The sequence below is a fragment of the Sceloporus occidentalis genome, unplaced genomic scaffold (genome assembly GCF_023333645.1).
Source record: "Sceloporus occidentalis isolate IW3139 unplaced genomic scaffold, rSceOcc1.0.p SCAF_1, whole genome shotgun sequence".
Taxonomy (NCBI): domain Eukaryota; kingdom Metazoa; phylum Chordata; class Lepidosauria; order Squamata; family Phrynosomatidae; genus Sceloporus; species Sceloporus occidentalis.
In genome coordinates this window covers 64,767,971-64,839,500 of record NW_028316981.1, presented here as the reverse complement: position 1 = coordinate 64,839,500, position 71,530 = coordinate 64,767,971, and the positions used below count along the sequence as shown (strand labels likewise).

Here is a 71,530-nt window from a genome sequence, read left to right as displayed (position 1 = left end):
TTTTATTCAGGCATCATCAAGAATCAGTGTTATGCACATTTTGTGTACATAACTGTTGCCTAAGCAAAACACCTGCTGTCTCTTTGCTACTTACTGCTCAGAGGAGAACTGTTAGGGAACGTGGGTGAACAGCTTAGACATTTCAGAACTTATTCTCTCCACAAAGATTTTGCTTTCACCTTTTAATTGTAGTTTTTAATTTACAGACTTGTTAACAATTTGTGTGACATAGACTGCAATGCATGTAGAAAAAATATTGCTACATACTGAAAGTGTGTTATTCATTGGAGAAGTTCCCGGTTGTGCATTCAGTTGTAAAACAGTACTTCTGTGGGCTATATGGAGAGTATAAGCCTTCACATACCCATGCCAGTATACTTCTGAGGTACAGTACAGTATTTCACTGTATCCTCATGCATTTGGGAAACGGAGACCAAGAGGGTACAGACACAGTTGCCTTGAGGGCAGTCCTCTCAGTCCCTTCATCTACCTTCATTACAGTATAGAGACACTCTTGAGTTGTCTCCACAGCTGAAATGTTAAAATTGATTCCTAACTCCCCTTCCCCCATGCCCTCTCTGTGTGCCAAGGGACTTAGAAAAGAGGCAGCGGTTGTTGGCAGCCTGTTAGAACCTGAAGATACCTAGAAGTGGAGTATAACTTGCAGAGGAAGAAACATTGCTTGCCATTTATATTTTGTGGGTCCCAATGCTTTTTGCTGTGGAGATGATTGTCTGAATCTTATCTGTTCCTTCTGAATCACAAAATTGGCATGGGCAGGAGAGGTGCCAAAGGTCGGGGACTTACTGTTGTGGGGGGTGGGGACATAAAGTAGGATTGTGCACTTAAATAGATTTGAATACCTTTGACGCCATTGCTAGTAAACTAAATTGGTTCCCTTGACCCCCAGCTGTCGTCATTGTTAGCGCCCTCCGCTCTCTGACTGGCAGGTGCTTGGACTTCCAGCTGACAGTGTAAATATTTTCCTAGTGTCTTAACAGCTCTAATTTTGTACAAAGGGGTGAGTGATCAGGGCAAGAGATGATTAGTACTATGTGTAATTATCCAGGAAACACATGCTCAGAGATATTGTAAGCAGCCATCAAGCACAGCTACTCCATGGATGCAATTGCTTCATAACAGTGCTGAATGTGTGAATTTCTAAAGGTTATAGCCATGTTACCATACATTCTTATGGGAAAGTGTGAGGAGAAATAATGGGATTGGACTCTTGCTGAGTGCTTCTCAGAGGAATGGAAGAAACTAGATGAAGAGACATGGGAACCGGAGGCCTGTGGGAAAGAAGAAATGAGGAAGGGGTAGCAATAGCATTTTCATGTCTGTTACGCTTCATAGTGAATTAAGCACTCTCACAGGAATGGAGACAGGTTGGATTGCAAGAGAAAAGTCCTGTTGATATACAAATGGACTTTAAATGTCCTAGACTTTGTTAAACTCCCAATTCCCACGGCCAGAGGAGGAGGAGCCAGCCTGTAAAATTTACCCTTCTCATACCATCGTAACTAAGGACAGAAACAACAAAATGCAGGCATCTTACTAACATCTCCAATTTTCTTCTCCTGATTGATTTCTAATATATTGCCTGATGAAGAAGCCAGTGGAGCTTCTGGCCAATAAAGGTATCACTGTTTGGTGGCTCTTTGTTTGAATTTGCTAAATGGCCAACATAACTATCCCTGCATATAAGTACTATAAGTGGTTTACAATCTGTAAGGCAGTTGTCCCCAACAAGCTTGGTACTCATTTTACCAACCTACAAAAGGATGGAAGGCTGAGTCAACCTGGAGCCCTCTGGGATTGAACTCACAATGTTTTGGCTGTAGTACCTGCATTTAACCACTGTGCCACCAGGGCTCTCTCCATAAGGTAGAGAGGGGTGAGGAATGTGTGGCTCTTCAGATAGTGCCTCTCCCATGCTGGCTAGGGCTGATGGGAGTTACAGTTGAACAACACCCAAAAGACTACATGTTTCCTCATCTCTCAAGTAGAGAGATAGGAGCCTAATAATGGTATTGGAGGAGATAGGGGCCAAGGAAAAGGAAGGTGTAGTGGAGCTAGTAGAGCAGGGAAGGGAAGCTTCTTCAGAGCCTTGATGAATCTTGATGATCCTGTTTCCATGCACATTCCTGCAGCCAGATGCAGAAGATCTGAACCCCTGAGTTCTAGCAAGAATGCACCATGGCAAGGCGTGAACCCATTTTTTGCAACGTATATGTATCTGAGTTACTTAAACCATTTGGACTTCACACCTTGTCTCTTGTCAGCTCATCAGTAGTAGCAGTAGTAAGTCTTTGGCTGGAAGAATTGAGAGGTCTGAAAATGCATGTGCCTTGTTCTTAGTACAAGTACATAAGCAAAGGCATAAAGCTTACTTTTGAGTAATTCCTGGGAGAACATACACAGCTGGATTCATCAACCATTTTGTAGAATTGAAAGTATGTAAGTCAGAGTGTTATACTTTTTCTGTGGAAATTTCAGGTTTTCTGTTATTAGACAAACTATATGCAGATTTGCTCTTCCAAAACAGCTTTAGAGAGAGAATCCTTTCTGCTAGAATTTGTTAAGAGTTCCACTGGTTACAGACTTAGTAGTTCACCACTTATACATGTGAAAACCTGAATCAGAATATTTTTGACATATATGGGTGATGTAACTCATTGGTCCATCTGTCCTTGAGATATGTGTCAGACTTCTGATCTCTTTTGATCCACAAATAAAACTACACAAGACAGTAGTAGACCTAGATTTAAACAATTATATACACACACACACTCTCTCTAATATATATGGAGAGAGAGAGAGAGTATGATATCAGACATTTGCAGCAAAAGATGTACAGTACATAGGTGATGGGAGGTGCCCTAGGAAGAAAGAATCACCTGGAGGGGCAGACTGCTGGGAGTAAATTACATGCATAGATAGTATTTAGGATCTCACACCTTTAGGTTTTTTTTTCTCTAAGTAGGTGCCCATCTCTATATATGATTGATTGCTTGATTTCATGTTTGCCACTGTCTCATCTAGTTTGAACCAGGGTTGTTAGATGCATTAAATAGTCAGCTCTTATTTTTTCCTGTCTACTTTGGACTCAAATAAACATGTAGAGTTCACCTGATCTAGCTAAATCTGCAGCCACAAGAGTTTTTTCTAAAAGCAGGTTTAAGCAAGTATTAAAGTTGGTAGCATTATTTTTGAAGCATAGTCATGGAAACTTAGTACTTTAGTTTAATTGTTGATCCTTTATTGGCACAGAATGGGATAGAATTTGATCACATTCTAGGTGAGCCTTCCCTAGAAATGTATGCAATATCAGTTGAGATGTGTGCTTTTCAACATTGATTCTTTTTATGCTTTATCTTCTGACCTGGTGGGTAACCAGTTCTTAACAGAGCAGATAATTTGATGTGTGTTAAGACTGAACAGTTTTATTTGTCCTTTACTTATGTTAGAATGAATTGCTTTGATGTAAACATCTAGACACTTAGGCATTGTAGTGCATGTGAACTTATTCTCAGTACAAATGCATGGGCAATGGCAGATAAATGGACATATCTTGAGTTCATAACAAAAATTCTTAACAAAGGTGGGTTTGAGGATAATTGTCATAATATTAATCATAAGGCATTTGTGCAGATGGCTTGATGCCATCACCTTACCCCAAATTAGCTTGGATACAGAATTCTAGGGATTGGAAGGCGGCTGATTGTGGGTTGATTGTGCCCAGTAGGTTGTGAGATACCTCTTACCTAGTGTATATCTGTGGAGATTTCACCTAGGACTTAGAGCTGCACATGCTGTTCAGTAAGCCTGAGATGCATTTTGGGGTCCTTCTGGGTTCCTTGGATGGTAATTTATGAATTAAAGTATCACAAATACTCTAGTGAGACATGGCAGGATTAGTGTAGTCAGTCTAATATCTAACTGACCATGCAGTTAATCTACTCTGGCGTAAGTACTGCAAAGGCACCAGATCCTATCTGATCTTGCAAGCTAAACAGGGTCAGCTCTGATTAGTACTTGGATGGGAGACAACCAACAAATGCCAGGTGCTGTAGGCTATATTTCCAAGGAAGAAACTGGGCCACCTCTGAGTATTCCTTGCCTAAGAAAACCCTATGATATTAATGGGATCCCCATAGGTCAACAGGTGACTTGAGGGCACATAATACAAATGTGAAAATGGATCACTGCCATTCAGATTGCTCTGACTCTTACAATCCCACTAGTTGTTCATGTTGTGTCTGTGAATGTGAAGATTCTGAAAATCTAATGAAGGGATATGTAACTTCCTTTGGTTGGAAGTGGGTATATGTTGGCCATGCTGCAACCATTTGGGAAGCAATGGTTACAGTGGAGGAGGTGCTGCAGTGTCCTTCCTGATCATAGAACTGAGATTACTGGGGAGAAGGCATCACAGGATTTCAGCCCTTTTGCAGGAGGAGCAATGATGGGAGAGGATAGTTGGCTGGAGGTGCTAAGTTAAAATGGAGACACTTGCAATGCTGGGGTGAGGGATAAAAGGGAGAAGTGGTGGCTCTTTTACTGCCTTTTAGCAGTTGTGCTATTTGCTGTATCAGTGGCCACTTTAGAATTGAAGCCTGCAGTAATGGCAAATTAGTTGCCAGTTCTAAGGGAGGACTGGTGTGGGTGTGAGAACAGCTTTGTGTGCTCTCCACTTTTGGTTTAACAGCTCCGGATGCTGCTTGATGGCCATTCATTCCTATTTGACCACTTGCGATTACTGCATACCTTGTATAGATGTGCCATAGCTCATAGCTGAATTTTTGATAATTACTCTCATAATGTGAAATTTAAAGCAAAGTCAGCCCTAGTTACCAAAACAGAAATCCAATACTCTTTTGCTAAGAATGCTATTAACAGACTGACGCTACCTAATTTGTAAGCATTTTAACATGAATATAGCTGTATCTGATTTATAACTGTTTTTTTCTCACATCTAGGAAAGCTAACTGCAGCTATGAGCAGTAACGAGTGCTTCAAGTGTGGGCGTACTGGCCATTGGGCTCGGGAGTGTCCTACTGGAATGGGCCGTGGTCGTGGAATGCGAAGCCGTGGCAGAGGTAGCGTCTCCCCATCTCCCGCTCCAATAATTTTTCTGTTATAGTTTGTAATGTTGTACTTCCCTTTAATTCTCTTTCCTGTGTACAGCATTAATGAATGGGCAAAAAACTTGTCTGCTATATTATGGTCCCATTTGATGGTTTAATGTGATATGTGTTTTATCTCTACTGAATTGCTTAAATAGCTATGCCTTTCTCAACAGGCTTCCAGTTTATGTCTTCATCACTTCCAGACATCTGTTACCGCTGTGGTGAATCTGGTCATCTTGCCAAGGATTGTGATCTTCAGGAGGATGGTAAATATTAATAAATTTTGGAAACATAGATGAGAATGGGTTAGTTAATACTGATTTGTGAAATACCCCTATGTTAAATAGACGTTCTGGAATGCTATCAAGGTTTTATAGTCTTGTTTGTTTCCTTTTTCTTATTGTGGAAGCCTGCTATAACTGCGGTAGAGGTGGCCATATTGCTAAGGACTGCAAGGAGCCCAGGAGGGAGAGAGAGCAGTGCTGCTACAACTGTGGTAAACCTGGCCACTTGGCTCGTGACTGTGACCATGCAGATGAGCAAAAGTGCTATTCGTGTGGGGAGTTTGGACACATTCAGAAGGACTGCACCAAAGTGAAATGCTATAGGTAAAAGCTTGTCTTAATGCATACAGCCATTAGTTCCATTGTGTTAATATTTTGGTTTTACACAAGTTCCTATAATCTTACAGTGAGTTATTGTATTTCTGTCAATGCTTTTAAACTATTTTTTAAATTATTTTGAGTTTATCAGACCATTTTTAGTAATCTTGTGCCTTTTCCAGTTGTTAATATTTCATACTTCTTATGTTGTACTCTAGGTTTCAATATGTTTATTAGCTGCAAGCACAGGACAAGTTTATTTTGCGACTGACAGTTATCTAAAAGCCACAGTATATGGAAGCCTTATCTGCAAAATCTCAAATACTCATTATTTCCATACTTTCCAAGTAGGAATAAAATTCTGTTTTGTCTGATTTCAGGTGTGGTGAAACCGGCCACGTAGCCATCAACTGCAGCAAGACTAGCGAAGTCAACTGCTATCGTTGTGGCGAGTCAGGACACCTTGCACGGGAATGCACAATTGAGGCTACAGCTTAACTGTTATCCTTTGTCGCCCCTCCTTTTTCTGATTGATGGTTGTATTATTTTTCTCTGAATCCTCTTCACTGGCCAAAGGTTGGCAGATAGAGGCTACTCCCAGGCCAGTGAGCTTTACTTGCCGTGTAAAAGGAGGAAAGGGGTGGAGAAATCGACTTTCTGCATTTAACTACAAAAAATGTTTATGTTTAGTTTGGTAGAGGTGTTATGTATAATGCTTTGTTAAAGAACCCCCTTTCCGTGCCACTGGTGAACAGGGATGGATGAGTGGAAAGAGTTAAGCCAGACCAGCAAAGCCTCCCTAGGTTCCATGGAAGTGATCGTTTGCAGGAGGAAAACAAACTGGAAGTGTCTGAAACTTCCACAGTAACTAATTTTATTACAATAATGGCCTTGGAATGCCTGACCTCAGTAACAGTTATAACACCGAGTATCTGTATCAGGCCTTACCTAGAGCATATAGCTAAGTGGAATGAACAAAACAATGCACATGCCTGTTAATGGCCATGAGAGTGAGGGAGAAATCGAGAATTGAAGTAACAGTAATACAATAAATGAATGTCTAATAAGAGATAACAAGGTAATGGGAAACATTAAATATTTCAAACTAAATCAAACCCAGAACATCAATGCTTAGAGCATACACAATTTGGAGCTATTCAGGACTTGCAAAGAAATGCATTTTCACAGAAATCAAGATGTTATTTTTGTATACTATATCACTTAGACAACTGTTGAGTTTCATTTGCTTGTAATCAATTTTTAAAGTCAGATGGTAAAAGCAATTGAAGTCCTAGAATATAGAAATGTAATTTTAAACTATCAATAAAGCTGGAGGAGGAAGGGGAGTTTGGCTGAAGTTCTTTGTTTGGGGTTTATTTTTCAAGTACATAATGCAAAACAACCTAGTAGGCAAATATGGAAGAATAAAAGCTGAACATTGATTATTGTACCACAAATGTATTATACGAAGTTAATTCCTGTATCATTTAAACTGTAGAATTGTCAAATACATCACTTCAGCAGCAGTATTTGTATTCATTTCTCTCTGCATAGACTTAACAACTGCAGGATTATAGTTAAGGAAGCTTTTTGACTTCCTAAGACACCGCCAAATAAGATGTAGGGTAGAATTTTAAGAATGACTACATGAATGGCTAAGATAAAATCTTGTAGTCTTCTACATTGTGGCTTCAGAAAAAATAATGGAGATAAGGAAAATGGGTGGGGTGGGACCGTGTGGAGAAGGACCATTCTTTCAAATAATCACAGGGACCCAACAAGGGAGAAGCAATTAGATAACCTCATTGAGGATTCCCTCCTCTTGATAGTATTAAAACACAAGAACTACTTAGAATTTTTCAGTGCCCCAGCGGGAGGGATTACCACTTGTGTGAATGCTGCAGTAAAAAGGTATTGAAGGGCTCTAAGATGAAAGGAAGGGAGCTTAATAGATGTGTCAGCGTGGAGGATAGCCTTACTCCTTACGCTAAGAGTTTTCTAGTGGAAGGTAGATGGGACATGGTGAAGTCATCAAGCAAGTGCTTACAGTGTATTCCAGAGTGCTAGAAGCATAGTGGAGGTAGAGGGAAGTATAAGTGCCATGCTGGATAAGGCCTGAACCCTGTTGGAGTTCACTGTTCTACTTGTATAGTGGCCAACCAGCTACTGTGAGAATGCAAAGGCAAGTTTACAGTTTAAGGAAACAAAATGATTCGGGTAAGTTTAAACTAGATGACGAAAAACATTGAAGTATACACACTCAACTATAAGTCAACTTCATGTTGAATTGAGGGGAGGTTTCGAGGCAACTTAGGGACTTGTAACAAGGATGTAAAGAATGAAGCAAAGCAAAACGATGCCAACGGACTCACAAAAATACTGGCAGGTCTAACAGTTCTTTATCATAGATTTAGATAGATGAGGAGCAAACTATGTTAAATCATGGCTGTACAATATGTGGAGACAACCAGGTGCAAGCAGGGTTAAGAAAATGCACACATCAAAAAGCATGAAAAGGCAAGGCAAAGAAAATGGGGATTATATTAACAGTGATTATAACAATTAATGTGTTAACTTTGCCTGATTTTAACCCATAACAGATGACAAACACATAAATGCCTGATGTGTAGTCAAAGGCTTTCAGAGCCAGCAGCCAGTCATTGCTACTGGCGAAACGTCAGGAATAAACTCTTCTAGAACATGGCCTCATAGCCCGAAAAACCCACAAAAAACTACAGAAATGACTTATTCAAATCCTTTAAAGCCCAGTTCCTCTCGGTGCTTTTTTGAGAAGCACTGAAGAGCTGGAACTGTTTGGAGTTCTCTTGTTCATGGATCACCATAAGTCAATGTCAACTTGCCTGTCTAACAACAAATTGCACAGAAATGTTTGTATCCTGTTTATGTCTTTCAGATATGTACTGGAAACTTTGCGTGATTTGGGAATAGTTCAGCTGTTAGCTCTAGCCAGCTACTCGTAGCACAAAACAGTATATTGCGCCCTAGGTATCCAGTGGGATTTAGTTCCAGGACTATCTGTGTATACTAAAATCTATGGATGTTCAAGTACTATAGTAGATAGTAAAATGATGACCCTTACATAAAATGGAAAATATAAGTTTACTTTTGTGTGTGTGTGTGTGTGTGTGTGTGTAGAATTTTTTCAAGCTGTGGATGCTTTAATCTATGGACACGGAGGACGGACTGTACAAGAAAAAATTGCCAATATTGGGGTGGGGGGGGGGACCAAAATTATCAAGGTTCTGGAGTAGGTTCCTCAAAGAAAAATTTAGGGGCAAGGTATATGTATAAATGAATATACTGGATGAAGGAAGTAAAGTACGAATTTCTCTTCCTCTCAAATACCAGTGACTGACATTATACAATGCTTAACAGAGGAAGATTCAGAGCAAATGAATTACTCATTCACACATCAGTTTATCCAAGGAATTTGCTAAAATAATTGTAGCTAATCTGCTTAACTTTAAAGGAGAGCTTGACAAATTTGCCAAGGATAAAACTAGCAATGGCTATTTGTCATTATAGCTATATACTACATCCAGCACTGTAATTTTCCAGTGTGAATGCTTCCTTGCAGGGACGTAGAAGGATACAATTTCATTCTTGTCCTGCTTTGACTTTCTCACAGTAGCTGGTAGTATGGTATCATCTGCATATGTTAAATTGTTGCTTTTCCTTCCTTCAATTTTCACACCAGTTATCTCCAAGTCATCCTGCTGTATGCATGGTATGTTCAGTGTACAAATTTTAAAAATAGGGTGATAAAATGCAGCTTTACATGACACCCCCCCCCATGTTTCTCCTTATCCTGTCATAATAGTAACCTCTTGTCCTGAGTACAGTACATCAAGACAAATGTTTTGATACACCCATTTCTTTAAATATGGTAGATTTTCATGATCAATCAAACAGTTTGCTGTAATTAGATAGCACAGGCTGATTCTTACAAATTATTTGATGTGCGCTATTATCCATGTTTGCAATATAATCCATGGTGCCTCTTCCTTTCCTGAACCCAGTTTAGACAGTTGACATTCCTCATTCTATATATGGTAAAAGTCTTTGCTGTAGAATTTGAGCATTGCTTTGCTGGCATAGGAGATTAATGCAGTGTCTGAGATTACTGCAATCCCTGTGTCCCCCTTCTTGGGGGTTAGAATGTACATTTGTTTAGGGGCCATTATTTGTTTTCCAAAATTATTGACAGACTACTCTAGAGCTAGAGTAGACACTGGGGCAGAACAGACGGGTTTGATACCCTGCTGTCCACACTGGCCACTCCCAATGTAGTCTAAATACATACAGCTCGACCACATGGTGTCACATCAAGTTCTGACGTTGGGTAATTTGTCGCCTGGGCAGTATCTCAAGCACACTGCCTGTGACCGCTTGCTGCCTATTTGTCCTCCCATTGGATGGCTGCCCCTTTAGCCACACAGTCGCACCTGCAATCCTCCACCAGGACAGGGCATTGGAGCATCAGTGTACCCAGCAAAACACTGGCAAAGCACAATTGTGGAGACCCCCCCCCATGCTCATTTGTCCCCATGCCTCCTCTTGGACTGTTTGGTTTTTGTGTGTTGTACTTGTATCCATTGGAGGTGTCACACTTTCCCTTTTTTTAATTGCTGCCCCAACTGCTTAGGTATGCTGGCTCTGTCCTTTTTAAATGGGCACCTGCAGCGGGGCATTTATATGGTGCTTTAGAGTTGGGGTTAGGATACATTGCTCCTTTAGAATTGCTCTGGCATTGGGACGTGTTTATATGCAGGGTGGAAGTTGCACATTTTCCAGGCTAAGACAGAATATCCTGGCTTCTTTTTGCTCCAGTTTTTAACCCCGGAGCACAACCTCAATCTAGTTTCCGCCAATTTTGGAGATGTGCATCATCTAAATGCCCCACCTTCAAAGCGGTTAGAAACCGCTTTATTTGGCCATGTGTTTCACCCTTCAATCTCTAGCTTGAAGCAGCTGTTTTGGTATGCCATCTATTCCCATGTCATTTGCAAAAATTGGAGGTTCATCTTTGATCTAATTTGGAAAAGCGGTATATAAATAAACATTATTATTATTATTATCATCATCTTCAGATGATTCTTCCTTGAATGAATATGTCAATTTCTGCCACTTTTTATTTTTGCTTCTTATCTGTCCTTAACTGCTTGAAGAGTTTCATTTGTCATCCATTGAGGCTTCTATTTTTGACTGCAAATATAGTTGGCCCTCCATATCTGTGGGATCTGCATCTACAGATTCAGCCAACAGTTTGAATATACTTTTTTTAAAAAAAAATCCAAAAGCAAGCCACCATTTTACTGTGCCATTTTATATAATGTGATTTGAGCGTCTGGATTTTGATCTTTACAGGCGATCCTGGAACCAGTACTGAATGTCCACTGTGATACCATTCTGCTTTCTTCCCTGACAATGTCCCTGGGTTCAGTGCAAAGTTCTGGCTGTGGATAAATTAGGCTTAATAGTGCAAATCTGTTTTTCATATTATCTTTAAAATGTTCTTCAGGTTGTCATTTGACATGATGGTTTAGTGTTCCTTAGCTTTATTCTATTTTTTGATACTAATAGTTTGTAGTCTATGCCACAGTCTGCTCCTGATCTTGTTTTTGCAGAGAGAATGGAGCTCCTTTTCTGCTTTCAGTTATGTAGGCAATACAATTCACTCGAGTAAATAATAATAATAATAATAATAATTTCTACCCATCTCTTCAACAAGATCGAGGTGCTTACATAAATAAAATCCATACAATACAATAGAATAAAATCCCCTCCCTCCTTAACCGTCTCCCTTTTTCAGAAGTGGTCGTACTACCGCTTCCTTTAGACAAGATGGAAATTGGCCCTCCCCATAGAGATGCATTAACAATATATCTTGGAGAAGTCCTAAGTGCATCTCCTCCTTGGATGACCAGCCATGAAGGGCAAGGGTCAAGAGGGCGAGTTGTCTTCTTCACACTTCCAAGGAGCTTGTCCATGTCTTCAGTACTATTTGCGATCTGTATTGGCATACACTACTAGAGAATGTCATCAAAGTTTCCAGCAAGGGTCCTGCCTGATTTTAATTAGGTATATGATACTGAGGGATGAAACCTGTAATTTAGAATGGATGATAACAAAATCAGAAACAGATTTTAATTCTTGCCTCCAGAGTGAAGATACATGGATATGCAACATAGTACTTGGAAAGCGAAGGAAATATGAACCATCTGCCACTCAGCGCTCCCACTTTCATCTTGTGTTGCAATAAAATCTAACCTGTAACAGCTTCCACACAGGATAATATGATAATTGCTGGGTGTATGCATAGCTATGAGTCTGCAGACTCTAGCTTAGGCATTTGTTTAATAGGGTGACTCTGAAATTCAGTGCATTCTAGATAAACTTGTACCAAAAATAGGAAAGTCAAGATCTGTGTAGCCATTATTAAGGGCCAAGTGGCAAGGGGAGGGGGGTTTAAGATGTAAGCCCTGTTGCCCATCAACGTTGCTTCAACTCTTCATTTTACAGATTTGGTGTATGTACCTGTAAGTAAAAAAAGAGCTTATGGAGATCTTTTACTAGTAAAAATGCAGTTAAGTAGTCTGCCAAGCAAGTGACCTTCTAATACTTGTTCCCTACATGATAAAAATGAAATCCTGGGACTTGTAGCTTATGTTGACAGGAGCTTCGTTATCAGAGGCTTTGCTAATGGAGGTGTGCCTGTACAGTCATCTTTTCCGATTTGCGGGGGATCCGTTCCAGACCCACCCACCCCCTGCAAATTGGGAAAGTCGCCAATATTGGAGCCCCATTGATTACAATGGGGGCATGCTCTCAGGTGCACATACCATGTTCCTCCTGGTGTGTTGTTTGCGGAAAGACGAGATGCAAACAGCAAGACTGAATCGGAAAGGATGACTGTATTGCTGTTAATGAAGACTGAATTTCTAAGAAAACACAGTTCTTGCCTCATTAGAAAAGCAATGGAAAGCTTTGACTTAGCTCTTTTGGTGAATTTAATGAAACAGGCAGGCACATCTCCTAGGAGAGAGTATGCCTAGAGGCACCAAATCTTGTCTGATCTTGGAAGCTCAACAGGTTCAGCCCTGGTTAGTACTTGGATGGGAGAACATCAACAACTTAATTCATGGCAAAATTGGGAGACATTTGCAAGCACCCGCCCCTTTTCTGAGGGAAAGAAGGCTCCCGTTTCATGCAAAAGCAGCCTTTCCATTTGGAGTCCACTTATTGTGGAGTGGGAAATAGTTTTCCTTTCCAGTGTGTTTGGGGTAGTTTATGTTAAGATAGATAGCAAACATATTAGAAGTGTCCCTATGCAAAAAAGCTGCAAAATTTCAGGACAGGAGCAGGGACCAGAGATTTATGATGCTGAAAATCCAGTTATAAGACTTTTAAATCATGATGGAATCCAAAGAGCCACCCTTTTATGATCCCATCTTTGCCTTGCCCCACCTCATCTGTATTGTCATTCAACCTGTCATGCCCTGCCTGTGGTTCTACACAGCAATACCAGTCCTGCAAGAGAGGAATTAGCAGATTTTATGTTGGTTTTGTTATATGTAGTAGCTATACAGTGCTGATGGAGGTTTACAGTATGTCTTCCATAGTAACATTTTATTCACAATGCAGCAAGATGGAGTGAATCCTGCAGGGATACCACTGAGATTATAATAATTTCAGGAAATAACCAAGTCAACTGAGTTATGACTTAAAATAGAAACTGGCCAGTGAGAGTGGGCAGATTAATTTTTTAAAAACAAGTATATCTGAAATTGGAATTTTAGCATTCCTGTTTCCTCACAATTAACTTAGTAATTTATTAGAAGAGTCACAGTGCTCAGAAACAGGGTTTTAAAAATTCATTTTACTTCTCTTTAAAGCTAAGGAGGATGGGAATAACTGCATCCTTTTAAACTTTATTATATTACAGCTTTGGGCGTAGTATATAACATATATAAGTGCCACTGTGAAATTAATATTGTCCTTTCAAAGCATATGCAATTGAGTTAGATATTCTAGTTTACTAATGATTATTATATTAATCGCCTCCCCCTTTAACTTTCTTATCTCTGGACAGGAGCTTTGTAAAATCTGAAGCATTAGAAAGAACGTAGACATGCTAGATTTCTTTTTAAATAAATCTCCTGTATTTCTTTTTCCTTAGTGAGCTTTGTTTGAGAACATCAAGGAAACACTTTTCTATTCTTTGGCTCAGTCATAAAATGGGCAAGAAAGTAGAATGACTTGGAAGGGCAGCTATCTAACATCCCCAAGCGTAAAGATAATGAATGCAAAACATTAATTTGTGCCACCATATTTCTGATTCCGGTGTATCTGAAAGTTGGACAGTGAAGAAAGCTGCCATACAGAAATGCGTTTGAAGAGTGTTCTACGGACACCAGGGACTAACAAAATGACTGATACACGAGTCTTAGAGAAAATCAAGCCTGAACTCTCCCTAGAAACCCAAACGACCAAGCAGGCTGTTGTACTTTGCCCATACCATAAAGTCCCATGGCTCATTGCTTGGTAAAGTGGGGGGCTGTAGTCCAAGAGGAAGACCGCATTACAGTGGATAGACTCAGTTCTTGGTCTGCAAGGCGTGAGCAGGGCTGTTGATAACAGGGTGGTTCCGGGTTCTCTCATTCTCTCATAGGGTCACCGTAAGTCAAGGCCTACTTTACAGCAATTCATGAAACTTCAGTTTGAGAAACCCATGTGTCTCAGATTGAGAAAAATATTAGCAAGCCCCCCTCCTCCACTGCCTCATATATACTGGCCTTTACGGCTCCATTGATAGCTCCCCTGTTTTTTGTCTGTCTTATTAGTGAGAACGTGCTTTTTACTGCTTTATACTGATGTGGAAAGTGAATGATGGAGGAAAAGATGGGGCAGGACTACAGGGCCTGCTTCCTGAACAGTATGACTTGCTGATAGGGTGAGTCAGTATAGTGTTGGGAATGATGGATGTTGGCTGATGTAAATGGGTTCCAGAGGGCAGAGGTGGCATTGCTGGAGCAGTGGCTGCTGCTGAGTCCCTCAGAGAACAGCTATGAAGCGTGAGGCCAAGGGGAGGCTTAGTATGGGATGGGAAATCCAATGGCTCAGAGCCCATGTTTCCTGGGCGTTTTGCAGGCTGCCAGCTGCCTGACTGCTGTTCCTGGGGGAAATAGCATCCCCTGGGTGGGTCTGGCTTGGCCGGCTCTTAGGCTGCACAGGCTGGCAGTAAGCTCCGCTCCGGGCCCACAACAAACTCCCAGAATTCCATAGCCTTGAGCCACGTGGTCTCAAAATGGGCTGTTTCTCCCGCCAGAAGGAAGAGGAGGCGATGGGGAGCCGGAAGTGTTTATAAAAAACAATGCGGACCGCAGCCCTTTGAAGCCATTCGCTTCCGGGTTCAGCTTCATCTAAGGAAGTGCTTCCGGTTCGGCGGAGGGGGATCATATACAGCGGCGTGTCCCGCGGCGGTTTTTTTAGCCGCCATGGTAAGTTTGGTTCCACCGCAGAGAGAGAGAGAGAGAGAGAGTGAGGAGGCTGGACTACAACTCCCATCATCCTCTCCGCTCCCTTGGGCCTTCGTCCGTCCCTAGTTGATTCCGGATGCCTCGCTGTAGAAATGAACGCGGTTTCATCCCGCTTTGACGACTGTGGTCTCCGTCCCGCAGGACCCTGGGATTTGTAGTTTTGCCAGTTATCTGCATCGCTCTTCGGCAGAGCCAGCGAAAGGCCTCGTAAAGCCCTGGACCGAAACACACGGCGGAAAGAACCCAGTTCGAGACCGCTTTAACAGCCCTGGCTCAATGCTAGGGGATTTTGGGGACTGTAGTGTTTTGTGAGACACTGAGCCTTCTCTGTCAGAGATCTATGGTGCCCTAATAAACTACAGTTCCCAGAATTCCCTAGCACTGAGCCAGGGCAGTTAAGGCGGTCTCAAACTGGGCTATTTATGCAGTGTGTTTTGGACCCAAGAACCCCAGGATTCCATAAGGATGGAGCCACAGCACTGAAAGTGGTGTCAGACTGCATTATTCCTACAGAGCAAGGTTTGAGACCGCTTTGACTCCCCTAAGTGCTAGGGAATCCTGGGAAATTAGTTTATTGCAGTCCCAGAGCACTCTCTGACAGAGAAGGCTCAATGTCTCACAAACACTACAGTTCCCAGAATTCCCTAGCACTGAGCCAAGGCAGTTAAAGTGGTCTCAAGTTGGGTTATTTCTGCAGTGTGTTTTGGACCTCAGCCTTGGTTGTGGACCACCCTGAATCCCTGCAGCAGACAGCCTCTGGTTCCTGGAGGATCAGATGCATTTGAAACTGGCACAAGACGCCTCTGGTGGAAATCAGTTTACAGTTGTGTGTGATGGGTCTTGAGCATCCATGGATTTTGGTATCCACAAGAGATCCTGGACCCAAACCCCAGCAGATATCAAAGGCCCACTGTCTAGGATAAGAAGAAGTGGGTGAGAAGAAATATAGGACAACAGATGAAGGCACTGCTAAGATGGCTTCCGTTACGCAAAGCCTCTTCTCGGTCAGCCAGTCACAAGTTACAGGTAGTCAGAAGCATTAAAATGTGAAGCTGTCTGTACCCATAGACTCATATAATAATAATAATAATAATAATAATAAAGTTTTATTTATATACCGCCTTTCAAATATCAAGGCGGTTTCCAACAAAATATAAATACATACAAAAGTAAAAACAATAATACAATTAAAACATTCCATTAAAAACACTAAATATATATAAACACTATATATATATCCTTTAGTGAAATACAATTAGTTCATCTAGTTATTCTGAATCAGTTTTCTCAATCTGAAACGGAGTTGATAAGCAGGGCACAGAATGAGTGAGTAAAACTGAGCAGAAGAAAACAAGTGTTGGCATATCAGGTACATCTCTCTTTAGAGAGGGGAACTTAACAAAAATTGGATTCTTCCAGATGTCGTTCTTGTTTGCTAAGTACATGCTGCTTTCTTTATGTTATTAGAAATCCACTTGTCCCTCCATATTCTCTAGGGTTAGGGGCACAATACCCCCGTGAATATGGAAAAACCACAAATAACAAAAACACCATGTTTTTACCTGAGAGGACACCTCTCTAGGAATCTCTTCTAGGTCCTCCAGGGCAACACCATGGTCAACACCCAAGAGACACTGACCATAGAACTGCACCAGAGGAGCTACAAATGCCTAGTAGAGTATTCTCTTTAGGAATCTCTACGTCTTTCAGTGCAACTTTTAGTTAAAGTTGACCATAGAGTTGCACTGGAGGACCTAGATATTGGAGAACGAATTAATCAAATCCATGAATAATCAAATCCGCAAATATGAAGGGATGAGTGTATTCCAATGAAATATTTTCCACGCTTTGAATTTATTTCAGTATGATGTAATATTTAAACCAAGCCTGCTAAATCAAAATACATCATTTAGAGCGCTGGGGGGTGGAATCCATATTTTTTTCAGGCTCTACTTTCTCTTTAAAACCTACATCATTACAAGAAAGACATCTTTAGATCCAGAAAATACATTCATCGGTTACTGTGGTGTCATGCATTGATGATCTACAACAAAATCCAAAATACACATCACAGTTATACTCAGATCTGGCCAACTAAAAGGTACAGAAATATATGCTGTCACTAGTACTGTCCTAAGTGAGCTGTTGCTGTTGCTGTTCCCTGGCCCCACACAGACAGATCTGTGATTATGTCTCCCCAGTAACACGTCTGTCGCTGGTCTGCTGCATGGTGTGTTTCATCTCACTGGGTGCGTCTACACTGTAGAAATGGTGCAGTTTGACACCACTGTAAGTGCTGTAGCTCCATCCTATAGAATCCTGGGATTGGTTTCACAAGGTCTTTAACCTTCTCTGCCAAAGAGTGCCTCACAAAAATACAAATCACAGGATTCTGTAGGAGAGCACTATGACAGTTAAAGTGGCGTGAAACTGCAATATTTCTGCAGTGCAGATGCACCCTGGTACACAGACGTGTGTCCCAAAACCTACTCCCAAGACCACAGGGGAGCAGTATTCAGCCACAGGCACATAAGACAAAAGCTCACAGCTGAAGTTCTGTTAAACACAGATCTGTTGCAGTTCACTGCACCTCAGATTTATTACATTCCTAGGATCTGAAAAATCTATATGCTGAGCTGAACTTTTCTCCTGATCATTTCTGTTTATTTCCCTGTTGCTTTTGTTTCCTTTTCTCAGTTAAAGGGAAATAGTTCCCTAGAATTATCATGTGTTTTGCTGGATTACTGGCCATGCCAGAATTAAAAGCATTTAACTGGCTGCTAGGATGGTGGTCCAGCTTGCCATTAAGTTCAGAGGGGGTCTTTTTTTTTTTAGTAATTTATAACACTATTTTCAAATTCAAAGTGATGATACTTTAAATGGTCAGAAATAATAAACTTGGAATGTATCTAAATGCTTCAGGTATGGTCAGATGTGTTCCTATAGAAAGTTATTTTAGCATATGTTTGAGTTGGATCTGGTGTTGAAACTCTCTGGTATATTTTAGAAACAGAAATGATCAGGGGAAAAGTTCAGCTGTAAAGATCCAACTGTAAAACATGGTGTTCAAGGATACATACTCATTTTAAACTGCTGAAATTTTGGCAACCTAGATGCATGGTCATTGCTTGGAATTATTTTTGTTTCATTTTTGGTAGAAACTTTAAAAATCTGTCTGCTTTTTTTCTTCTTCTGAGACCTTGCAAGCTCTCGGGACTTGGTTGCTGATAGATAAAAGGTGTTTTGAATAGAAACCTAGTCCAACATAAATGTATATATAATGTAGTGTGTCAAGTGGTAAATCTGACCCCACAACCATGGTGAATAGTCAGCACTTTGTTGTTATCCATTCATAAATCTTCACGTTACACTTTTTAGATGTTTTTAAAAGAAAAAAAAACTTTCTTTTCTCTCTTTTTTTAGGCTCGAAATGCAGAAAAGGCCATGTAAGTACCCATAGCCATGTTAGTCTGTAGAATCACTTGTAGAGAGATCTTGTAGCATCTTTGAGACTAACTGGAAGAAAGAAATTGGCAGCATGAGCTTTCGTAGACTAAAGTCTACTTCCTCAGATGCATTTGGTGGAGTGGTAAGCCAGGGACAGATATATATATGCCCTTGGACCCTGATCCTTGGTGTGTTTCACTATATTAATCTCTACCTGTGCCTCTTAGTTATATTTTGTGCAGAGAGAGTGACATGCAGCTGTTGTTTCCTGAAATACGTTAATTTAATCTGCTCTGGTGCATCCAGAGCTAATACATGAAACATGTTGATTATTTTGGTTGCAGACCTCTGGCTAAATTTCAGTGTATAGAATACTAATCATTTTAAGTTAGGCCTATTTGCTGTGAGTTTTCTGCCATAGAAACTAATAGATGTTCAACTAAACCTTTTTCCTTGTAGGACGGCCTTGGCCAGATTTCGCCAAGCTCAACTGGAAGAAGGAAAAGTTAAGGTAACTATAGCAAAATGTTTGTCTATAAGGTGCACAAGACCCCTTGTATCTATTTAAACGAATTCCCTAGCATTACGGTGAAGTTTCCCTTGCCTCATTGCAACACAGAGTCCCAAACTGTATAATAATGGTAAAAGATATTAATCAAGCAGGTGTATGTATTCTTGAGCTGTCTTGGGCCCCTTCTGGGAGAAAGGTGGCATACAAATTAAATAAATAAAATAATTATTGTGTTCTTTGTGTATTAAATAGGATCTAGAAAGGGCTTAATCTTAAATAGTTTTGTGAATGAGTACAGAAGTCAACACACCAGTTTAGAAGTAAAAGATATAAATGGGCTTGACGTTAATGAAAATGATACTGATAAATTGATGCTAGAAATAGCTTTGCAATTATTTTATCGACTTTGGCTATTTTTGCATGCTCACACACGAAGAAACCTTTTGCCAGCATATGCAGCTTCTGCTCTTCTTCCTTTCATGATTGGCAGCAGTCAAACCAGGAATTTTCTGATTAACCATAGTTTGCTGTTTCATAAAAGTTAGGAAACTGTGCCTCTCAGTTTTGGAATAAGCAAGATATTCACCCTTCCAGGAAACATTTTAGATAGCTGTGGCTGTTGGGAGACTTCTTGATTTGATCAAGCTTGTATTGCACAGGTAACTTTGTGCATATGCTAGCTTAATAAAATATGATAATCTACACTGTGGGTTTTTAAAAAAATTAGAATTCAGTTCCATATATACTCAAGAAGTTTTTGCCCAAAAAGTGACCCAAAATTCCCTGGGTAGACTTATATACGGGCCAGTGCGGTAATAGGCTTGCGCCTCAAGCTTCTTCCGCAGCCTGGCTGCTCCTTGCTTTTCCCTGGTCCCAGTATCCTGCAGAGGCTGGAGGACACTGGGATCAGGGGGAACCTGGGAGCAAATGCTTGCTCCCTGCTTTTCCCTGGTTTCAGTATCCTGCAGAGGCTGGAGGACTCTGGGACTGGGGGGAATCCTGGAAGCAAACACTTGCTACCTGCTTTTCCCTAGTCCCTGTATCCTCCGAAGGGACAGCCAAGCTGCAGAGGAGGAGGAAGAGTGAGCGCTAGGCTCTGAAGTTTCCTCCCCAGCTCAGCTGTCTCCCAAAGAGACAGCCAGGCTGTGGAGGGGAAGGAAGGGTACTGAGACTCAAATTATACCCTCGACTTATCTGGGGGTCATATTAAAATCCCTGATTTTGGTCCCAAAACCTGCCCTCGACTTATACATGGCATTGATTTATACACAAGTATATACGGTACTCTATATTGTTCAGGCATAAGTATGTGCCCTCTTTTTCTTTGCTTTGTTGTGATTTTGTGTTTGTGCATAAGTGATTTCTGTGCCCACCATTGGATAAACCCAAAAAGCCAGTGACTAATATAGATCCCCTGACTAAAAGACAACAATGTGAACCAAATGTTGTTTACTAAGGCCTGTTACAGACAGCCAAAATAAAGCTGCTTCGAGTCACAGTGGAGGTATGTTGTTTCAATGATGCATGCATCCTAAGAGTCCAGAAGCCACACCAAAGCCACGCTTGAGTCCTTAGGGCTGGAGTGTGGCTTTGGTGCGACTTCTGGACTCTTAGGATGCATACATCATTGAAACACCATATCTCCACTGTGACTCGAAGCAGCTTTATTTTGGCTGTCTGTAACAGGCCAAAATATTGCTGAAGTAAACAAAGATTAGGTTGATTTACAGAAGTCTTCTCCAACCTGGTGCCTTCCATTGCAGTTATGTAATGAGGAATCATAATCAAAACATGGAAAAGAAAGACTGATCTTCTGTAAATGTTTCTGCTTCTGAGAGGTTGCATGGAATAGCTTCTTGTAATCCAGAGCTAGCTACAATTTCTTCGAGCATAGTTTTAGAAGGGCAGCATCATGTGCCTTTATAGTAAGAACATTCTGCTAAACATTTAAGCATTGAGATGGTTGCCTTTGTATACAGCTGTTAGACATAATCATATGCTCTTGCATATCATCCATGACTTGAAGAGATTCTCTAACCTTTTATTGCCTTGATAATTGTCTTACTGGAGAATCAACCATTGATCATTTTGTTCTTGGAGCAACTCGAGTCTTGCACATGATAACCATGCTGTACTAGTGGGCAGGCATGTGATGCCTCATTATAACTTGGATGCATGAACATTTTATTTAGCTTGTAAGAGCATAAGGAGAACCATGCTGGATCAGACTAAAGGCCCATTTAGTCCAGTATTCACTTCAGCCGGTCTGGACAACCAAATGCCTGTGGGGAGCCCAGAAATAAGACATAAAGGCTTCCTCTTCCCTCCCTTTCACATGCAGAGGCATCCTGCCTCCAGAAAGACTATAAATCCACCACGACAAGAAGCCACTGATAACAACACCTAGGAGTTTGTCCTGTCTGTCTCCTTTTAAGCCTGCCCATGTTGTCCAAGTACATTTTGTGGTAGTGAATTCCGCAGTTTAAATACTGTAAAATAATATATATTTTGCCTTTATGTGTATGTTTGATATACTGCATGTTTTCAGTACAGATTGCATTGGATGTATATCCAGCCTGAGTGAATAAAGATTGTATACAGTTTATTCATTGGAAGAAAGAGTGATACCATGACATTTCTTTCTTTTAAACAGGAGCGAAGGCCTTTTCTTGCATCAGAATGTAATGAGCTTCCTAAAGCTGAGAAATGGAGACGACAGGTATTTGCTGTGTGATATGATCTGGTAAACACAGGAACACCCCGATTCCTCCCTGGTTTCTAAAACTGCAGTCTCATTGGGGTTGTGTGGAATGAACAACAACACCCCACTTTATATAGTGAGAGACTCTTGGGAAAGGTTAAATTGTTGGTTATACTAGAAAGTCCTGTGGCACCTTGGGTATTAACAAGTGGTATAAGTTTCCTATGACATTAATTTATATGGGCTAAAGCCCTTTTGTGGAATATGAATTAGAACATGGTACAGATACTCTTTTTTACTATAAGATAAGAAAATAGAAAATAAAAGATAATAGCATGGGTCCTATTTTTTTTCTTCCATTCGCCTATGGAGGGTGATTTTTGCCACTTTGCCCTGCTATCTACAGCTCTATCATATTCTGCACCACAGCCCACACCATTCCTAAGGCATTCTCAGATTTAAGGAACAGGTTTTGAAGAGGGGCAAGAATGATTGCAGAGGAAAGAAGGAGATGGAAAAACCCCATTCCATCAGTGTGAGCTCTGTGCCCATGTTTTTCACCCAGAAAAGAGAAATTAGGATTCAAGTAATTATCTTTGAATCTTGCTAAAGGTTTGTACGGGCTGCATATAGCAGCTGTTCTGGCACATTAAAAGCGAAATAGGTTAAAAAATAAAGTTGTAAAAACTAAATTTCTAATATGGTATGAAGCCATACTGCCTATTTTCTTTGACAGCTGTTCTCATCCCTGAGGTACAAGTTGAGTAGCAGTATTACACAAGTACAAAAAGAACTATTATTTTTGTCCTTAGAGCTTACACTCTAAACTGACAATAGGAAAGGGGAGAGAAAATGGGGAAATGCCTTTACAAATAATCTTACCTACTTGCTTCCATTCTCACCCCAATTTTTTCCTCCCTTTTTTCTACCAGAATACTTTGACAAAGCAGACTGGTTGTACAGATCTTAACAAAACCTCATTTGTTTCTAAGAGATCCTATGATGCACTTTTTAAATAAATGTTTCTAGTCACTGGAGGTAAAAATACAAATTGTCGCATAATGCATCTCTTTCTCTCTCTTTTTAAGATTATTGGTGAAATATCCAAGAAAGTAGCACAAATTCAAAATGGTAAGTTTTTAATAAAAGAGAATGCCAATTTTCATACATCTGAAGAATGTACTTTTCATCTACATTGCTTAAAAGTGTACCTTGTTTTGGCTTTGTCTCACAATATTGTGAGAGCCAGCATGGTGTAGTGGTTTAAGCATTGGACTATGACTCTGAAGATCAGGGTTCAATTCCGATTTAGCCATGGAAACTCACTGGGTGACCTTGGGTACTTGAATACTCTCAATGTCAGAGATATCAGACATCTCTCAAGAGGCCAGAGCAAATAGGCAGGGAAAAGCGGATCAAAAGCCTGCTGACTGCTCCCAAGTCAGGCCGAATATCCATGGCCAGACTGCATGCACAGCATCAAGCTGCACCATGGTTGTTTTTGGGGTTTTTTTGCCTCCCAACCATGCACGTGCACTGTCACACAATACATGTCCTCCCATGTATGCCCAGATGCCAATCCATTGGATGGCCATCCCTGTGGTCAGCCACACAGTCGCATGTACAGGGCATCAGTGCATTGTTATGCGAGTGATACATTGAAACATGGAGGACCCCCCATATATGCCCCCTTTACCCCATTTCACCTCATATCCTCCTATTGGACTGTCTGGTTTGTGCATGTTGCAATTATATCCATTGGAGTTATCACACTTTCATGTTTTTTGCTTTGCTGAGCAAGCACCACACTGTTTATATGCAGGTGCAAAGACACACATTTTCAAGCTAAGCTGGAGTATCCTGACTTCTTTCTGCTCTGTTTTTATCTGCTTTGGAGGTGTGTGTCATATAAATGCCCTGTCTTCAAAGCAGCTGGAAGTTGCTTTATTTTGTCCGTCTGTTTCACCCCAAAGTCACATTTGCCGTTCTTTGCACGTTACTCAACTGCTTTGTTAGTGTCTGAACTGGGCTATAGTTAGGCTGTGTGCCTTTGATTTCTTTGTAGAATGTATAAAAACTCATCTTTTAATATCAGTGTAAGTACCATTTACCAAAAGCAGAGAGATACTGATTTGACAGAAAGGAATGAAACAAGATAGATTGCCTTCAGTCCTGCAGAACTTTAGACTAGAGAGAGTCCTCCTCTAAAAACCTTAAAACTTTCTTTGATCTTCCTTAAAACTAGCTGGTTTAGGTGAATTCAGAATTCGTGACTTGAATGATGAAATTAACAAACTTCTCAGAGAGAAGGGGCACTGGGAAGTCCGAATAAAGGAGCTGGGAGGACCTGATTATGCAGTAAGTATGCAGTAATGATTAGCGCTCTTGCAGAAAAGTGCAGATGTTTCTGTCATAAATTGCTAGTGAACTAATGCTTAATGGTTGCATAAATAAATGGCTGTCCATTATATATAATGCAAAAGTGGAGTAATTTTGATGAGACTATTAGTTTTATGCTGCCCTAGTCATATAATGCTGATTGTGGCTGGTATTCTGTTGGTGATTTATGCCAGTGTAAGAGACTTCTTGGAGTGGTATGTAGTAAATGCAGATGACAGAGGACGCCACCTCCATCACCATAGACAGCTAGCCTGCTAGGTTCCAAGCAGTTTGGAGCCATTAGGTCATCTTTCTCATCTGACAGAGATGGTTTTTGCTGCTGTTCCCTGTTACCACACCTCTTGCTACCTTTTTGCCCCTCTGCTTTATCTACATTGGCATTCACAACTTCTGTTGAGTAAATACTTACAACTGTGGTTTTTTGTCTCTCCTTTCCGATTTTTAAAGAGAATTGGTCCCAAAATGCTTGATCATGAAGGAAAAGAAGTTCCAGGAAACAGGGGTTATAAATATTTTGGAGCTGCTAAAGATTTACCAGGTGTCCGAGAGCTTTTTGAAAAAGAACGTAAGTGGATGCGCATGTGGATACATAAATCAAGTATGAATTTCACCATACAAAAATGGTTGCATTTTCTGCCCCAGTCTAATGAGATGTAATTTTTGTTGTTAATAGAAGAGAAGCTTCAAATGACAATGGGAAATATATAATCTGCCCTTCTCAGTTTTTGCAGTATATGTACTGTCTTAATTTCATGTTCACAACTATCTTCAGAGAGTAAAATATACATTCTTATCCCATGTGCTATTGGAAGCAATATAAATGTTGAGTTTGTCTCTGCTGAAGAAAAACATGAAAGTTTTATGAATATGCTGATGAAACTGAGGGTTTTATTTCACAGGACAATTTGTATAGGGTCAGTATTTTAATCTTGATTAGACATTAGCAATCTGGACTTGTCAGATAGAATGTCTTCTTCACTTTTGTTGAAACAAATCAGAAAATAGCATGTGGTGAAGCAAGCCTAATACTCCAGGATCTGACAGATGTTTCTTGACACAACCCCAGTTTTTAAAATTCAAAATATTGGGAACATTTTGGGATTTTTGTATGATGGTGCAAAGATGCATATATTTTTAACAGCTGCCTAATAAGAAGAGGTGCCGTTAGGGAGGAGAGGCTAAAATAAAAATAGCTATTTATTATTGGCACATAGCCCATGGATTCCTTACCCTGTGGTACCAGTTGCTGCTTAGTTGAATTTTTCTGACCATCAAATGCTAGAAGGGTAATTTTTGTTCCTCATTTTCCTGTTTTGATAATGACTTTTCATTTATTCCTTCAGCTCTCCCTCCTCCAAGGAAGACACGAGCTGAACTAATGAAAGCTATTGATGCAGAATACTATGGTTACAGGGATGAGGATGATGGTGTTCTAGAACCACTGGAACAAGAACATGAAAAGAAAGGTATACATGAGTAAACCCCAAGCAGTTTCTTTGCTTTAACATCCTTTATAGGAGTGCTAACTTCTATTTATTGTAATATAAAGGAGTAAAACAGTTTTTAAAAAAATGGATCCTACCTCTCATTTAATATTGAATATTGCTTATGTATGATGTTAGTCAGTGTATTCTTACTTATTAGTAGTAAGTAAAGGGATCTTGTAGTACCTTTGAGACTAACTGAAAGGAAGGAGTTGGTAGTGTGAGCTTTTGTAGACTTGAGTCTACTTCTTCAGATGCATGCATACTGATTTTCCAGACTAACACAGCCTACATGATAGCCAGGTTTTGACTGCTACATATTCAGCACTCCAGTAGTGCTGCTTGCTTTTGCTCCATTTTGAATCCTACATAAAAGAAAGTAATCGAGGACCAAGATCAAGAGAAGTAATAGTTCCACTCTATTCTGCTCTGGTCAGGCCCCACTTTGAATATTGTGTCCAGTTCTGGGCACCACAATTTAAAAAGGATGTTGAAAAACTGGAGCGTGTCCAAAGGAAGGCGACTAAAATGGTGAAGGGTCTGGAAACCATGCCCTATGAGGAACGACTTAGGGAGCTGAGGATGTTTAGCCTGTAGAAGAGAAGGCTTAGAGATAATATGATAGCCCTGTTTAAATACTTGAAGTGATGTCATATTGAGGAGGGAGTAAGCTTGTTTTCTGCTGCTCCACAGACTAGAACCCGGAGCAATGGATGCAAGCTCCAGGAAAAGAGATTCCACCTCAACATTAGGAGGAACTTCCTGACAGTAAGGGCTGTTCAACAGTGGAACAAACTCCCTGGGAGTGTAGTGGAGTCTCCTTCCTTTGAGGTCTTTAAACAGGCTGGATGGCCATCTGTCGGGGATGCTTTGATTTAGATTTCCTGCATGGCATGGGGTTGGACTGGGTGGTCCTTGTGGTCTCTTCCAACTCTATGATTCTGTGATTCTACCAGGTCGGGCCAATATGTGTGCACTTTACCTAGTATTTTCTATTCTGGAGGTCCAAATTTTAAGTCTTTACCTGGTACCTGATTCACCCTCCCTAAGTTTTAGATTCCAAGGCTTAAATCTCAAACCTTTGGCTTGCAAAGCATGTACTCCACTACTGAATATGTCCTATTCCCCCAGATTAAGGTTCTGGTGGGATGTTTGGCCTAAAACATGTTCTCTCTCTCACACGCACAGTCTTTTGATAAAACAGATACCTGCTTACAGTAGCCACTCTTAGCTAAAATAAGTGAGTACCAGCAGCTTCTGCCAACCTAGCAGTTTGAAAGCATGCAAATGCAAGTAGATAAATGGGTACCACTTTTCAGGTAACAGCGTTCGGTGGAGTCATGCTGGCTGCATGACTGCCAGAGCAGTCCTTGGACAACACTGGCTCTTAGAAATGGAGATGAGCACTGTCCCCTACAGTCAGTAACGACTAGACATTTATGTCAAGGGACTACCTTTACCTTTAACTTCTTGCAGTACCATGGATTATGATGTTGTCAGGCTAAATCTGCAAACCTAAACAGATCTTTGTGATTTTACTTGTTTTATTGTGAGCTGCAAACTACTTTTCTGTAAGGTCAGGTGATGATATTATGCTTGCTTTTTTGTGCAGTTCAGAAAATGCATGGTAAATTGTCAGTGTACTTGCTTGATTCTCTTCCTTTGACATTATACTGCAGTGCACAGATGGTCATTTATTCTGCTGATGAGTGCATGGGTGTGTAGGAAATTAGTTTATGTCTGTTAGAGATGAAAATTAGATGAAGCATGCAAAGGAAATAAATAAGTTGCTGCTGTTGATTATATGAAAGCATTGTAAGCCAGTGAGTATTATCCTCTGACAGCATTCTGTTCTTGTCATAATTCCAGGACTTTTAACTAATGTACTACTCTTCTATTTTGGTTATTGAGTTCAGAAAACTGGTTATGCCTTTCATAAATGAATACACTAATGATTAGTTTGTAACTGGATTATGTTCAGAACAGTTTAGGATTTGTTTCTTCAAGCATTTTACTAGCATACTGCATTACTTGGTGCATGGGCTTTGGAGGATGGGCATAATGAGACTTGGGTTAGCTGGCTTTCTGTCCTCTGAGGCCTAATTTAGGAGAAAGGTTGATAAATGGCTAATTTGTAGGGGCTTCTTGGGTTAGTATTGCTTAAATATTTGTATAAAATATATCCCTCCATTGGCCAACACCAAGATGGGTTGTAGGTAGGGCATGGTTTTGAAAGTAATATCTAAGTGCCTCAGGTAAATTTATCATTTCTTTTCCTGAAAGCTGAAGCATTCCTTTCCCAAATGCTTGTTCCCAAAAACCAAAGGATAATATATCCATTAATCTCAGACCATGACTATATTACAGGAAAAGAGATTCCATCTAAACATTAGGAAGAACTTTCTGATAGTAAGAGCTGTTCAACAGTGGAACACACTCCTTTGATGTTTGGTGGAGTCTCCTCCTTTAGGGTTTTTTAAATAGAGGCTGGATGGCCATCTGTTGGGAGTGCTTTGATTGTGTTTTTCTTTATGCCGGGGATTGGACTCAATGGCCCCTGTGGTCTCTTCCAACTCGATGATTCTATAATTCACCTTCCTTCATATCCTAGGAAAAAGTCCTAGAGTCAACTGTCTTCCAGGTATCAACCTGTTTCCAAAGTCTGCTAAGTTATTATCATATAGGACTAGATTTAATTCTGTATATCTTATTAGCTGTGTTTATTTTGCTTAAGGCTTTTCATATGTAAAAGTAGTCTGAATTTAGGCATACTCACTCATAGGTAGGTTCTATTGATTCACATGGCTCTTGCTTCCAAGTTAATTTGCATAAGATGGTGGTCCGATTTATAAAGTCATGTCTCATGATATCCACCACATTTTCCCCCCAGCTGTTAATTGGGATAAGTAAAGATGACGTATTTGTACTGGGGAAAATGGCAGCTGAAGACAGTGTTTCTTATGTTACTTCATCTTTTTTCCTTTCTTATCTCTGGTCTTGGATTTTGAAGTGGTAGTACATAGTTTCCTCAGAAACATTTCTCCCCAAAGCCAGATTAATTTCCTGGAGAATTTGTTTATTATTTATTTTATTTTATTTATATGCCACCTTTATCCTAAATTGGACCGAAGGCCGCTCACAAAATATGCTTTCTAAAAAGTACAATTTTAAAAACACAACTAAAAACATCATGTTACTATAATGAGTTAAAAATATAAAATCATTAAAAACATACTAAAAACAAACATCCCAATAAGGAGCCACCCTCAATGCAGTTACATATTAACAACCTACTTAAAGAGAAAAGTTTTTTTCCTGCTGGTGAAAGGCAAGCAGGAAGGAGGTCAGTCTAGCCTCCTGTGGAAAGTCGTTCCAGAAGGTAGGAATAGCCGCTAAGAAGGATCTCGTAACCTCAGCAAGCAAGCCTGTGATGGTGGTGGGACCGAGAGAAAGCTTTCTCCTGAGAATTTTTAGAGTTCTGGCAGGTTCATACATGATCTTTCAAACAGTCTGAGCCTTAGTCATGTATGACTTTATAGGTCATAATCAATATTTCAATTGTTCCTGGGGAAAAAACAATAGCTACTGAAGCTGTTTTAATAAGGGAGTTATATGTCCCTGGTCAGCATTTTGGAGGCAGCATTCTGGATCCATTGAAGTTTCCGAACAATTTCCAAAGGTAGCCTCATGTAGAGTGCATTACAGTAGTCCAAATGGGATATAATCAAGGCATGTGTCACTGTAAACCAGATCTGACATCCCAAGGAACTGGTGCAACTGGCACATTAGTTTTAACAGTTGCAAATGCACTCCTGGACACTGCTGAAACCTGGGCATCCAGGCTCAGAGTTGAGTCTAGGAGAACACCCAAGCTACAAGCTTGGAATTTCAGGGGAGTGTAAACCCCATCCAGCAGAGGTGGAATCTTTATTCCTTGATCTGCCTTTCGACTAACCAGGAGTACCTCTGTCTTGTCTGGATTAAGTTTCAGTTTGTTTGTCCTCATCCAGCCCATTACTGAAAACAGACATTGGCTCATTACCAAGACAGCTTCCTTGGAATCAGATGGGAAATAGAAATAGAATTGAGTGTCATCAGCACATTGATGACAATGCATCCCAAAACTCTGGATGACCTCTCCCAGTGGTTTCATTTAGGTGTTAAATAACATGGGGGATAAAACAGAACCCCAAGGGGATCTAACAAGCCAGTGGCCAGAACATCAAACAGGAGCTCCAAGCACCACCTTCTGAGTTTCCCCACCAAGAAAGACCAGAACCACTGCCTAACAGTGCTCCCAAGTCCCATCTCAGAGTGGCAGCCCAGAAGGATATCATGGTTGACGGTGTCGAAAGCCAGTGAGAGGTCCAGCAGAACACACACACTTTGTTCAGTTCTCTGCATAGGTTATCCACCAAGGCAACCAAAGCTTTCTCCATCCTATACTAGGCCTGAAGCCAAATTGATATGTTTCTAGATATTCCATCTCATCCAGAAACTCCTGGAGCTAGGAGGCCTCCACATGCTTGAGAACCTTGCACAAAAATTGTACAGTGTGCCTGCGTCATACGCTGAAAGCAGTGCCAGAAAAAGCAGTGCCGTGCCCCGGAAGGAACAATGGTGCATGTGTCCATGGTGCATACACGCCACCGCACTGCCATGGGCACAAGCCCCATTACTTGTAATGGGGCTCAGGCATATGCGCAATGTCTTTTACGTGGGGGGGGGGGGTCCAGAACGGATCCCCATGTAAAAGAAGGGCGCACTGTATATTAAAGACTGGCCAATAATTATTCTTTTCAGGCAGGATGGAAACTTCCCCTGCTGCAGTGAGGCATTCAGCACTCCCCTTACCTACTCAGCCAGTCCCCCTCTAGCTTCTTTCAGAAGCTAGCAGTGGCAAGGATCTAGTCTAGTATGTATGTGGCAGCTCTCACCTCTCCAAGGATCCTACCCACATCCTCAGTCTGCACAAACTGAAACATATCAGTAATACAGGACAAGCAGGTGCCAAGATTACATCCACAGGACCTGTCTCCACTACAGCATCCAAATTAGAGCCACTCTTGCAAATGCATCACAATAGGCTGTCAAGTACTGTAGTCTTTATTTTCTTCTTGTGAGTGATAGTGTAAAAGGCACCTGACCACCTGGAAGAGCTCTGCTGGATGACACTGTGCAGACACAATGATGGCAGAGAAATATAGTTTCTTCACTGCCACTATCGCCACAGTATAGGCATTCCAATGACTTCTACCCTGTCAGCCAGACTTGCTCTGAGTCTTTGGCCATCATTGCTCTAATCTCTGTCCCACTCAATCACTGCCAGCTAATGAACCCAGGAGCTTGCCTGACTCCACTTCTTGGGAGGGCATACTTAGGGGCAATGGTGTCCAGCACCCTGGCCATTTCCCTATTCCAGAGATCAGCTGATGTTTCAATAGGATCACCTGCTAAATGTGAGCACTTACCTACATTTAAAGGATAGAAAAATGAGTTGTGATGTTTGTACTTGTCCCCTTCTCCTTCAGGCATTATAGAAAAATTAGATTTATTAGAAAATTTTAGTAGTGCAGCCATCATAAAAGCTGGAAAGTTGGAAAATGTTTTACACATGGCTGGTTGTTAGCATTATCTTCAATAGCATTGATTTCTTGATCCAGTGGTAAGACATATGGATCCTGGTCTTTTGCTGAGCTTCATGCAAGAATGGACACACATACAGTCCCTTTTGCACTTACACAAAATGTTCCTTGGCTATATATTTTGAATATTTGCACTAACCTCTGCTTGTTTGCCCACATTCTGTCTACTTGCTACCCAGCTTCTGGAATTCTGAAACCTGCCTCTGATCAGGGAACTAAAATTTTAGTTGGTTGGTTCTATTTCATAAGCAGGTTACCATAGAAAAAGCTGCAAACTGCATTCACATTAGCTTACAATTAAAAGAGTTGGCCATCATCGCTTAGTCACAAAAGAATTGCAGTACCCACTCGAAGAGGTAAAGAAACAGATTATAAAGAGGGTATTTTTGTCTAGGAGTGACCTACCTCAAGTTGAAGAAAGCAACAGAACTTCTAGTGTTAATCTCTTGAATTATCAATTAAAACATATCCCTAAATTTCTTTAAGGGCCTACACTGCTAAAAGTTAGGGTTATGATTCTGTTTGTGCACTTTGTCAGTATAACTGCACTAGCATAAATGGTCACAGCAGGGGTAAAAAGGCCAAAAGTACAGTAGGTGTGAAGAAGAAAAGGCACGGAAAAGTAGGTGCTTGGAACCTGTAGATTTTGTCTACCTCTCTTTGCTGTCACAGTGTGACCTTGGAAAAAGTGTGACTGCTAGCATAATGAATGAATAGGATTCTAGCCTGTTGTTCCTATGTGGAGATTTTGAATGGTAGGCTTACAGCTTCCCAATGCATTATCAATTTCATCTCCTTCATTTTCCTGTTTACTCTTTAAACAAGATATAGGTCAAATAAAATGGGCTTTACATAAAAGGATAAAGAGACACACCAGTCATGAAAAAAATGAGAGCATTTTACAAGGCACAGAAAATAACTTGTTTAACAGGATTCAGAGCTTGGCTGGGAATCCTGATTTGTGCAAGTGGCCTCTTACAGCTTGTTCATCACTGAGTTTCACTATTTTTTTTAAACCCTCTTTTCTCTTGAAATATAAATTTGTCAGCTTTCCTGGACACATTGTCCATTTGTTGAATCGACTCCAGCCCATGGAAATTGCCTGCAACAGTACATTCTCTTGTATTGTCCAAGTACTTACTGTTGGTATGTAGCTTCACACAGGAGAGCCAGTGTTGTGTAGTGGTTTGAGCATTGGACTATGACTCTGGAGAATAGGGTTGGAATCCCCGTTTATCCATGAAATCCACTGGGTGACACTGGGGGAGTCACACTCTTCCAACCTTGGAGGATAGCAGTGGCAAACCGCCTCTGAAGAAACTTGCCAAGGAAATCCTGTGTAGGTTTGCCTTAGGGTTGCCATAAGTTGGAAACTACTTGAAGACACACAAGAACAACAAGCTTCACACAGCTTCACACCATTCATTAGCTTGTTTGCAAGAATGACATGGGGCACCCTGTCAAAAGCCTTACTGAAATCAAGATATACTATATCCACAGCATTAAGTTGTTCCCTAAGATGGTGAAGGGTCTGGAAACCATGTCCTATGAGGAACGACTTAGGGAACTGGGGATGTTTAGCCTGTAGAAGAGAAGGTTAAGAGGTGATATGATAGCCCTATTTAAATACTTGAAGGGATGTCATATTGAGGAAGGAGCAAGCTTGTTTTCTGCTGCTCCAGAGAACAGGACCCGGAGCAATGGATGCAAGCTCCAGGAAAAGAGATTCCACCTCAACATTATGAGGAACTTCCTGACAGTAAGGGCTGTTCAACAGTAGAACACACTCCCTCAGAGTGTAGTGGAGTCTCCTTCCCGGGAGGTCTTTTTAAACAGAGGCTGGATGGCCATCTGTCAGGGATGCTTTGATTGAGAGTTCCTGCATGGCAGGGGGTTGGACTGGATGGCCCTTGAGGTCTCTTCCAACTTTATGCTTCTATGATTCTATGATTCTAATCTCACCTTCAGAAGAGATTTTGAAAATAATCCAGACATTTAACCAAGTCAACACAGAAACTATAAACCAATAAAGAATCAGGCTTTTATGAATAGATGTCACAGCTCATAACCTGGTACAGTTATCTGAACAGAAGTTTACTTTTAATAGTATTTTCTTAACTCTTAGCATAGCACTTGTTATCAGTAGAATCATAGCTCTGGGTAAAAGACAAAAAAGAATAGGAGAAAAATGGTTACCTGGAGAAAGCAATGCACTATGGGGTTCACATGACTTCTTAGATCAAAATGTATACTCAGTAGTACAGTCCTAAGTGATTTAGAAGGAAGCTGAAATAGGCCAAATTGCTTGCAATTACCTAAGAGCGAATATAGTGGAAAGTTCTAGATAGAGTTGCGTAGTAGAATTTAATCACTAGACCTTAATGGTCAGTCAATAAAATGACCTAATGAATAGGGAACAACACTAAACACTTTTAAATTCTCACTCTGTTTGATTTTATATAAAAAGGGCTGTATGCTAGAATAGGTTTTTGAACATTTGACATCAATCAAGGCATTTTTTGCTTGAAATTCTCCCTGCAATGGGCCTGTCTTAGCCTTAGAAGCAGCTCTTGGTTAAGATAACAATGTGTAACTGTGTATGTTGCCAAAACATTTTATAGGATTGTTATAATGTTTCCCTGGTTGTATTCTTCAGAGTGCCTTCTGTAGCTGTATCATATCCTTCCTAGAAGAATCAGTTTTACTTCTGCAAGTAAAAACATACATCTAAGGCTACTTCCACACTGCAGCATTAATGAAGTTTGACACACCTTTAACTGTCAAGGCTCCATCCCATGGAATCCTGGGATTTGTAGTTTGTTGTGGCACCAGATTTTTCTAACAGAGGAGGATAAACCTTTAACAAAACTACAGATCACAGAATTCCATAGCATAGAGCCATGGCAGTTAAAGCGGTGTCTAACTGCATTCATTCTCTAGTGTAGATGCATCCTAAGAGATCTCAAAACTGCAAGAATTGATCCTTTCTACCATCTTAATTTTTAAGATTAAAACCCTTTGGAGGACCTTGTTGTCATTGTGTTTCAAAAATACGTAAAAATATATAGTCACATCAAGTCTTAGGAGTTTAATGTATTTGTTGCAATTCTTAAATATTCTGTTATTTTACTATCCCAGTTATTTCGGAAGCAGTGGAGAAGTGGAAAGTAGAGAGAGAAGCGCGACTTGCAAGAGGTGATAAGGAAGAAGAAGAGGAGGAAGTAAACATCTATGCAGTAAACGATGATGAGGTATTTTAAACAAGTACTAATCCTACATTCAAAAGACCTGCTAATAATAGTGTATCATGAATGTTAAAGAATTCACTAATAGTAAAATTTAGAGTAGCATACCTGCTTGCACACTTTGATAGTCTTGGACATTTCATTGTTTTCATGTCAGTCATGGATGGGGAACATGTGACCATTCAGGTTTTTGTAGGACTGCAACTCCCATCAGTCTTCACCATTATCTGTGTTCTATTTGTATTCTAACAACTTCTGGGAGCCAGCACTTTCCCCACCTTTACTGTACATAATGTATACCATTTAGTTACTTCCCTTCCACCTACACTAGCCATGGTTATATATATAAATATATATTTTAAAATTTATTTATATTGGCTGTGGCTCAGAGGTTACAACACTGACTCTATCAATTGCAAGATTAGCAGGTTGGCAGTTTGAGGCCCAGGTGCTGTGTCACAGAATAAACTCCCATCACTAGTCCCAGCTTCTGACAATCTAGACTATCTTGGCAAGGGAAAATCTTTACCTTTACCTTTACCTTATTGGTAAAGGTAAAGATTTTCCCTTGCCAAGATTGCCTAGATTGTCAGAAGCTGGGACTAGTGATGGGAGTTTATTGGTCAAGGTAATACCAGTGTTAAATATTTACCTGTTTCCCACTCTGAATACTGGTATTCTTACAGTTGCTCAAATGTCAGTGATCAGGCTCCCATATGTCAGAGGCATATAGAAGCTTCTTAGAACAGAATGTGATAAAGCTTGCTTTAAAAATGGAGGTGGTACATACTGTACAAAAACACAGGAATGTATGCAGCCACATTACTTGCTTTTTGTGGGGTTCAGTTCTTGGAATATACTGAGGCAAACATTACAGTGAATCAATATGTTCTGAATATCTTTTAGTCTGATGAAGAGAATGGAAAGGAAAAGGAAGGTGAAGACAGCCAGCAGAAATTTATTGCTCATGTCCCAGTGCCTTCACAACAGGAGGTAAGTAATAAACAAAAGATGAACAGTTACTGCTCAGAGCTGCTTTAGTCTTCTGTAGCAAAAAAAAGGAACATATAAAAAGGTAACAGATTTATTGTGGTAGATGTTTTATGCTAGAGCATTCAGTTCCAGATATCTGTGTCTGTGCCTGTGTGTGAGTGAGTGTGTTCAAAAGAGAAATAGGGAAGGCAATAGTGGGAATTCTCTTCTAGCCACATCAGAATTTGATTTCAGAAACGTTCTTGGGGGCTGCATTGGGACCAAAGACAAAAGCATAGAACCCAAAATACGAGCATATGTTAATTTAAAGCTTGTGCTGTCAGTGACAAAATCTTAAGAGAGACATTCCAACTTTCAGAATGTGGGAAAAAATCAGTACAACTCCTGGGACGCCATTAAATGAGTGGTCATAGCTGAGGAGTTATGGTCAACTGGGGAGCCCTGAGACCAAACTGGGATACTAGAAGGTTCACATTCGGCCTGAGGGCTTGAGGCTTCTGACTCTTGTTGTGACCAGTGGGGAAAAAAAGAGCTTTTCATGCCAAGCTAGAAAAGAAGGCACTGTCAAATGATTTGAAGACGAGAAAGCACTTGATAATAAGCGCTGAAGTTGCTACTAAGGAACTGATGCAAGGAAAGAACTGAAGGAAATGATTGTGGTATAGCTAAACTGAAACTACAGTTCAAAAATTGCTTTCACTTCAGCAAAGTCATCGCACACTTTGAGAAATATGCAGGGGTTGGTCAGACAAAGCTGTTCCAAACCATAGTTTAAGCATTGCAAGAATGGCCTTGGGACTGTGATCTTTCTTCCCCCTCACACATGGGAACTTAGAACTTCCAGTTCTGGTTTGTTGGCAAATTGATGTTTGCTGTTGGAAGGAATGGAAGTTACATTTTTTTCACTAACTACAATTGGATGCCCAATGTGTTTATGTTTAAAAAAACATAATTATTAAATGGTGAGAGTCAAGAGGCCCTCTAAATGTTGGTTTTCACCACTGGTTATTTTGGCTAGGGCTGCTGGGACTTGCAACCCAAAAACATATGGAGGGCCACACATGCCACCACTTATTAAGCTCAACCTTTAATAAAGTTTAATAAAGTGTGGAACTGGAAGCTTCCAAATCTCTCTTTGCCTCTAAGATGGGGGAAGACTGAAGATCACTGCAGCTCGTTCATAACACAAAACCATAGTTATGTCTGAATGAAGTCATTGTAGCTGACTTATATATCTTAAGGATTATTATGAATTGCTATATATCTTGAGTTTTTGGAATAAGCTCAGAGTTCTATATCAGTTCAGGGTATTTAAAATGAGAATTGTTGTTTTCTAATGGCATTACATCTTTGCCCACAACCTAAGTTAAAAAGTTTATTCCTGAGTACAGTGGACTCTTCTTATCTGCAGGCTTGCCATCTGCAGATTTGAGCTCCGCAGATGGCAAGCCCCATTGTTTTTAATGGAGGTGCGTGCATGCGGCTGTGCCAGCAGCGGTACGCATGTTGTGCTGCCATAGGAAACAATTGGACTTGCGGTCCCATGTTTTTTGTTATCTGAGGGTGTCGGTCCAGAACCTTTTTCCTGTATCCCCCACGGATACAAAGGGACGATTATATTTAAAGAGATTCATAGTTAGTAATTTGTACATTGGTTTCTGGAAATTGTGACAGTGCCATGCCAAACAAAAAGGCAGTGACTTACAAATAGTGAGCTGAATACCAGGCTATAATTTTTGACACCTTGTTATATTAGACACTTCATTCTTAGAGTGCTTTCTTTCTTGAACTAGTCAGAAATTACAAACAATGTTGTAAAGTTTCAGTGTTTCTCAAGATCCAATGTTCTTCTCAATGTACAGATCGAAGAAGCTCTTGTCCGAAGGAAGAAGATGGAACTGCTTCAGAAATATGCCAGTGAAGCTCTTATGGCGCAAAGTGAAGAGGCTAAAAGGCTTCTTGGACTCTAGAATATCTTGGGACACTTTTCTTTTTATAATCCATCCTAAAGCAACAGACAAGTATCTGGGAGGAGCTGCTTTTAAAGTACTTTGGTTCTACAGAAATAGTGTAGCTTTTGCAGATGATTAAAAAGAAGGGTGATTTCCCCCCCCCCCCCCCCGCCAAACATATTTACTGTATCCAAATCATGAAATTTCTTCTATTTTCTGCTTTTGCACTTAAATTCTAAATGACTATCTGGTTTGTCTTCAAGCTGGCTTTCTCTCACTACTTTCATTTTTGTCTAATTTCTATGTTCTGTAGCCATTTCTGCTGTGAAGCCTATTACTAAATTAGAAAGTAAAAATATCATATACTTCTTCAGTTTATGTCAGTGGGGTTTAGCAGAATTGGCCTCCTGCCTATACATTTGGAAGGGAATTGGAAGGCAATTTTTATTGCTGCTGTATGGGGTAGAAATACTGAAGCTACTATACTGTCTTGTTTTGACTTTGCAAAAGACCTGAAATGCCCTGTATTACTGAATTACTTTTAAGGAGCATGCTCTGTATGTCAGTTCTCTCTTGGTTGGGTTTGTGAAGTGCTGGATATTTCAGCAAGTAATATTGTAAATACAAATGAAAGGGTGTTGTTGTTTTTTTGGTTTTGTTTTGTTTTGTTTTTTGGATAATACTCAAATTTTCATTAAAAAAAAACTTTTCATGTAAATGCGCTTGTTCATTGTCTTTGCTGTGGCTTAAAAGGAAGTATTTTTCTTTTCCAAATGAGTCAAAAGACTTCAGTTTCTCAGTTCTCTCAGTCTCCTTTATCACATGAGTGGCAGGAGCAAAGGAAAAAAGAGTCCCAATGAACTAAACATTAAAAAAATCAGGATGTCCTAATCAGTAGCAGCAAGATGATGAGATGAAATTTAAAGTACTATATATAAAAACCACATGGAAGAATTATGTTGCAGACAAAGCTGGCACACATTTTACGGGCCACTTTTGGCAAGAATAATATTTCAGGGCAGTTCCCATATGTAACATTGGATTAGTCTAATTCATAAACAAGATGTGTATTTTACATACTGTAACCTACTTTTCTGGTGTTGCTTAACCCTAGCACAAACAAGCTTAGGCACGTGTGTGTGTCTGCTAGTTACAAAGCAATTACTGGTAGTTAAAAGTTCCCTAGCAACTGTAATAGGGAACAAAGATATCAAGCACATAACATTTGTAAAATGCAAATAAAATTAGCCTCTCTGCAAACTGTTTACTACTCAGAAACTAATAGAATCATTGAAGAAATAGAATACAGTCATATCACAGTTAATCTGCTGGGTATACTGTATATACTCGATTTATACACTGTAAATTGAGAAATTTATGACCAAACATTTACCCAAAAAACTGGGTCGCTGTATACACAGGTCAGTACTGTAATAGGTGTCCTCCAAAGGGACAGCCAGGCTGAGGAAAGGCTTGGGGGAGGCAAATGTTTCCCTTCCTTCCTGTTCCTCAGCCCAGATGTGCCCCTTACCCTCAAGTCATATCAAAATCCCTAATTTTGGCCCTAAAACTTGCCCTTGACTGATACACGACATTGACCTGTAGTTGAGTATATAAGGTAAGTTAAAACAAACAAAAAATTAACTTTCAGGATGCATTTGCACTGTAGAAATACTGGCGGGTTACAAACCGCCTGTTTGGGGCGGGTGCAGCCCGCTGTATTGGGGCCTCAGTGTCCAGAGCGGCAGCCGCTGAGGCCCCGATCCGCAGCTTTTCAGGCTGCGGGGAAGCGGCAAAAGGCCGCTTCCCCGCAGCCTGAAAAGGGGTGTCCCTGGGGCTTCAAGCCCCAAGGACACCCTGCGGCGGCAGGGAGGAGGAGAAAGGGGACGCTTGGCCCCTTTCTACTTTGGTCCGCTGGGCGCAGCCGTGTGAAGGCTGCGCCCAGCAGACCAAACCAGGAAGGAGCTCCGAAACGGAGCTCCTTCCTGCTCTGCGCTAAGGGCGCACTAAGCGCCCTGGCGCGGAGCAAGGACGTCACATCCGTGGCACCCCATATAGAGGCGGCGCGGCCGTGACGTCCTCATGGCGGCAGCCGTGTGGAACAGCCGCCACCATTTTGTGCACGTGGAGCGCACACTAGGGTTAGGGGTGTGTGGAAGCACCGCCCCTTTCTAACCCTAGTACGCGCTCCACGTGTACTTTCTAGCCCGTCTGTAACGGGCCAAAGTTATGCTGTAGCTCCATCCTATAGAAACCTGAGATTTGTAGTTTTACAAGGTCTTTAGCCTTCTCTGCCAATGAGTGCTGGTGCCTCGCAAAACTACAAATCCCAGGATTCTGTAGGATGGAGCCATGGCAGTTAAAGTGGTGCAAACTGCATTATTTCTACAGCATAGATGTACCTTGAGTCAGGGAGAAGCCAATAGAAGTTGAAGGGCCTAACAGTGTCTAGTGGCATAGACTCAGAAGCTGCATCTGCACTGCAGAATTAATGCAGTTCGGCACTGCTTTAACTGTCATGTCTCCAACCTATGAAATTGTAGGATTATGAAATGAATGTATACTTATATGAGTGTTTTGATCCTTGAATGTCCTCTATTTCGATGTGTGCCTTGTCCTCCTTTGAGGGATTAACGACACCTGGTCACCCTGGCCTTGGCCAGATAGATAGATAGATAGATAGACAGAGAGAGAGAGAGAGATACTGAGAGTAGTTAGGACTGTCAGAGGTGCAGTGAAGAGTTTAGCCTTAATGGGGTTCAGATTCCTATGTAAGGGAAGAAAGATTTGAAAAGGGCAAAGGAAGTCCAGTAATATTAGAGGAGTGTGTTATGTTATTTGTGACATAAATAGCTGGTTTATTGAGGCTGGTGTTTAGAGAAGAAGCCTTGAGAACCAACTGCTATCATAAATTCTGCCTGTAAATAAAAGTTACTTTCTTCTTGTTCACGAAGGAATGGCCTGAAGTTGATTTATATTATATATGACATCCAAAAACATGCTACCAAGAACATTTAAAACTCTTTAATAGTGGAGACACTTAAGTGAGTGGGAAGACCAAGGGCTAGAGAGAGAGAGTTCTGAGGGAAGAGAAGCCTCAAACTATTTAAGTTAAGAAAGGGGAAAAAATTGTGTCACGACATTATTGATGCCAAGTGGTGGGATGCCAGAGGCACAGTGTGAGGAGATCTAAAGATCTAGTGTGAGGGATCTGAAAGATCTAAGAGATCCAGTCATAAGGAGTACCATGGCTTGTCCTTCAAAGGCCAAGGTGACCAAGTGTCATCTCCTCAGAGAACAAGGCACACCTCAAAATAGAGGTCAAGATTTAGGACATGACCAAATCTCTCTCTCCCCCCATATAGATATATATATTTGATCTCTCTCTCTCTCCATATATATATATATATATATATATATATATAGAGAGAGAGAGAGAGAGAGAGAGCTATTCTTTGTCTGGTCACCCTGGCCATGGCCTTTTAAGGACAAGTGTTGGTACTCCTCCACCCTCCCATTTTGGGAGAAAGGTGGCATGCATATATATATATATATATATATATATATATATATATGGCCAAGGCCAGGGTGAGCAGGTGTCATCCCCTCAAAGGAGGACAAGACACACCTCAAAATGGAGGACAGTCAAGAAGGATTTAGGACATGACCAAATAAAAAGCTCAAAACGCTCATATAAATACGCATTCATCTCATATGCTTTCTCTCTCTCTCTTTGTGTGTTCCTTCCTTCCTAGAAATTCAGAAACCCCTCACTCCATCTAACCAACCGCAGTAAATCTTCTTTTCTTTCTTTCTTTCTCTCTCTCCCTTCCTTCCTTAAAAGAAACTCAAGACCCTCTCACTTCATCTAACCAACCCCAGGAAGCCTCCTTCTCTCTTTCCTTCTCTTTCCTTCTCTGTCTCTTTAGGGAATTCTTTAGGGTCTGGGGGGGGGGTGTCCCTCTTCTTAATCATGGGCGCCAAGGGCGGAAGCGGAGGCCAGGCCAGGCCCGGGCTCCGCCTTTTCGGGGCAGCGTGGGGCCGGGGGGGGGGGGAGGCCGGGATTTAGAGAGAAGCCGGCGGAGCAGGAGCAGGAGGAGGAGGAGGAGGCCGGAGGGACGGAGGGACGGAGGGGGCGGCATGTGTTCCGTGGGGTGGCTGCTCCGCCGGAGCTTCCCCCGAGGCCCCCGGGGGCTGGGAGGGCTCTGCAGCGCCGCTTCGGGGAAGGGGGACCCCGGCACTCCTCAGGTAAGGAAGGGGGCCAGGAAAGAAGGAAGGAAGGAAAGAAAGAAAGAAAGAAAGAAAGAAAGAAAGAAAGAAAGTGGTTTCCTGGGATTGGTTAGATAGAGTGAGAGGGTTTGAGTTTCTAGGAAGGAAGGAAGGAAGGAAGGGGCACACAGAGACAAAGAAAGAGGGAAGGAAAGAAAAAGAGAGAGAAGAAATGAGAGAAGGAGGTTCTCCGAAGATGGAGGGAGGAGATATGAGTTTTTCTCTGAAGAGAGAAAAGTAAGGAAAACAGAGGGAAGGAAGGAAGGGAAGAGAAAGAAGGAAGGAGAGGGAGAGAGAGAAGGAGATTTCCTGGGATTGTTTAGACGGAGTGAAAGGGTAAGTTTCTTTCAAGGGAGAGGAAAGAAAGAAAGTAAGGGAGAAGGAAAGAAGGAGACGGAAAAGAGAGAAAGAAGAAAAGAAGGAGAGAAAGAGAGAGGAAGAAGGAAGGAATGAGAGAAGGAGATTTTCTGGGTTTGGTTGGACGGAGTGAGGGGGGATCAGACTTTCTTTGAAGGAAACAAGAAGGAAGGAAGGAAGGTAAGAGAGAAAGAAAGGGAGAGCGAGGGAGAAAGGAAGGAAGGAAAGAGAGAGAAGGAAAGAAAAAGAAGAAAGACAGAAATAGAAAGAGGGAGAGAAAGAGACAAGGAAAGGAGAGAAGGAAGAACTGATGGAAAGAGAGAGAGAAAGAAGGAAGAAAGAGAAGAGAATGAAAGAAGGAGGGAAAGAAAAGGAAAGAAAAAATAAAGAGAGAGAAAGAAGAAAAAGATGGAGAGAGACAGAGAAGGAACAGAGAAAAGAGAAGGAAAGAAGGATCAAAAGAAGGAAAGAAATAAAGAGGGAAGGAAAAAAGAGGTGAAGAAAGAGAGAGAGCAGAGGAAAAAGAAAAAAAGGAGGGAAGGAAGGAAGGAAGGAAGGAAGGAAGGAAGGAAGGAAGGAAGGGGGGGAAGTGGCTGTTTTCCTCCCAGCCTTCCTAACGCTATGCTCAGAGCATAATCCCTTCCATCCCATGCTCTGCTGCTTCGCCATTTGTTTTGATGCCTGGACCTGTCTTTCTCACCAGCTCCCTGGGAATTCAGGAGGAGTGCAACCTTTTGAAAGCAAGAGGGGCTTGTAGAATCTGTTCCTGTGACACAGAGGCACCTCCACTTAAGAAAACAACATCTTCACCCTTTCTGTTTTCATTCTTTTCCTCTGTTTTTTGCACCCTTTAAAAATGGGATCTCTAAAAAAATATTACAGATTGATGAGACTGTGGCTGCATCTACACTGGAGAAATAACCCGGTTTGGCACCACTTTAACTCTTTCTGGATCAAGGCTATGGAATTCTGGGAGTTGGAGTTTGTTGTGGGCCCAGAGCGGAGCTGAGCTCTGGGCCCCACAACAAACTCCAACTCCCAGAATTCCATAGCAAAGAGCCAGACAACAAGTTAAAGTGGGGCCAAACTGGGTTATTTCTCCAGTGTAGATACAGCCTGTGACTGTGGGAAATTGAGAAAATGGGAGCAGTGGTGGTGTTGCAGCATCTGTATATTTGTGTGAGTACCTTGAAGTCCCCTGTCAGTTTATGACAACCCTATGGATTTTGTAGGCTTTTCTTAGGCAAGCAATAAATACTCAGAGGTGGTGTTGCCAGGTCCTTTCTCTGAAATATAGTTATAAGTGAGTCAGCAGTGTGATGCAGCAGCTAAAAAGGCCAATGCGATTTTAGGCTGCATCAATAGAAGTATAGTGTCTAGATCAAGAGAAGTAATAGTGCCACTATATTCTGCTCTGGTCAGGCCCCACCTGGAATATTGTGTCCAGTTCTGGGCGCCACAATTTAAAAAGGATGTGGAGAAACTGGAGCGTGTCCAAAGGAGGGTGACTAAAATGGTGAAGGGTCTGGAAACCATGTCCTATGAGGAATGACTTAGGGAGCTGGGGATGTTTAGCCTGGAGAAAAGAAGGTTAAGAGGAGATATGATAGCCCTGTTTAAATATTTGTAGGGATGTCATATTGTTTTACAGGAAAAAAAATATTGATAGTGCTCAACTCTGGCAAGTCCTCGTCCATTTCTCATCTTTTTAGCTTAAGATATTTCATGACCGTATGCATATTAATGGATTGCTAAACAGTGTGAAAGCTAATGTGGTGTGACCGTTTGGATGTTGCCCTGGGACTTGACGAAACCGAGTGGGTGACCTTAGACAAGTCATACTCTCTCAGCCTTAAGAGGAAGGCAACGGCAAACCTCTGAATAAATCTTACTAAGAAAACCCAAGGATAAAATGGGCATAAGTCAAATTTGACTTGAAGGCGTATAACAACAAAAATATTTACCAGTAGTCTGAAACTTTGCAGTTAAATAGTCTGTATACTGCCCAGGCATATAGTCCATATCATTTGACTATGCTGCCCATATCTTTTTGGACATTGTCTCGTTCAGCCAGGTCTCCCCCATCCTATATCTCTGCATTTATTTTTCCGCCCTAAGTGCAGTACCTTACATTTCCCCGTGTTGAATTTCATTTTGTTAGCTTTGGCCCAGCTTTCTAGTCTATTCAGGTCATTTTGAATTTTGATCCTGTCCTCTGAAGTATTAGCTATTCCTCCTAATTTGGAGTCATCTTCAAATTTGATGAGTATGCCCCCAATTCTGTCATCCAAGTCATTGATGAAGATGTTGAATAGCACTGGGCCCAGGACAGAGTCTGGTCATTTTGACCTACAGCAACCTTATAGGGAACCGATCATGGGATATTCTTGGCAGGTTTTGTTCAAAGGAGGTTTGCCCTTGTCTTCTGAGACTGAGAACATACCACTTGCCCAAGGTCACCCACTAGGTTTCCACAGCTGAGGAGGGATCAAAACCCTGGTCTCCAGGATCCTAGTCTAACACTCAAACCCCTACGCTGCACTGGCTCTCTGTAATGTAAAGAAATGAAGCAAAATAATTTATTGAAGGCAGCTATTTGTGTGTGTGTGTGGGGGGGGGTGTCACTTTTTAGTAAGCCACTCAGTAGACTTTCTGAATAAGCATGCATATGGTGTGTGTATGTGCCTTCAGGTTGCTTGTTGACTTAGGGTGGCCCCATGGATCTCATAGGGTTTTCTTAGGCAAGCAATACCCAGAGATGGCTTTACCAGTTCCTTCCTCTGAAATATAGCTACAGCACCTGGTGTTCGTTGGCCATCTCCCATGCAAGTACTGTCCAGAGCTGACCCCGCTAAGCTACCAAGGTCAGATGAGATCTGGTGCCATTTTGGGTATTTAGGCCCCTAAGGTATACTTGTTTTTTTGTGTACCTTCAAGTCATTTCCGATTTATGGTGACCCTAACGTGACCCTTTCATGGTTTGTTTGCTTTTTGGCAATGTTTGTTCAGAGGAGGTTTGTCATTCCCTTCCCCTGAGCCTGACAGCATGTGACTTGCCCAGTGGATTTTATGGCCAAGCTAGAAATCGAACCCTGGTCTCCAGAGTCATAGTCCAACACTCAAAATGCTACTCTAGTCTGCATGTGCCCAAAATGTTCCAGAAGTAAGAATATTCAAGTTTCTGGGCAGAACCATGTTTCTCTTATGAAATAGGCTTATACCTGGTTGGTCTTTATTGGGCTTCTACATTGGCATCTCAAGCTTCTTCCCGCCGCCAGTCCTACCTTCCGATTGCATTATGCATTTAAAACCTATCTATAGTCTTCCACTGAACTACAAGCTGACATCATGATCCCTTTTTCGTCCTTATAAAAAGGAAAATGAAATGCCCATGATAGTTGAGTGGTAGTATTAAATATCTATCACAAGCACTCTCTTAGAATGCTTGACCTGGTTTGTTGCCTCTGATTTGTTATTTATGTTATGCTGCTAGAGAATAATGGGTTCAGATTATGAGTGAAGATATTAATACTTTCTAAATACACTCAGACATGAGGCAATCCTTTTACCTACATACGACCACATAATTTTGTTATAAAGAACAAATAAAGACAAATGTGATACTCTTTCAGTGCATGCTTTCTTTGCATCAGTGTTGAGTTCAAGAAGCACAACTCTGGTTTCCAGTTTGCTGCATTGGAGACAAGAGTTTCTGGGCTGAAAGATAACTTTCTTTCAGTTTTCAACTATGCTACTCATTATTAAGGTTTACGAATGATAGTGATGGCTCTGGCAGCCCAGTTGAACTAGTAGCACTTCTCATTTTGGTGTAGGCAGTGGGGAATGTAATAGGGTGAAGTGCTGTGGGCTTCATATAGGACCAGGATGGCACATCAAACTGACCAACCGTCCTATTTTTCAGTATTTGAAAAATCAAGTTTGAGGCTAATGGAATAGGCAGAAATAATATTAAGAGCAGAACCATAACTCAACAAACTACTGAAGCTGGGACCTTCCACTAGCAGCCATGAAAGAGAAAGAAGAGAAATTTCAGTCAGTACAAATTTGCTGCTTAGAAAAGTAGGAGCAAGAAAATGATAACCTAAATCTACGTTATTCTGTGTTATATATGCAAGCATAATATTGAACTACTATAATTTCTGATAGTAAGTTGATGAAACAGGGAATTGGCTTTCATAAGCAGAAGCAGAAGAGTGTTACTGGACTTTTGAAGATGGATTCAACTGAGTTTTCTTTTTCTTTTTTTGCTTTCAAGACATAAAATCTTAATGGTAATTCTGATGGCAGAGGTTAAATGGGAAAAGATTGACTGTATGTCCCTGTTTGTTCCCCACTGAGGGAAAAAAATCTCAGCATTGAGTCTCTTGATATGGAATGGAGATCCAAGATAAATATTCAGCCCTTGAACCTCTCAGAGTTACTCTAAACATATTTACCACAGAATAAGTCCTTGTGAACACAGTGGGACCTGCTTGAGAATAAAAATATTAGGACAGCATTGTCACGGTCTTATTTATTTTTTAAAGCTTTTATGTCTCTCCTCTCAGCACACCAAGGCCATGAAGGGAAAGTGCAAGAGGCAAAAACAATTAAACTTGTTTTAATCCAGGTGTTTTCAGTGCTGTGGGATTGTTTCCTTGAGGAATGTTGGTTTCATAAGTGTTGCAACATAGGAAAAAGAGAAACCTGCTTATACTGTCAGACCATCAGTCCATCTCTAGTTGAGTACTGTCAACTCTGACTGGCAGCTGTTCTCCGGGGTTTCAGGCAGGATTCTTCATATTGAAAGAAAAATACAGAAGTAACTGGAAACACCCAATAAATCAGAAGAAACAGTCTCTGAATGTTTTTTAAAACTATGAATTTGGACTAATATGAGGAATAAAACATTTTAAAATATATCCTGACACATTTAATTAGACCTACATGGAAATGCCTGGTATTTCAAGTGCCGGGTAGGTGACAGTTTATGTTGGGATAGCATTCCTGGACTTGGCAATGTAAATTGTGACTAACATATGGAATCAGGGAATCCTAGGACATCAGGGGAGATGTTCCGATGGAGCTAAAGTAGCCACAAAATTAGTGATGTTACTCAACTTGCAATCAATTTTAAAGCACATAATATCAGAGCTTACCTTTTGCAGACTAGAGAAATGTGCAGATGCTCTCCAAGTGGGACCAGAATAGTCAGTGACTGCTGATCCCACAAGGGCTTGGCTGGGGTGAGCTGGCTTGCCACTAGATGACAGTTCCTCTTCAGAGGAGTAGACAGACAGGGATCAACTGGTAAGAACAGTGTTTTTCTACTATCCCTTTTCCAGCAGGCTTCCTAGATAGAGAAAGCACATCAGGAATGAGAGAGAGGGAAGCTATCTTCTGCTGTGCCTTCTCCAGCAGATCTGCCAAGTGGAGAAAGCAAACAAAGTTGCTCACGCACACCTCACCTAGGCAAACTTCTTCCAGCCACATCAGAGGTTCTAAGCAGGCAAAGGAAACCCCTTCCAAGACTGCACTTGTTTTCTCTGTTCCCCCAAACTAGGCCGGTAAAAGAAAACCTGTCCAGTCACCCTTTTTCCCACTCAGAATCCTATGCCAATACTCCAAGCAGCCTTGCTGTCTTGCCTCATTTTCCTATATCACCTTCCTTGCTTTCCTGCCTTGCTCAGTTGCACAGGTATGCTGGGAGAGCTGAGCATTATGAGTGAAACTTTCATGTACCTGTATTTATTTCTTGAGGGGAAAAAGTGGAATTGAAATGCTATAAATTGAGAAGAAACTGACATGCTCTGACAACAAACCATTCATGGTGAAGTCCTGTGAATGGCTTCTCAATAGTGCGAATGAGGTGCGATTGCAAGAGTGCAAAAGTTAATCGTGTTTCATTTGCACTATTAGGGAAGCAACCAGGGACATTTACCCAGACTACATTTTGGTGGAGGCAATCCAATATCGTTGCCAGAATCAGTTTTGCAGTGGATTTTTGTCTTCTCCTGAGATATGGGGCCTGATTTTGTTTAAGCTGGGTTAAAAGAATGTGGTGAAGTAATAAATTTTATTTTATTGTATTGTATTCTGTGCAGGATGAAAACATGATTTGCAGACATGTGCCATAGCACCAAAACAGCGCATGCATGAAATGATCAATTCCAAAATATTAATGATTCATTCATGGATGTGTGTGGAATGCAATCTCGATATTATTTGGTATTTATGTAGCAATTATCGTGCACTCGTATAACTGTGCAAAAATATCAAGCACTATAGCACTACTGTTGCATTAGCTTTCACTACTTCAATTATTGCTGAATTGGCCCTGGTGTGATCATGACCTGAGACAGACAAAGAAGGGAGGAAATAAAAAGTGAGCAAGCAAGCAAAGAGTATGGCAGCCCTACTACCGATGTTTTTGAGTTTGGAAGAAAAGGTTGGTGCCTCCCCCAAAACTCTGAGGCGACTGACTGTGATTTGCAGGAGATCTAGTGTGTTGTGGCTTCTACAAGTGACTAAAGGTGAGCTTTTAAGATTGCAGCCAAAGAAGCTCCCAGCATGTTGGAGCAGGAGGAATCTACTACTCTATGAGAGGGTGGTATAATTGCCTCAGCTTAAAGCTGAAGATGTGAAAGGTTTTTGTTGGGGATATGACTGAAGAGAGAGTTTGGAAGAAAAGGCTGGTCTCTTCTCCCCGTTGCATTCCCTTTGGTCCTAGTTTTAGGTGTCCCATTTTGTCCCTGGAAAGGAGAGGAGGAAGGGAAAGAGAGAGTGAAGGACAAAGGTTGGCTGGCTGTCCAGCCCACCCTTTCCCCACATTTGAGTGGCCAATGCAAAGGCTGGCTAGCTGTGCCTGTGCATTGCCATTCAATCTGCTGCAGCCACAAACTGGTGGAAAAAAGCAGGAGAAATGTCTTCCCTTCTTCTCCAGCTTCTCTGAGGGAAGGATTGATGGATGGTGCAATTGTTAATGGTATAGTGTTCAGGTATTGTTGTTGTTGTTGTTTAGCTTTTAAATGTTGAGTTAAGCTTTGGGGATCCACAGCAACAAAAGACACTTAAAGGGGCTCTCTGGTAAAGAAAAGGGTAGAACCACTGATGTGCATCAAATCTGTCCAGTGGTGAAGCATACAACTGTAAGAAACTGAGACATTATGTGAATAAATGAACTTGAGGCACAGTTAATTCCTTCAGTCTAATCTTATAAAGAAACTGTTCAGTGTTTTACTATCCTCAGAATAACCTCTGCCCCAAATGTACAATGCAGTAGTTCACACTGTGAATTTCTCAACCCAACTCTACACACATTCAGTAAGCGATCATGTAAAAATATTAATGTGAAATAAATGTTATATACTGTGATGTGGCAGCAGTTTTCATGATTCCTGGAACTTGAAAGGTATGCCTATCTTTATTTAATTGCATGACTGTGTGGACAAATTCACTTTTAAAGAATGATTCCTGTTATGTCCCTGATTTAATTTTTTTTCCTCACATTTTATTTTTGAGCAAGTAATGTTCTTCATGAATCAGATGCAGGCAATTGTTTCTCATCTGACATAAGCAGTTGAGTGAATTTGTGCTGTACTTTACAGTGATAGGTCATTTCTCCCATTGCCCATAGCTAGTGATTTTACATAGGAAAAATATCATGACTGAAGAACCTTCCAAATTTCAGTGCTGTTATCATGTCTAATTTTAGGGACACTATCTGATTTCAGTGCTGTCTAATTCCAGTGATACTGTCTCATTGATGTTGCCATTACAGTAATGAAAACCAGTCTGGCTTGTAAGTGTATAAAATTGTTAGTATTGAAATTTCTGAGCTCAAGCATATATATGTATAAGAAGCAAGCTGGTCATGTTTTCAGACACGATAGGTGTGACACTGATAGTTGTTAGGAGAATCATTGTTATTATGGACTGAAAGCATAATCTTACGTTAAAGATGAATGGCATCCTGTGTTATAACTACCAATCAGGGAGTGCAGAAGTAGATGTTACTGCTTCTACTTAGTAAGTTTATCAACAAATTGCTTTGAAATTTGGCAGTGCAGAAAAAGTAGGTTTGAGGATGGGGGTAGAAAAGATATGCAATGACTGATTTTGACAGATATTTGATGTTTGCCAAATAACTCACTTTGAAAGTTTTTTCCTCAGCTTTTTTTAAGAAAGATTTTGCTGGGATTGGACCTTCTTGACCAGTTTGTTCATTTGTAATGTATAATTCAGAAAATATATTACCTCCACATTAGGTCAAGAGAGAACTTCTGTTGTTCATTGTACTAATGGTAGGATAACATGTTTTTAGATTTTAATTTAGACATACAAAAGGAGTAGTATTTCATCATTCAGTGTGCCTGTCTTAAGTTGCCATTTGGTTACTTGTATCAAGCTGTATAGGCTATATTTAAGAGGAAGGAACTAGCAAAATCACCTGTGAGTATGCTATGCCTAAGAAAGGTGTGAAATTCCATGGGGTTGCCATAAGTTGACAGGCAACTTGAAAGCACACACACACACATACACAGACAGACACACTGCAGAACAGTAATAGATTCTATGTGCTTGTCACAGATCCAGAACTCAGGTCCACCATTCTACCACTGATAGCCCTCCAGCTCCAAATGATGAAGCTGAAACTAGCCACAGCACAACAGGATACTACCTAAGGGCCCGAGCAGACAGGCCAAAATAAAGCTGCTTTGGGTCACTTTGAAGGTACATTGTTTAAATGATGCATGTGTCCTAAGAGGCTGGAAGCTGCGCCAAAGGCATTCTTCAGTCCTAAGGACTAGTGTGCAGCTTTGGCACAACGTCTGGTCTCTTAAGATGCATGTGTCATTTAAACAGCATACCTCCTAAGTGACCTGAAGCAGCTTTATTTTGCCTATCTAAGGCCTGTTACAGACTGCCAAAATAAAGCTGCTTCGGGTCTCTTTGGAGGTATGCTATTTAAATGATGCATGGGTCCTAAGAGTCTGGAGGTCTCACCAAAGCCACACTCCATTCCTAAGCACCGGAGTGCAGCTTTGGTGCAGCTTCCGGATTCTTAGGATGCATGCATCATTTAAACAGCATACCTCCAAAGAGACCTGAAGTAGCTTTATTTTGGCAGTCTGTAACAGGCCTAAATCAATGTTTTTCAGGCTCCTTGATATGGGAGAATCAGTATTCCCCCCCCCCCCCACCTGAGAGCCAGAAAAAGGGAACCCATTGACTACACTCATTTCTTTCCTAGAAACTTGCCAGGGACTGGCAAATGGTGGCTTGTTGACAGACACCAGTCCAGGGAACACTGCTTTGAGTAGCACAGACCTAAATCTTGTGTCTTTTATGGGTGTTGCCTAAACAGCTGCAATTTCCCATCATTTTAGAGCATTAGTGAATATGGAGAGCCCTTAGTATAATTTCTTTAAAACATGTTGATCCACAGCTCTTGGCAGTCTTTCAATCTTATTTTTATTTAAAACAATAAAAACTTGCAAGCAACTGAAAAATATTAAGTGACTACACTTGGATAAATATTAGTTGTTTTTTCTCCATGCCTTGGGTCTCTGGTTGGATAGTAATTTAAAAGCATATACAAAATGCTCAATATATTAAAACTTCACAAGAGCTGATGCTGGATGCTGGAATAAGGGGCATTCCCATTAGATATGCAGATGACACTAAATTAGAAGGAGTAGCCAATACTCAGGCAGACAGGATCAGAGTTTAAAATGGCCTTAACAGATTAGAGAGATGAAACAGAACTATACATTGAATTTCAACAGAGAAAAGTGCAAGGTACTACACTTAGGCAAAATGCACAAATATAGGATAGGTGACACCTGGCTTGATAGCAGTACACACAAATTGGATCTAAGAGTCTTAGTAGACCACAAACTAAACACGAGTCAACAGTGTGATGCGGCAGCTAAAAAAGCCAATGTGATTCTAGGCTGCATCAATAGAAGTATAGTATCTAGATCCTGTGGGTCGAGACCCCTTTGGAGGTCGAATGACCCTTTCATGGGGGTCGCTGAAGACCATTGGAAAACACCTATATAATTACAGTTATGAAGTAGCAATGAAAATAATTTCATGGGTTTGGGTCACCACAACATGAGGAACTGTATTAAAGGGTCGCGGCATTAGGAAGGTTGGGAACCACTGATCTAGATTAAAGGGAAGTAATAGTAGCACTCTATTCTGCTCTAGTCATTTAAACAGCATACCTGCAAAGTGACCTGAAGCAGCTTTAATTTGGCCTGTCTGTTCCGGCCCTTTGTTTCCTTTGTGTAATGTGTAGCACAACCATAAGTACAGCTTCGACTTGAACATGGATGTAGCAGGCATAACATGAATTCTTGTGCTGCTTCAGCAGGATATCCAGGGGCAAGATACAGTGCATATGATTTTGCTTGTTTTGCTTTGTTGTTTTTTCTGTGAGATTTAACTCTTAATGATAAGAAAAGTTCAGAAAATATAATTTTAAACTTTGAGCTGTTAACGAGGTTTTGTGATCCCTCCAGTACCAAATTTAATCTACTTATATATTGAAATGGCAATTGCCTAATTAAAGCTGTGAAGTAATATCTGTTGGCACGTTTCAAACATAACAGTGCCTTATTGTCAAGGAAAATAACAGTCTTAAAAAAACCCTCAAATGTAAATTACTTAAAAACATTTGATCAAAGCAGTCTTATAAAGTATTAAGATGTACACTACTTAACAATGTTTTTACTTGTCTGGTTTTGCTGGAATGTGGGGATTGTCTCAATGTAAGGTATTTGTGGTGAGAAGAACCAGTTTATGCTAGCAGAAAGGCTAAGCTTAATTTTCTTCCATTTTTGATTACCCTCTTCTGAGTAAAGAGAACCTAAAGCCACAAGATCTGCCAATTCCATTGCTGGCTCCCTATATCTCTTGAGAAAATTAATCCACTCTATAATCTCATTGACTGCTTTATAAGATGTTTTGAAGTTATTTAAAAATATTTGGATCATAGAAATTATGTATTCCATATACTTTTAAAAAGGAATCCGATAATTCTTATGTCCACAGTCCAAAGCAAATTTACAAGACAGCAAGTTCTCCTTGAATTTAGTCTGCTCAAAGAGCATGCTTTGGATGTTGTTAACAACATAGGCCTAAACACAGTATATTTCATTGGGATTTGCTGTCTGAGTCAAAGCTGACTTGAGATCAGTTAAGAACAGCAGCAAGAGGTTTGCTTTGGATTCCCACCTTCCAAGTTCTGTGTCATTTTTCTTCATCTGGACAGGCTTCTAAGATTGGGCAGCCATCTGCTTGAGGAGGAAGACCTTTGAATGCTTCAGTTTAGGCAGGACACAGCTAACCTAGTTTATATTTTGGAAGGCATCTACTCTTAGGTGGGAGGCCACCCCATGCTGAACAATGTCTCCAACCCCAGAAGGAAATTTTGATTTACCACGGGAGTTAAAGTGAGGTGGAGAACAGGCTGGCTGGGCAAAAAATTAACAACTTTTAATTCTCTCTCCATCTCTTCCCTGGCTGCTTGAGGGAACATATGTGTGCAGTGTAAATTCCCTTCTTTAGAGGAGCTTTTCTGATGCCTTTATTGTGCTGTTTTCCGTGAGGTTTCCTGAAACCTGCTGTTGTACCTTCTTGTGTTGGATGTTCTTGCTGACACAAACAACAGCACTCATCTCTTAAAGACTAGAAAAGGAGGAGACAAAGTTAAAGCTAGATGAGCTGTAGTACACGTGTCCCTCCATATTTGCTAGGGTTAGGAGAACAAGACCCCCATGAATATGGAAAAGCCACAAATGGCAAAAACACAATGTTTTTACCTGAGAGGACACCTGTGGTGATCCCTGGGGGTAATCAGCCCTGTGCGTGGCTCTTACTCCCAGGGAGTCCCTTAAACTTCCCTTCTAGAATCTCCTAGGTCTCCATTCCCACTCCCTGCTGAGCTGAATGATACACCTTGAGATCCTGTATCTCGCTGCCACCACCCAGTGAATCTCAATGAACTATGTCTCCCTAAGCACACACTGGGACTTGCTAGGGATTTCTAGTTTCTGTTTCCTTGTTAACTTAAAGCAACCAGTAACCGAACTAAGACGCGTGTACAGGAGCAGAGAGAGACAGCAGATACTTTTAAAGAAGGATATTTATTTTAAAGAAATAGAATAGGATACGAAGATATCATTCATGCAAAGCCTCCTTGCCTTGCAGATACAGAAAAGCATAGTTACAAAGAGTTCATTTCAGGCAGCTATTAGGTAAACATAACAAAACCTACACGCACTAGCTACCACATTTCCTAGCTACTCACACAGTGATGGGATTTGCAGTTCATGTTGTGTTTCTGCATGCAGGGAGGGCTTCTTGCCAACTCCACCTGCATTCCTGAGCCTGTTCCTCACAGACTCACAGAGAACAAAGAAAACATCTGGTTTCCCCCAAGAGGAGGGAGGGAGAGACAAAAGACCACATGGTCGCAAAGGGTTTTTAAAGGCTACTCAAGGAATGTTCTTGAATCTCCCGGTCCTACTCTCTGATTGGTCAGTTAGACCTTACATCAGCTATGATGTCACAACTCATTAGCATGTGATGTCAGCCCTCGTTAGCATGTTCCTCCCCCTAGATTAACCCTTTGTGGTTCAGGAGAAGTCCCCAAATGACTGGAGGGACCAGTCATTACAACACCTCTCTAGGAATCTCTAGGTCCTCCAGTGCAACTCCAGTGCAACTCTGTGGTCAACACCCAACAGACACTGACCATAGAACTGCACCGGAGGAGCTACAAATGCCTAGTAGAGTATTCTCTCTAGGAATCTCTAGGTATTTCGGTGCAACTTTTAGTTAAAGTTGACCATAGAGTTGCACTGGAGGACCTAGATATTCCTAGAGAGAACGAATTAATCAAATCCGCAAATATCAAAGCCACAAATATTATTTATTTATTTATTTATTTATTTATTTATTTATTTATGGTATTTATACCCCGCCCTTCAGCCCTAAAGGCTATCAGAGCGGCTTACAATTATTATTTATAATTAGATGGTTCCCTGCCCTCAGGCTTACAATCTAAAAGACATGACACAAAAGGAGAAGGGAATGGTGGTGGGAAAGGGGATGAGGTCCAGTGGTTCTTCCCTCCCTCTGAGGCCAGGACCAAGGCAGATGAACTAGAGGGAGGGCTCTTCTTCTTCAGGCAACTTCTGATAGAGCTGGGCCTGCTTGTTCACTCCCTCGCAGGCCGAAGGATGACAAATATGGAGGGTGTATTCCTTTGTGAAGTCGAAGGCTTTCATGGCCATGTTCTAGAAGAATAAACTTGTCAGGAATAAACTTTTCTAGAACATGGCCACATAGCTCGAAAAACAGTGTATTTCTTTATATGTTCATCATGATGGAGAGATTATCTCAGTCCTAGGAAAGTAGATCTAGATCTATAAGGAAACTCCAAATAATGATATATGTGAGTCAGTAACTTCCTTTAAGAGAGCCAGCATGTTGTAGTGGCTTGAGTGTCGGACTAGGACTCCAGGAGAACAGGTTTCAAATCCCTGCTCAGCCATGGAAACTCACTGGGTGACTTTAGGCATGTCACACTCTCTCGGCCTCAGAAGAAAGCAGTGGGAAACTCCTTCTGAACAAATTTTGCCAAGAAACCCCATGATAGGTTTGCCTTAGGGTTGCCGAAAGAGTATGTACTTTGTATGCATAATACAATCAGATTTTGTATGCATAATACAATCAGAAAGTAGGGCTGGGTGTGGGATCTGATTTGACAGAAAGCCATTGCTCAGTGCAGGAACCAAATACAAACCAACTAGGTATAAGCCTACTTAAAATCATAGAATTGGAAGGGACCACAAGGACCACACAAAGCACCCCCAACAGATGGCCATCCAATTTCTACTTTAAAACTTCCAAAGAAGGAGACTCCACCACACTCCTCATATGGAAAGCACAGTTTGGCCTAGAAACTTGAAAATTCTTGCTCCCAAAACAATTTAGGTACATATAGCTTATAATACTGTGGTCTAAATACCCTAAGGGCACCAGATCCCATCTGATATTGGAAGCTAAGAAGGATGAGCCCTGGTGAGTACTTGGATGGGAGACTGCCCATGAACCAGATGCTGTAGGTTATATTTCAGAGGAAGGAACTGGGAAAAACTCTGAACATACCTTGCCCAAGAAAATCCTTTGAAATTCATTGGGTCCCCATAAATTGACAGGCAACTTCAAGGCACGTACACACAGACAGAATAACCCTATGCATGCTTACAGGGGGTTGCTGAGTGGTTTACTAAAAAGTGTTGTTTTTTGAAAGAGCTGCCTTCAAATAATTGGTTTTGTTTCATTACTTTAGGGTACAGAGAGCCAGTGTGTAGTGGTTTCCCTAGAACACTGGAGACTGGGGTCTCAGTCTTGGGCCAGTCCTACTCTCTCAGCCTCAGAGGGCCAGGGCAAATCCCCTCTGCCAAGAAAACCCTCTGATAGGTTTGCCTTAGGGTCTTAAATGACTTTAAGGCACACAGCACCACTAGCAACTTCTTTTATGAACCAGTGAAGAAGGATGTGTACAGTCCATTTCTAAAGCGTATTCCTAGTAACCAGAGCTTGAAAGAGTTATTTTATTGGACTACAACTCTCAAAATCCTTGGCTAGCAGTGCCTTTGGTGGATTCTAGGAGTTGCATCCAAAAAAGTAATTATTCTGGTTGTCATTTAGATTTGAGGTAAACCATAAATATCTTGGTTGGTTTATACTAGACAGGATGGGGCAATTTGACCCACTAACATGAAGCTTAGTGATAAATGTTTGCAACCTACAATATCAAGCGAATCTGTGTTTGTGTATGTTCGAGACCTTTTGTTAAGTCTGAACATTGGGTGCTCGTCATGTAATCCATTAGTGGAAAATCTGCTGATTGACCTAAATACTTGTTTTTGTTAATTTCTTGCCAACTGCGTCCATTCAAACAGGGCAAATTGGCTTTAGAAGGTATAAGGCATTATTTGAGTCCATGCTGAGATGAAACAAAAGTTACATAATTAATTAATCTGAAAATATTTATAGCTCATACAGTATTTAAAAGCAACCCAGAGTCTGAACTGCTAATATTAATATCCCAGCAATACTGTTTGTAAGAACTTTCTCTGATGTATACCTTTCTGATGCTCAGTGATGTCTTGACATCCTTTAATTCCAAAAATTAATACCATACAATAACCTATAAAATCATGACATTTCAGCCTTGTGGGCTTTTAATATTTGAGGATGGGGTGGTTCTGGTAGAACTATATATTTTGGTAGTTGATAGTGTTGGACTTGGACCAGGTCCAGTACAAATTTCCACTCTTCTACAAAAACCCACTGTATCTCTGATTCATTCTAATATACTCTCATCTTTTGATCGCACAAGAAAACTGTGAGAATGAAATGGGATAATGCCACATTTGTGATTTTTAACTCTTTGGAGGATATATACATGTATCAGCAGAAGTAGAGCCAAGTCTATGAATGCTTGTGCTATAAAGTATTTTGCTCAGTCTCAAAGGTGCTAAAAGATCCCTTTGTATAATGATATTCCAGACTTACATGGCTATGTATCTGAATTCTACCTCTTTGGAGGAAAGTTAGTATTGCTAGAGCAATCACCCCCAACTTGTCATCCTCCAAATGTCTTGGACTACAATTCTAATCATCTCCAGTCAGCATTCCCATTGGGCACTTTGGCTTGGAAGGGTAGGGACTGTAGTCTTTAGACATGTGTAGTAAATCAAATTGGAGAAAGCTGAGTTAAAATGTTGGATTAGGACCAGTGGAGTGGTGCGAGAGTCAAATCTCCACATAGCTATGAAACACCCTGAGTCAATTGATACCTATTAGAGTTGTTATAAGGATAAAATGAGGGAAGGAAAAAAACAGGAACACCACCTTGAGCTCTTTGGAAGAAAGGCAAGACAAAGGATATATAGCAAAAGAATGATATTGTGAGTGAAAATTTTACTTGAAATGAAATGAGATATTAAGCACTTTCTTTTCACTCCTGATTTCAGCACAGCACACAACAACCTACCTTTGGCTTCCTGTTTGACATCGATGGAGTATTGGTGCGAGGGAAGACACCAATTCCTGCTGCAAGAAAAGCCTTTCAAAAACTACTTAATTCTCAGGGAGATTTTTTGGTGCCTGTAGTATTTGTCACGAATGCAGGAAACTGTCTACGTCAGAAGAAAGCAGACCAGCTGTCCCATATTCTTGGAGTGTCAGTGAGTAACATCAAGCTGTAGTTGGGGTTTTTTCTTCTGTAATAAATACATACTTTGTGTTTATGCATAGTTATGTATAGTTAATCTATTTTATAATAGCCAATAATATGTATTATGATTGTATTATTATGTTTTTGTCTCATCTTAATCAAGGGAGCCTCTTAAACTTCCCTTAGAAATCTTTCAGTTCTCTTTTATCGAAGAAACAATACATTTCCAATCAATTTTGAGAATTTCTCATTTGAAAGGGAGTCTCAACTATGGCTGCTACCACACTGCAGAATTAATGGTTTGATACCACATTAACTGCCATGGCTTCATCCTGTGAAATCCTGAGATTTATAGTGTGTTTTGGCATCATCACTCTTTGACAGGGAAAGATAATAATCTCACAAAACTACAAATCCCAGAATTCCATGAGTCATGGCAGTTAAAGTGGTGTCAAACTGGATTAATTCTGCAGTGTAGATGCAGCCTATATCCGCTGCATAGTTTCAGAGCTAATTTTGAATAGTTCCATACAGTAACATTGATCCCTTTAATTGTAAGCTTTCTGTGTTCTTATTACTGCTTTGCCTGTCATACTAGTTTTAGCATCTTTGGCTATTATATGAGTATTTTCAGATACTGGTTGGAGCTTAGTTGCAAAGGGGAAACAAGGATGAGAGAACAAAGGCTGACAAACTCCAAATTGAGCATCAACTGTTTGCTTTGGAAAAATATCCTTAGTATTACCTTCATGAAGAAAGGAGAGTAAGGTAAAAGGCATAGGTAAAATAAGATATATGAATGAAAATTGCTTTTTTTCCTCCTCTCTAATAGATTTCCCAAGAGCAAGTCATGATGTCCCACAGTCCCTTGCGAATGTTCAAACGTTACCATGACAAATGTGTCCTTGTATCTGGCCAAGGGCCACTTCTTGATATTGCTAAGCAGTATCCTTTAAAAAGCAGGTTGGGGTTGTAGGTTGAGCGCAGATCTCAGAAAAGTTGGGAGGATGAGGAGACAAATTTCTCAGAATTATATTCCCAAATGATCACTTTTCCAAGCTCTGGTTATTCAAGAGAAGCTTTGGGTCCGTGGAGGACTCTGGTGAGTTTGGATTCTTTCAGTCTGTATGAGGGCAACCCAAAGGGCACAAAAATATGTGCAAGCTTTCAAGATCTCCAGATCACTTCAGGCAAGCTATTACAATAAAGTGTGTCTATGTCTGTCGGGTCATGTCAAACTTATAGCACCTGCAGATGGAATGGGGTTGTGTTGTGTCTCAGGGGGTGAGGACGTTCACTTGAGCAGGTGATGTGATGGATTTAAGTTTTGCCTGTGTGGCTCTTAAGAAGCCTGGGAAAAAGGAAAACAGAAACATTTGATCATCCATTTTTGAAAGTATAAAATTCTGTAGCTTTGTTTCTTTTCCTTGCTTAAATGTGCATATTTTGTGGGAAATGGGATTAAGGGGTTTGAAGGAAAGTATATATGTTTTCCCCAAAATTATTGATTATGAACACCTTTGTGGGCACTTTAGGGCGTGAATACAACAAAATGCATTATTTTATAGGGTAACTTTAAGTAATGGTCTTATAAATATTTTTGAAACCATTAGAACTTGTTGCCAATTAAATGGTTCATTTTCAGCTATAAGTAGGTAAAAAATTAATAATGAACTTATTCTAAAAAACTTTTTCTAGTCAAGGAAAATTAACATCAGTTCACCTCCCAGATGTAGGGTCATAGTGAGCCAAGCAACAGAGGTGATATATAAATAACATTCAGGGCCTGGATTCTTTACTATTGTCCTTTTAGATGTCTTCCAAAGAGTGATCAAGTTCTCTGTAAAATTAACCCAAGATTTTCACAGCCAACTCAAATGTATTGCTTGTAATCCTTTGGTGAGGCCAAAATGTCAATTTCAATAAAATACAGATTGTGTTGTTATCCATAACAAACAGCATCATCAGTCTTGGATTTTGCCACCCTATTACAATTGACAGGCTGCGAGAAACCTATCCATTATTGGACATGGTTGACCATGACAGAAGACCTAAAGTCTTGGTAAGTATCATAAATACTTGACTATAAGTTGACCTCATGTATAAGTCGAGAGCAGGTTTTGGGGCCAAAATTATGGATTTTGATATGACTCGTAGATAAGTCGAGAGTAAAACCTAGGGGTGTGTGACAAAGGATGCAAAGGATGAAGCAAAGGAAAACAGTGCCAGAAAACTTACAAAATTCCAACAGGCATACCTGTTTGTGCTCATACTAAAGGCTTCATGGATGAGAAAATATAAAGGGGGTGTGAGAGCTTCCAGAACAGATGACACTCTTGCCTTTCACCAGGGGATGGTTCCTTTTTTAAATAAGCATTAAAGAGTACAATACAGTACTTACATTGACTTGTAGATAAGTCAATGTAGGGTTTTGGAGTCAATTTTTTTTACTGAAATTTCTAGACATATACATGAGTATACACAGTACACGGTCCTTTATTTAAAATAATTCCTCTGTTTTTATGCTACATATCAGAAAAACAGCCTATTTTGTACTAGAAACAAAATTAAACATCATAATTGCCAGTGTTATAGTGTCCATGTAAACCTTCAGTAGATGGGAATTTTCCATTCATTTTGAAGATGAGCAAAGCTTATGGGTTTTCCCTTGTTGTTCAGTTTAGCTGTGATGTTCTTGCTGTCAGTTAGTTTAAGTCAGGGGTCCCCTCCAAGTGTGGGCATGTGACTGTACCTCTGTACGTGTGCCTTTAAGACTTCTGTTGATTTATGGCAACCCCATGAATTTCATGAGGTTTTCTTAGGCAAGGAATACCTAGAGGTGATTTTGCTAGTTCCTTCTGAATTGTAACCCCCAGCATGCAGTATACATTGTCAGTCTCCTATCCAATTTGAGGTTTATTTTTAAAATGTGTCATGGACATGGTCACGAGATTATTGCTGTGGAATTTTGCGATTGCTCCCAGCTTGTATGGGAGCTTTCTTGTTCTCATACATTCTGTTATTCCACCTCACTGCCACTCCAGTTCTGCCATCACCACCACAACACTGAGAAAAAAAAAATACACAAAGCCCACAAAAGCCTGTCTGTCATGGAGTCATGTGGCCAATTCAGCACCCTAGTGCCATTTAGTCTGCCTTCCTCTAGAGTTCCCAGCCTCCACTTGCCTCAAGGCCATGGTCAACTGTATCCTGTTCCCAATTTAAGCTGGACAGTGCCTCTTCCTCCTTACCTTCTCCTCCTTATCCTGTTGTGTCTCAACAGTCTCAGCCCATGCCAAGAGTTGATGTCTCCCTTGCCCAGAGTGTTCCCCTCATTCTCTCTTTCCCCATTCTGAGTTTAGTTTTTTGGAATTATAGGAAATGACGCCAAATGTGTCACTAGCTCATTAGATTATTGCACGGACATCTCAATGCTTAAAAGGTACGTATTATTAACATGGATTTGCCACCACAAATTTAGATAATATGTTCATTGAGCTTTTGTACCCACAGCATTTCAAGTTTATTCACAGTCAGCTCAAATCAAATCCATGTCTATATGAAATTAGGATGTTTTGGCCCATGGTGCATATATGTTGTTTAAATTTACTAATGTTCATGGAGTTTCATTTGCCATTTTGTTGCTTGTTCATTTTGGTTGCAGTGGAAATTTTCCTCCTAATGTAAATAGCAATATGGTGAGTCCATGGAAAACGGAAGAAGGAATCCTGATCACTCCTCATGTCTGCTGTTGAAAGACCAATGAGTGAAAAACACCAGCCACACCAAGTGCAGTAGTGTGTTCAGAGTAACACGGTAGTTTGGCCCTAAAAGTCTGCCTGTTGCTCAGACACCCTTATTATGCCTTTGAACATTTTTGGTGGCTACATATCACAGGAGAGTTGTTTTGTAACTGCGCCTGTCTTTGTTTTCTTTTCTTTTTTTATGCCTTTGATTTAAGATATACTAATAGCTTAGGTACCAAAACATATTTGTTGTTTAGACTATAGAAAGACAAATTTAATTGTTTTATCTTTATATTGTTTGCATCATTTAAAAGGCTGTACAATTTGTCCTGAGACTTACTCAGTATTGACTGATCTTGAAAGAGATTAGCAGCAGCTGAAAGAACAGTGCATAAACATGAGAAAATGCTTCCAAGAACCAGCAACAAAATTGCCCCATGTTTCATGGCAGGAAGAAGGTGAATGAGGCCAGGAACATTGGACTGAACAAGCCTAGTTCAGTTCAGCTCAGCTAAATCTTTCCTGTCAGTAGGAAGGGTCTAGGGAGACTTGGTAGTTCAAAGGTTAACCCTCTTACATTGATACTGTATTATTTTTGTGGATGTGGTATGTGTAGTTCTATTTATTTCATGAAAGGATTTATGTTATGTTATGTTTCTCTTCCCTTTCCTAAGTTCATGTTTCCCTCATCCTCTGTGCTTGAATATGCATATATCTAGTGAATTTCGAAGAAAGGCAAGGAAGCAAAGATTTTTTGCGTTTTATAAGAAATTATTCTGTTTGGCCAAATTGGAGCACAGTCTAGTAGACATGCTAGGTATAATCTGATGGAAATGAATTGTGTGTTGTGTTAATGATTTTTGAATTGTATAAATGCAGATTATGTTTTTAAGTGCAAAGAGGATATTTGTTGTCAATAATTGATATACAGTATTTACATTTTATGAATGCACAAATACACACACTCAGGAGAGCAAAGGATGTGGAATGAAATGCAGGAAGACTACTTTCTTACACCCACTCTAGCTGATCCTTACACCTAGCATGTTATGCCAAAAGTTAAGTGCCAATGTGTGCTCCAGTTGAATGCATGGAAATACATTGAGCCTAGTGGTAAGAATAGGTAACATCCAGAGAAATAGACCAGAGTATTTAAGGCCAAGCTGACTTGTAGACCTAAAGGTGTGAGATTTGTCTGAAGAAATCCTAGTCCTTGAAAACAGAGTGAGTAAAATTATTTTAACAATAATACAGGCTAGTGTAAAGCTAATTTGTTTTTGTTGGTTTTTTGCAGCATTCACCTGCAGTTGAACTTCCTAAGATTGAGGGTCAGTAAGTCTTGGATTCCAATTATTCTGTAATGTATTCCTACAAAAATGGAATGTATAGTAGGTATTTTTTAACAAAATGTATGATTCTCAAATGCCAAAAAGTTAGGTAAATGCCAACAAATCAGGTTTATGACCATTATTTATAGCATGCATCTCTTGTTTAATAAAACTAATTTAACAAGGATATTAATGGGGCTCGACAGACCACCCCAAAAGGATGGGCTGGAGCCGCCCGTTTTTGGTCCTGAGGAAGCCTGCAGCAACCAAACTGCGCAGGTTCCCTCCATACCAAAAAGAACCCGCTGAAAGCAGGTTTTTCTTCCTGTGCATGGCTGTCACTATCAGTGTAACTTTGGCGCACTGTTACATGTTGATTACGCAAGTGTGGTGCCCTAACATGCAGATGTTGTGCCATGCTTTCATCATCATGGCAGCCCTTGTGTGGATGCGGCCGCACCATGATGGTGCCACCGCCACGCGCTTGGTGTGGCCCCAGACTAATACATGGGCCTTCTCCACTGTCTCACAACTATGCCTTCTTGACTCTCCCTTAAACCACTTAATTGTAATGAGGATTACATTTTATTGTAATTTTTATTGCAATTTTAATAATTGATTTTTATGACGTTGTATTTTAAATTGTGGGTTAGGGATTGTGTTATTATTTTATTATGTTTTATTTTTTACTGTAACCCGCCCAGATCCTCTGGGGAGAGGTGGGCTATAAATAAATATTATTATAAATAAATATTATTAGGGCTTGGGAGCGTGCACATACTCCGCACTCCCGAGCCCTAATTTTGGCCCTAGGGCGCCACAAAGCAACCGTGTGCATTATTATTATTATTAAACTTTATTTATATAGTGCTGTAGATTTACACAATGCTGTACAGTTAGTTAAAACATCAATAAAAATGAAACCTGCCAATGGCGTACATTCTATAGGATAATAACAAAATACATATATAAAACAATGGATAGTAATACAAAATAGCATGAGATAAAATAAGCAAGCATCAAATTAAAAAAATCAAAAATCACATATCAGAGCCAGTGTCAAAAACAGTCAGATAACAATCACATAGTGCCTGGGAACGCTTTCCTGAATAATATAGTCTTCAACTCTGTTTTGAAACTGGTTGAAGAAGTGAACCAGGCCATTGATCTGTTCTGTCTTAGCTTTGTTACTTTAGTAAATAGGACATTTGGAGCTAAACCGTGATGCTTTCAGTCTCAGCTGTACAATCTCTAAAGTGTATGAGATTTAAAAACATACAAGACAGTCTGCTAGATCTCTTAGTAATTACTAAACATCAGCTTAGTTGGTAGCAGAAAAGAAAATTACTCAAAATTGCAACACAAAATAGCAGATATACACAATCAACCAAAATTATATTCTTTGCTACTTTCTGCTACAAAAAAAAGCTTATTAGAGGTGTCTTAACATTTTCTAGTGTTAATAAATAATTTGGTTGATGTTAAAAAAGGTCTAAATCTTACAAAAGCTGTATACAGTGTAAAATCTGACTAGTCAGTGTATGTATGGAAGATTCTATCATATCCTGAAAGTGTACTAATATCTGAAGAAGAAAATGGGCTGACAGTACCATAAATATAGTGTAATCATGAGCCAGTAGATTTTACTTGAATTATTTCAGGCTCTTTATAATTAGGGCATGAGTATTGTATTGTTACCAGGTACAGTCATGCACCTAACACATCATTTGTTTGTTTGTCTTGCAGCAATTATTTTGTTTGGTGAGCCAGTGAGATGGGAAACTAACCTGCAGCTAATAGTAGATGTTCTTTTGACCAGTGGCTATCCTGGAAATCCATATCCTCAGGGAACCTACCCACATATTCCTGTATTGGCTTGTAATATGGATCTAATGTGGGCAGCAGAAGCTCAGTCTCCAAGGTAGAACACAATTTTCAAGTGTGATTGTGAGTGCTGCTTGGATCCCCCCCCCACCTCCCATAACTGTTTAAAACAGGTGATAGTGATTCATATCACTAGTATTCATTATTCCTTCATTCCTTTTGAACCTAGCTGATTCATACTGCTCAATGTATGTATGAAGTGAGCATTATGACTCCTGGGTTCTTGTTCTACTTCAGTTAAAACCTGAACCAGACAAGAAGTTCTCTTTCCCACCAGTCTGTATGTTTAACTGGCTGTTGCTCTGTTACCAGCATGGAGAAATATCCACGCCTAATTGCAAACCAGAATGGGATCGACGTACACTCTTGATGGTGTCTGTCATGCACCAGTGTGACATGGTGTTTTTCCCAGATAGAAAAGTGCAGCACTATGATGATCGCTTGGAACTAAATTAATTAACCCTACAGTTTATCCAATTTAAAAACTAAGGCTGATATCCTGTAGTGCAGGAACCTATGGATTCTGTATTCAGTAATACTATGTATTCATGACTGTGGCATTATTGCCATGGTCATAATTGCCCCCTGAATCACACCTTAACAGCCAGCAGCTGCACTGGGCAATGGAGGTCTGTTCAATTAGGCACAGCAAGATGATGTTTCCATCCCCCTCCAGCAAGCAAGTGAGGCTGCAATGATCAGAAGCAGGATCCCTGTTGCAACTCCTCTTCACAGCCTCACTCACTGGTGCAAGGGAACTGGAAACATCAGACTGCTGTTTCATCACCAGCTGAACATACCTCCATTGCTCAGTGTGGCTGTTGGCTGTTGGCTGTTAAGGTGGGTTGGGAGGGAGCTGTCGGACCATGAAAGATAACTTAATTACACACTTGTAACTAAGTAGGCATACAAAGTTGGACAAATGAATGAGCTGTGTGGGTCTTTTCATATGTGATACATTTTACTGTGGTTGATTGCATCTTGTCATTAGCAAAAAAATTCTGTATACTTCAGATTTGGACATGGAACATTCATGGTTTGTCTGGAAAATATTTACAAAAAGATCACTGGCAAGGAGCTGAAATATGAGGCTTTGATGGGAAAGCCTAGTGAACTGACTTATCATTATGCAGAGTACTTGATCAGAACACAAGCAGCTGCAAAACAGTGGAAGAAACCTATTCGAACTCTGTATGCCGTTGGGTAAGAGATTTCTCATCAGAATGTTCTTATTGCAAACAACAACTAAGTAAGACACTTGGTAAAAATGAACAAGCCAAAGCTTACCCCCCCCCCCTCTCATTTCCTATTAATTTAAGAGAAAGGGGATATTTTGTGTGGATAGTGTTACAAGATTAAAAGAAAATATGGTACATAATTACAAGGAATATTTTAATGACTCACTTAAAAGTGGATAGGATAGGTGGTAGATTAAGGAAAGAGATTACCAGCAACTTTTGTATTAAGTTATATACAAAGTAAAGCCTGTTTTTATAGATCTGGTTAAGAAGCAATCACTAAAAAAATATTTTACTGAGTATAGTGGGACTGACTCCCAAGTAACTGTATTGCTTTTCTGTTGTTTTATATATAGTCATTGTCTGGTGAGATGTCTGTCTGTCTGTCTGTCTGTCTCAGAATCAAATGCCAAGGCCCTAAAATGTCAGATTCTTGGATTGTAGTTTTTTGTGGGGTTTTTCTGGCTCTGTGGCCATGTTCTAGAAGAGTTTATTCCTGACGTTTCGCCAGCATTTGTGGCTGGCATCTTCAGAGGTGCCAGCCACGGATGCTGGCGAAACATCAGGAATAAACTCTTTTAGAACATGACCACAGAGCCAGAAAAACCCACAAAAAACTATGGATGCCGGCTATGAAAGCCTTCTTGGATTGTGTTTTCATCTATAAAGTTCAGCCTTGGCTATTTGAAAAATTTAGCTGGCTGTGATGTGCTACCAGTTGTGAACCTGTCATATGCACACCAATATTATAGCATTTGTAGGGTTTTGTTTTACTTCTGTCCTGTTGATGAGTCTTTCTGAAGAACACTGTGCAACCATTCCATGAAATAGGTTCATGGTTTTTTCACCTCTAAAAAGAACAAGGTACCTGTTTACACTTCATTGGGTTTTTGTGTCCATTGAGTTGCTAGATTATGAAATTGGTGTTTAGCAAGGGAAGTTAGATATATCTGCCTCACAAGCTTAGGCTGCCATATGTGATTCATTCAAAGCATTGCTCCAGACATTAATAATCACTGTAAACTAAATCAAAAACTGAAATAGCAAGTTGTTTTTATATGATTTCTTCAACAAAAAGTTGGTTACACCTCTATTATATTAATTCTGATGTAACTTTCTTGGCTTTCTAGGGATAACTTAATGACAGATATTTATGGTGCTAACCTTTACAACCGCTACCTTGAAGAGAACAGCTCAAGAAGAGGTTCCAAGGCACGGGTCCATGCCCAAGCTGCTGGTGGCACAAGGTCCACCACAATATCTCAGGAAGAGGAACTCGACAACAGCTGGGAAAGTGAATTAGCATCTGCTACTGCCACAAACTGTCGGTCTGTCCTTGTTTGCACTGGGGTTTACAACCCTCACATAGAAGTTCCCTCTGATACAAGGGAGAGCATAACTGAGACTGTGTTTCATGGGCACAGAGATTTCAGATTTGATCCAGCTTTAGTAGAACCAGACCACATTGTGCCAGATGTTGATGCTGCTGTTGACTTAATCTTCCAGCTGGAAAACTTTGAACCAAATGAAGATTGCAGGACTTCTTAACAACGTCTTAACAATTATGCTTATTACTTTTTAAAAAAAACAAATGAGGGCACTAAATAGCGCACACTCTCTAACCTGTTTTTGTTTGTATGTGTAATACTTCTAATACACTCCTATTTGTTCTAACAGCACTTCCTTTGAAATTTTACTTTCTATGCCACTGATGTTTTTCATTTGTCAGTGCCCTATTTTGAATTTTGCTTTTTTAATGGATGTTTTTCTGCATGTTTTTTTTGTTTCGAAATCTTGTATTTCTCTTATCTAACAATTATTATTTTACATTTAAAAGAACACAGTACACAGTAGCACTTTGATATGTTTTGAAACAATACTAATTAATGGACAGCTACATTGTACCATATAATAAGCCAAAAAACTTTTTGATACTTCATCATTTATGCCACACTGACATAAACAAAAAAGCTGTTTGACAGATTATCTGCTCCTTGGTTGTGATGTATCTTAAATGTCTACTGTGCAAGCCCCCTTGAAATGACTGGAATTTCCCAAGACTGTGTCTACCGTTATGTAACTATTCATTTTACTGGGGCTTTGGATTGTGTCCTGTACCACCCATTTACATTATACCTTCCAGACTCTAATGTATAAAGATGATATCCCTAGATATTTAAATTCTTCACTGATTTTACATTGATTACTCATCTTACATTACCGCCTGGTCTATCAGTGGAATAGATATGATTTAATTACAATGAAATGTGTTATAAACAGTTAAAATGTACCCTCATACTTTTGCTTCACTATCAGAATGAGAGTGAAAAATACATTATGGATAGAGTGTACACATCACATTGGAAGCATCTGGCTGCATTTATTCCACCAAGTGTACACGCCTCTTCAAATGGCCACTTCAAACACACATAAGGTGTACACTTTGAATCTGGAATGTGTGAAGTGACCCTCAGCCTTGCTACACTGGGAAAATCATTTCTTAGATGACACCAAGGATGATAATGATGGTTTCTTCGCCCCACTAATTATAAAATAGATCATTATTGTTTCCTTTTGTTCAGTTTTGATCTCAGAAGGAAGGAGCGTGCATGCTTCTCACTTTATTAATCACATACTGTCTATTCAGTTATCATAGAATCGTAGAGTTGGAAGAGACCCCAAGGGCCATCCAGTCCAACCCCATTCTGCCATGCAGGAACTCTCAGTCAAAGCATCCCCGACAAATGGCCATCCAACCTCTGCTTAAAGACCTCCAAGGAAGGAGACTCCACTACACTCCGAGGGAGTTTGTTCCACTGTTGAACAGCCCTTACTGTCAGGAAGGTCCTCCAAATGTTGAGGTGGAATGTCTTTTCCTGTAGCTTGCATCCATTGTTCCGGGTCCTGTTCTGTGAAGCAGCAGAAAACAAGCTAGCTCCCTCCTCAATATGACATCCCTTCAAAGATTTAAACATATCACCCTCTTTACCTTCTCTTCTCCAGACTAAACATCCCTAGCTCCCTAAGTCATTCCTCATAGGGCATGGTTTCCATACCCTTCCCCATTTTAGTTGCCCTCCTTTGGACATGCCCCATTTTCTCAACATAATTTTTGAACTGTGGTGTCCAGAACTGGACACAATATTCCAGGTGGGTCCTGACCAAAGCAGAATAGAGTGGCACTATTACTTCTCTTGATCTAGACCAGGGGTAGGCAATCTTTTTGACCCGGGGGCCAGGTTGCTGTCCCTCAGACAAGTCGGGGGGCCGAAGCATAATAATAATAATTTTTTAAAATTAAATAAATAAATAAACCAGGACAAATATAGGACAAAAATTTAAAATGGGGGACACTTTTTTAAATTAAAAAATGGAGGACACGCAAAAAAAAATCTGATTTTAAAAAAAATGTTAATATAAATGCATGTTTCTGAGGCTTCTATAGACAATTGCCCCCTTGCTTCCCCTTGCCCGCTGCTTGCCCCTACTTGCTCCTCCTTGCCCGCTTGCCCGCCACTTGCCCGCACTTGCTCCCCCTTGCCCCGCACGCAAAGGCCCCGCGCGCTTGCGCTGGAGGCCAAAGGCCCCCGCAGCAATCTGCAGCAGGGCTGGGCTGGGGCCACTCCCTAGTCCTCGGCGGGCCGCATGCGGCCCACGGGCCGTAGGTTGCTGACCCCTGATCTAGACACTATACTTCTATTGATGCAGCCTAAAATTGCATTGGTCTTTTTAGCTGCCGCATCACACTGTTGACTCATGCTCAACTTGTGGTCTACTTGGACTCCTAGATCCCTTTCACATGTAGTCTTGTTCAGCCAGGTGTCCCCCATCCTATATCTGTGCATTTTATTTTCCCACCCTAAGTGCAGTACCTTACATTTCTCTGTACTGAATTTCATTTTGTTAGCTTTGACCCAGCTTTGTAGTCTATTCAGGTCATTTTGAATTTTGATCCTGTCCTCTGGGGTATTAGCTACTCCTCCTAATTCGGTTTCATGTACAAATTTGATACGTATGCCTCCAATTCTGTTACCCAAGTCCTTGATAAAGATGTTGAATAGCACTGGGCCCAGGACAGAGCCCTGTGGGACCCCACTAGTCATTTCTCTCCAGAATGAAAAAGAGCCATTGTTGAGCACCCTTTGGGTTCGGCCAGTCAACCAGTTACAAATCCATCTAAAAGTTACCTTGTCTAACCCACATTTTACAAACTTGTTTGCAAGAATGTCATGGGAAACCTTGTCAAAGGCCTTACTGAAATCAAGATATACTATATCAATAGCATCCCCTTCATCTACCAAGCAGTTGATTTTATCAAAGAAAGAGAGAAGATTTATCTGGCATGACTTGTTTCTCTGAAACCCATGTTGACTTTTTGTGACTATGGAATTGCCTTCTAGATGTTCACAGACTGTTTAATGATCTGCTCTAGAATCTTGCCTGGTATAGATGTCTGACTAACTGGACAATAAGTGTTAGGATCCTCTTTTTTCCCCTTTTTGAAGATGGGGACGTTTGCCCTCCTCCAGTCTGCTGGAACTTCTCCTGGAGTTTTCAAAGATTATTACCGATGGCCCCAATATTACATTTGCCAGTTCTTTTAATACCCTTGGATGTAGTTCATCTAGTCCTGGAAACTTATATTCATTTAGATCAACAATGTCCAAACTCTGGTCCTCCAGTTGTTTTGGACTTCAGCTCCCAAAAAGCCTCAGCCACCTTGGCCAATGGTTTGGGATTCTGGGAGCTGAAGTCAAAAACACCTGGAGGGC

At 40.6% G+C, this 71,530-nt stretch overlaps 3 protein-coding genes across 6 annotated transcripts in view; all 3 read left to right on the top strand.

Annotated features, from left to right (window-relative positions):
- The window catches only part of CNBP (CCHC-type zinc finger nucleic acid binding protein), a 9,288-nt gene extending 2,028 nt beyond the window's left edge, over positions 1-7,260 (top strand). For 2 of the 3 annotated variants that reach the window (XM_089523241.1, XM_089523249.1), the window contains exons 2-5: positions 4,983-5,102; positions 5,306-5,398; positions 5,539-5,740; positions 6,115-7,260. In XM_089523241.1, the coding sequence (XP_089379367.1) occupies positions 5,000-5,102; positions 5,306-5,398; positions 5,539-5,740; positions 6,115-6,232 (516 nt within the window). In that variant the 5' untranslated portion in view covers positions 4,983-4,999 and the 3' untranslated portion in view covers positions 6,233-7,260. The remainder of the gene's footprint in view (positions 1-4,982; positions 5,103-5,305; positions 5,399-5,538; positions 5,741-6,114) is intronic. The other variant, XM_089523257.1, reaches the window with a different exon arrangement.
- Positions 7,261-16,093: 8,833 nt separating this feature from the next.
- ISY1 (ISY1 spliceosome associated protein) lies at positions 16,094-38,339 on the top strand. Of its 2 annotated transcripts, none has more exons than XM_089498847.1 (11): positions 16,094-16,320; positions 18,718-18,740; positions 19,201-19,252; positions 21,906-21,971; positions 23,042-23,084; positions 24,199-24,311; positions 24,801-24,918; positions 25,697-25,819; positions 34,621-34,733; positions 35,634-35,720; positions 37,583-38,339. In XM_089498847.1, exons 1-11 carry the CDS (start codon positions 16,252-16,254, stop codon positions 37,688-37,690), a joined length of 915 nt encoding a protein of 304 aa, XP_089354973.1. In that variant the 5' UTR covers positions 16,094-16,251; the 3' UTR covers positions 37,691-38,339. The 2 variants fall into 2 exon arrangements, with proteins under 2 accessions (XP_089354973.1, XP_089355047.1); XM_089498921.1 differs by lacking the exon at positions 16,094-16,320 and adding an exon at positions 17,255-17,395.
- Positions 38,340-41,778: 3,439 nt separating this feature from the next.
- On the top strand, positions 41,779-68,979 carry LOC149321501 (haloacid dehalogenase-like hydrolase domain-containing 5). Its single transcript, XM_089523233.1, has 8 exons — positions 41,779-41,920; positions 58,360-58,572; positions 59,395-59,507; positions 60,531-60,624; positions 63,603-63,636; positions 65,383-65,557; positions 66,535-66,723; positions 67,889-68,979. The coding sequence occupies exons 1-8, from the start codon at positions 41,813-41,815 to the stop codon at positions 68,304-68,306; spliced, it is 1,344 nt and encodes a 447-aa protein (XP_089379359.1). The 5' UTR covers positions 41,779-41,812; the 3' UTR covers positions 68,307-68,979.
- Positions 68,980-71,530: the final 2,551 nt, after the last annotated feature.

What these genes read in the sequence shown, in the direction of transcription:
- ISY1 (XM_089498847.1), top strand. Translation starts at nt 16,252, where the DNA reads ATGAAGGCACTGCTAAGATGGCTTCCGTTACGCAAAGCCTCTTCTCGG. An exon ending in CAGCCAGTCACAAGTTACAG is followed by an intron (nt 16,321 to 18,717) that starts GTAGTCAGAAGC and finishes CTCTTTTTTTAG; the next exon opens with GCTCGAAATGCAGAAAAGGC. An exon ending in TGGGAGGACCTGATTATGCA is followed by an intron (nt 24,312 to 24,800) that starts GTAAGTATGCAG and finishes CGATTTTTAAAG; the next exon opens with AGAATTGGTCCCAAAATGCT.
- LOC149321501 (XM_089523233.1), top strand. Translation starts at nt 41,813, where the DNA reads ATGTGTTCCGTGGGGTGGCTGCTCCGCCGGAGCTTCCCCCGAGGCCCC. An exon ending in GGGACCCCGGCACTCCTCAG is followed by an intron (nt 41,921 to 58,359) that starts GTAAGGAAGGGG and finishes TCCTGATTTCAG; the next exon opens with CACAGCACACAACAACCTAC. An exon ending in CCCATATTCTTGGAGTGTCA is followed by an intron (nt 58,573 to 59,394) that starts GTGAGTAACATC and finishes CCTCTCTAATAG; the next exon opens with ATTTCCCAAGAGCAAGTCAT.